Genomic DNA, 72089 nt, shown 5'->3' with positions numbered 1-72089 from the left:
TTCGTATGTACAAGGCCTGTTTTAAAAAACGTATAAGATCAAGTATTGACCCTGTCGCCTACGTTGGAGTTAAACTAAATCCCCTAATGTTGATGTGAAGCAGACAGAGTTGCATCTGTGTAGGCGCAGAGCTCAATTTGTGCAGGGGAGGTAGTCAGATGCCTTCTGAACAATTATCTTACCAAGATTCATTCCTGAGTTGAAAACATCCCACATTAAGCCTCTCCTCAGGAAGAAAAACCTCAACCCATCCAACTCTGCAAGCTACAGGCCCATAGAAAATTGATCATTCTTAGGAAAAGATTTTGAGAGCTCTGTGTTTACTCCACTCCCTAACTTTACAGAACATACTGGCTTAATGTCAGATCAACAGTCCAGCATCGTACCAGGCAGAGGCACAGAGTCAGGCATCAGACCCATCTGGAATGATCTAAAACTCACAGTGGATAAGTGCAGAGTAGCTGATTTGTGCCTTCTAGATTTATCCTCTGCATTTAGCAATGTCCTAACTACACCCTATAACAACTACTCCACAATCTTGGAATCTGTGAAAAATGCTCTAAAATCAGTCACACAAAGTATAGTCTACCTACTACCTTTCACATCACCTCTACACACCCAACACTGTGGTGCTCCTCAGGGGTCCATCATATATCATCTATTATTCAATATCTATCTAACCCCTTATCAAATCCGATTCAATTATACAACCTCACCTGTTCCAACTATGCAGATAACACAAAAATCATTAAAAAAACGCATAGCCCCAAAACCTCCACAATTCACAGCTTGTTGATTGCCTCTGTGGCATAAAATCATGGATCATTAATATTTATGTATTTATTTATAAAGCGCATGGCTACCCTAGGGCTTCCCAGCACTCGAAACACATAGCTAAAACACCAGGGGGAAAAACTGCAGGTAGATATTACTGGGGGAAGAGCCAGGCCTTTAGAATTTTCCTGAATCTAATCTCATTGTCTAGGCACTTTAACTCTATTGATAACACATTCCATAGTTTAGGATCAAGGTATGAGAATGACCTTCCACCTCACCTGGATTTAAGAATTTTGAAGACATTCAGAAGCCATATTGTGGTGGACATTAAGGTCCTAAAGGGCAGTTAGGGTGCCAGAAGAGTCCTCATCATGGGAGCACTATTTAAGTTGATCACTCTATGTGCCAAACACAGCGTTTTGAATGTTATCTTCTCTTCAATAGGAAGCCAGTGTAGTGAGACCATGGCCTCCTTAACAGAGGAAAATGTGAGGGTCTTAAGTAAAGTCCTTGCTGCAGCATTTTGGACAGCCTGTAACCTATTTTGGGGAGCCTATATAGAGTTAGTTACTGTAGTCCAAGTGAGACAAAACCAAGGATTGGACTTAACCCCTTCAGTACCACGCCCTTTCCCCCTCCTGTGCCGGGCGTTGCACTAGTGGGTGGGGTTCATGACGAGATAGTCTCGTCATGGGCACAGGGCAACCGTGCTCCATGACGAGACTATCTCGTCATGGGCACTGAAGAGGTTAAGTTCTTTTCAATACATTTGGGATCTATGATTTTGTGTAGCATTCTGAGTGTACCAAAACAGTTAGCTGCAAGCTTTTTTGCCTGTTCATTCATGGAGAAAGAATTATCCAACCACATTCTGAGATATTTTATGGAGGAGGAAGGCTATCGGGATTGCTCAAACATTCTGGCCAATGAATCACCGGTTTGGGGACTAGTCGATTCCCAAGAATCATTATCTCTGTTTTCTCCCTATACAATGTGAGGTAACAAATTGCCATCCATTTAGGCTAATTTTCCAGGCAGGGAGATCGCTGGTGATTCAATAACCTCTTCCCTTGGGAGAGGGATACAACCAATTGTGTATTATCAGCATAAGAGACTATGGATAGTCCAAATTCCTGCACAATATCTGCCAAAGGGCACAGATACATGTTAAAGAGTGTGGGGCTGAGGGCTGAGCCTTGTGGCATCCCACATTTCATTGGCAAGACATCAGAGAAACAAGGGGTCTCACAGATTTGAAAGGATCTGTCCTTCAAGAATGAAGTCAGCCATTAGAGCGCAAGGGTCTGAATTCCTGCTTCTCTCAGTCTTTTAGTAAGGATCACATGATCGACTGTATCAAACACTGAACTTAAATGTGATAGGATGATAGCAGCAGTCCCTCCCTGATATAGCAGCCATTTTAGCTCCTCCATTGCTGCTAGAAGGGACATTTCTGTAATGTGTTGGGGCGGACTCCCATCTGCCTGATCAGCAGGAGTTGATTCTCTTCAAGTTATTCAGAAAGAATTTGGTTGACATATTTTCGACTATCTTCCAATAGCAAGAAGCAGGGAAATTGGTCTATAATTACCTATATGAATCTAGGTGAGTTTTTTTAGCAAGGGTTTAACAACTGCATGTTTCAACTTCAAGGGTACAATTCCAGTGGAAAGGGAAAGATTGAGACTTTTGAGTAACATGGGAAGAAGTACATGCATTCCTTGGAGCAATATGTGCGGGGGAGCAGGGTTGAATGGAGAGCCTGATTTAACTTTGCCAATTAATGCAGACAGGCCGTCCTCCCTGATCGAGGGGAAAGATGTTAAACAGATGGGGGGCATTGTGCATGTTCAGTGGCAAACGCGGAGTAGGGGTGATTGGAGTCATGGGAGGGATAGGTATATGTTGGGTGTTTTAGCACAAGCTTTCTTTTGGACGAGTTAGAATCCTTTTCAGTGCAGTGTGAGTTGACAGTGAATTGTTAGTCAAGCTGTTTCTTTTATTTTGTTGCAGAGACCCCTGACAAAGAGCCACAAGGGCTCAAAATGCATTGGGCATAAGAAATGAGCCTACCATGATGTATGTTCTGCCTTGAACTTTGTTTCAAACGTGTCGCTGCGAAATGCCATAATGGGCACTCAGGAGACATATGAAAAAATGAAAAAGGAAATTATGAAGTAAAGAATGAAGGTGAAACTACGCTGTCTCAGCTGTGATTTCATAAAGTTGATGAAATAATGATGAAGCAACAGTATAAAGTTTGGAATAAAATAATGAATAAGGATAATTCAACGAGGAGTGGTTAATCTTGAGGGATGTTTCCCACTTAGCAGTTCGATAGACAGGTGCGCAAGTTCGTGCCCAAATTTATCTGCATGTCTAGTTTCACAAGAATAGTAGGAGGAGAGCAATTCTTTTGTAGTGACCCATAAATATCAGTTATTTTGTTCTGAAAGTAGGCCGCCATCTCATTGTAGCAATCAACAGTAGGGGCTTGAAGGGTACTTCCCTTATTTGGGGTAGTAAGGAATTTAACAATTTTAAATAGTTCCCTTGAGGCATTGCAGGCTTGGCTGATTTTATGTTCATAATAGATAGCATGAGCCTTTTTAATTTCTACATGGTTATGTCTGATAGCTGCCCAGTAGGCTATTTTCAAATGATTCTCGTAGGTTTTCCTTCATTTTCTTTCTTATGTTTTACATTCTTTTTTCAGGGAGGCTAGGTGGGTATTGAACCCTGGTGTTAATTTCCTTTGTCGTCTCTATTTTATCTTTGTGACTGGGAGGATTTATCAAGAACCTGTATAATCCATTCTTCTGCTTGCATGTAAGCATAATCCAGATTGTCATCTAAAGTTAGAGTAGCCATCTAAACCTCAATACCATAAAGACTGAGATAGTAGGCCAGATGTACAAAGCCTTTTTCCATTCACAAACATCCCAGTTTGCAGAATCGGGCCACTTGCTAACTCAAAAGGCATTTTTAAATGTACAGAAGCCCAATTGGGTTTGTGATTAAGTATTAGGAATGGGCTTATTTAGGGCATCCCTTCCTAATAACGAATCACAGTGGTATGTATGAATGTTTTGCGACGGACATGTGGTCGCAAAACATTCACAATTTACCACCAACTTCTAGTTGGTGGTAACCCATTTGCAAATGAGTAGGGGCCCCCAAGAGAACCCTTCCCCTTTGTGAATATTTGTAAAAGCATTATTTGAGGGCAGGCATTGGTCTGTTAGACCACTGCCTGCACTTAAAGAATGAAAAGAAAACGTTTATTATTTATTTTTTAACAGATCCTGGTTTCCTTTAAGGAAAATGTGCTGCATTTAAAAAAAAATGCTTTATTGAAAAGCAATCACGGGCATTGTGGTCTGCTGACCCCTGCAGGCCACCATTTCTGTGAATTTTGCTATTCCCAATGGGTCGCAAACCAAGACCTGCCTCATTAACATTCTTGAGGTAGGTCTATTTGCAACCCACAGGGAAAAGCAAAATGTGTAATACACACATTTGCACACAGGTGTTTGTGATTACCAAATAACGAACCACAAAAATTGGTATTTAGTAATCGCAAACGATTACCTTTGTACATGTGGCCCTCTGTTCTGTGGACAATGGAAGATGTACCATCCTACTTCTGTATGGTGTAAGAAACCTGAATCCCCTACAACAACATCAACAGAGATTAGAAACCTAGAAGTAACCATAGATTCAGACCTATCCTTTATTCTGCATGTTAACAATGTCACAAAGAGTACCTGCTACACAATGAAAACACTGTATCACATCTTCCCATACCTTGCATACCAACATAAACTGAAAGCCATTCTTACACGCATAATCTCCAGGCATGACTTTGCCAACAGTCTATACCTTGGCACACCCACATTCATCATATGTAAAATACAACTTATCCAAATTGTTGCTGCAAGGTTTTGTCTTCAGTTCCACTAAAGAGAATGCATGACTCTAGTCCGGCAATGGCTAGAATCTCAGTGGCTTATTTACAAGCTTCTTGCACCGCTGGTGCATGACTTTTTATTTTGGAAAAAGTGACATATCGGTGGTGCAAAGGGCTTCTATAAAGCCCCACAATGTTTAAGGCACTCTACATTGTCCAAAGAGCCTCCCAAGAAAAACGACCACAATACCTACAAGTTAAATTCAAACAAACCAAACAGAATACTGCTCTCCAGGCTTGCACCACTTATCACACCATCTTAACCTAAGCAATCCATAGGTGGCACTACTTTTTCTATACAAGCCACCAAGCTCTGGAACTCACTACCAGCCACCATAAGAAGCACTCAGAAGCATGTACACAGCTAAAATCATAACTATTTCCTAGATAACTGCACTACCCACAAACCAGCAACAGAGCTCAGAAAACAGTTGTACCCTCTAGCACGACCCTCAGCTTACAACCCAGGAATTGAAAACAGCTCCACCAGTATACTGCTTATGATATGCAGGTAAGGTAAGAAGGGCTTGCTATAGTTTTTCATGGCATTATATAGTTATGTACTTGCATATATAACAGTTAGATCATAATAGACCGCAGTCAGCAGGATTGTGGCTTATACCTCTTAAATTCACATATGACATATCTGCTATGAGCATTGTCCATCATCAGCCCCATACAGTGAAACAAAAAAAAGCAAGACCAAATTAATAGAAATTAAATAACTGAAAACATCTGCTGCACATTGCTGAAAAATTTAGAGGACTTTATTATAGCCCACCACTGGAGGTCCAAAATATCTTTAAAATCTGGCCGCTTATTTACATTTCACAAAGGCGCTCAGATATAGGATGAAAATAAAAATGCCTATCCCAACAGATCTCTCCACTTCTCTCTCTTCCTCCAACCATGCTAGCTCAACACCACGACTATCCACAAGATGCCAGTTCAGTAACCAGAAAGGCAAACTATATAATAGGAAATACCATAAAGGTACCTACAGAGCTGTTGAAATCTAACAACATACTGAAAACTATAAACTAAGCGTTTGTTTCTCACACTTTATGATGCACCATGCTGCTACGAAGTGTGTCCCATAACACGATAAAGGCACCTTGATGGTCATCACACATTACATGAAAACAGCACCTACAAGAAATCAAAACAAAGACAACATCCTTTCAACCACACACCCTCCATGGTGTAGCATGCTACCAATGTAGGCAGGCCCTTTAGCACCCCACATAGGGGTAGCAAGCGCTATACAAAAGCTGGAGTATAATACAGATAAACCCTACTGACCTATCTATGGATGCCCACTACTATTATCAGACCTACCCCCAGTCAACATCTATACTTGCAGAGTGCTACCTGTGCATGATAGTAGTCTCACACATGCAGCAAGTGCACACATGTTCGTGTGTAACCAGCCCTGTGTCCCTTACCCAAGCTGCATCACAATAACGGTCCAAAAGCTGGGTGATAAAAAAGTGAAAGATCTGGGTGGACTAAATGAGTGGACCCTATTTTACTACAGTGTTCCGAGTGTCCAGACATTGCAAAAGTGTGTTTCAGTGGGAAACATGACTTGGCATTGCCAGTAATCTAAGTTTCAGTGATTTGATGTAGTCCTTCCCTGTACAAATTCTATTCACCTATGCACCTGCCAGAGCAATGTTGATGAAACTGTGTTGTAACTGGCCCTTTTTACAGGGTTATCCCCAAAACGTATGCCTTCCTCCCCTTGTTTTACTAACCCTCTTTTTGTTGGCTTCAGGACTCTGAGCACTTTACCACAGCTCCCAGAGAAGGATCTCTGGCCACCAGGAGTTCCGAGAAGTATGGCACACTTTTTCTTTCAGTCTGACACTATTGTGTAAGAAACTATTAGTGTTCAATCAAGTTCAAGGAAGGGAGAGGGTCCTCAAAAGAATGTTAGATTTCACAGTAATTGGACAGTTGGGAGCCCTCATGAACATTTTCGCTTGGCAACCGGCATTCTTGCTGTGCATTGCTGATAGAAGCGTTGGAGATGCTGAGCTCCTTTGGTGTTTCAACTACTTAATAAATCTACAAACTTTCTACAATTGGTGGTCTCATTACTCGACAATTTGGGCGATGAGTTATGTTGAGACACCATTGAAGAACCCACGGAGCCCTGCAATTTTACATCTTCAATTGGATTTTTTTTACAAGATTGAAGAAATTTTATTTGCGTTGGACTGATTATTTTTCGAGGGACCTGCTTCACTTCACTTTTATCGGAGAAGCGTTTTTGCCTTTGCCAATGGTTTGTGGTTTCGTAAGGATTTTAACCACTCACTGTTGCCTTCAACCGCTAAAAACATTCTTTAATCAAGATGCCATTGTTGTGAAGATTTCCTTGGAGACAGTGGAATTTTGGAAGAATACGATCCACTCCTAGGAGCAACCAAGTTCTAGTTCGTCTGGTATTGTCATCACGAGTAAGCGTCTGCATACGTATACTGTGCTCTACTGATACACGCACAGTTACATTACGCGATAACATTTTTATGGTACAATTTGCTCTTACTTACATACATCGCACTAGTTTACGTGCATTACATAGTCACACACGTAATCACGTTATGCAACGCCATTTTGGATATATTTTACCTTGAAAACTATCAGCATCGCACTAGTTTACGTGTGTAACGTGGTCACGCAAATTCAGTATGTGATGCCATTTTGGATTACAAGTATACAGGTCATCGGCATTCAGTTTACCGGCTCATCGTGCATCTAATGTTGTGCATTTATTAGCGCTTCATCTCCAGACCATTACTTTGTTCTCTAGACTACTCCAGGGTACTGTGATAATTCTTGCATTGTTATCTGTACACTTATAACGTTACTTTAGAAATACAATTGAATTACTTTTGAATTGAGGAGTACACATATCTGTTACCATGGCTACACAAAACTTTACTTTACAACCACCTCAAGCTTTCTGGCCAGCAGGAATCAGTTCATCCATGAAATGGATGGAATGGAAATCTTATTTTTTAAATTCCATCAATGCTGTAGATGAAGAAAATAAGATGTCAGCTGAAAGGAAAAAAACTATTTTTTTACATTCTTGGGGCCAGATGGATTAAAAGCCTTTGAAGAAATGCAAAAAGGTGTTGTAAGTGGGGATACTAATGTGTTTAATACTTTGATAATTATTTTGCTCCCAAGGTATGCATAGGCATTGTTAGATATAAATTCTTCCACAGGAAACAAGAGTTAAATGAGTCAATTGACGAATATGTTTTCTGCCCTTCGACAATTAGCTGATGATTGCAAATTTGACCACTTACAATATCAATTTATTAGGGACCAGGTAGTTATGCACCCCAGAGATCCAGCTAGTCAAGATCGTTTATGGATCAATGGTGATGCAGAACTGGAAGATATCTTAGCTATTGTAAGGTAAGCAGAGTTATCTAGCCGCAGTGCAAAAGTACTTAAAGGTGATAGCAAGCCTGAGCCTGAAAACATAGTTAGTAAAATTAAAAATAAATCTACTGATAGATCTAGGAAAGTGAGTCCTAAAAGATTTGTCTCACAAAAAAGTATGGTAATTTTAGATGCTATTGTTGTGACAGCAGTTCTAATTTAGCTACCAGCAGATTCTGTCCTGCTCTAAAACAAAACATTTCCAATTGCAATATTGTAGGACATTTTGCTAAGGTACGCAGGAGGAAATAAAATGTAAGAGTGAAGTGTGTAGATGATGAAAGATATAGTTCCAGCGATGAAGAACAGTTAATTGAAAACATTTATTTCTCATAGTATTGCTAGTTGTGAGGATTCAAAGGATTACGATTCTAAAGAACTGTTCCTTTTAAATATTATTGACAAGAAAATGGATAACAAAAAGAAACCCTTATGATCGATATCCTTAGGTGGAATCAATGTATTTATGTACGCAGATTCTGTGTCACCCTATACTTTGTTGACGAGGAAACGTGGAAGAATAAGTTTGCTAATAAGTTGGGGCAAGAGTTACTCCCTGCTGACATTGAACCAGACGGTTTCTCAGGTGAGATGATTGACATGGTTGCTTTCCGCTCCTTATTGTTCAGATTTAAAGGGAGGGAGTACATTGGGAAACTATATGTAGCGAAAAAGGTCCAGCTGTTTTAGGGTGGAAAGGTAATCTAGGCATCATTTTAAATCCCAATTGTGATGATCCTGTAATGTTGTTAGACGATAATACGAGTTTGTGCAAGGAAATTTTAGATACATTCCTAAGGTATTTCGTAAAGAAATAGGTCAAATCAATGATTTGGAACATCACATCATTCTAAAACCCGATGCCTCCCCGAAAAATCACCAAGTGAGACACATTCCTATTCTGCTTAGGAAAAAGGTAGAATTAGAACATGAGAAGTTAACCAAAGCAGATATCATCAAATCTATTGAGTCTTCCCAATGGATTTCCCGATTGTCGTCACACGACGTAGTAATGGAAAATTGAGACTTTGCATATATTTGCCCCATTTGAACAATAACATTGTTGTGGATATATTTCCAATACCGAAGATCTCTGAGATGTTAACCCTCATAAAAGATGCTAACTGGTTTTCCACCATTGACTTGTCAGCTGCGTACCATCAGATTCAATTAAGTGAAGAGAATATATCATTAACTGCATTCATAACTCCATCAGGTTGTTTCCAGTACAAACTTTTACCTTTTGGCCTTGCTTCAGCCACGGCTATATTTCAAAGGCCAATGCATCAGCTTTTCGGAAAGAATTTAAAAGTTTGTTGTTTCAGGAGGACATTCTAATAGAAAAAGAAGAACATGATTTTGTACTGAGCGATGTTTTAAATGTTTTAGAGCAAAAAGTTTTGACTGTAGATCATACTAAGTGCAAGTTTGGTGTGAAATCCACCACTTATTTAGGTCATGTTATTAGTGGTGCAGGAGTGTCCACCAAACCAGCTTTGGTAGACTCTATTGTTAATGCTCCTCATCCAAAAAACAAAGATGAAGTACGATCCTTTGTGGGGTTAGTGGAGTTTTACTCCAAAGTTGTACGACAATTTTCTAGCACAATTTTTAACATAAGACAACTACTTAAAAATAGAATCAAATTCTTTTGGAGTGAAGATTGTAATAAAGAGTTTGTAGATATTAGGAAAGCCATTGCTGAGGCACCCGCCTTATGCAATTTTGATCCTGCTCTTGACAATTGCATTACTGTGGATGCCAGTAACAAAGGTTTATGCTGTGTGTTTCTCAAATCAATCAAGAGGGCAAGGAGTGCATTGTCACTTATGCATCTCGTGCATTATCGCCCACTGAGGAAAAGTTATTGAAAAAGAAACCTTAGCATGTATATGGGCTCTAGAACACTTCAGAGCTTTTGTTTGGGGAAGATTTTGCACGTGCAGAGTGACCATAAACCTTTGGTAAGGTTATTAACCACTGAAGGGTTATTTAATGCATCACCTAAGATTGCCAGAATGTCTTTAAGGTTACGAGCCGACGTTTACAAAATCGTTTATGTCCCTGGAAAAGAACATTTTGTAGCAGATTTCTTATCACGCATGACTACAGAGTTACAATACAGCTCTTACCATGAATGGGAAAATATCCAAATTGCATTAGTTCATGATCAAGGTCTTGCTGTGGTCAAGAAAGATGAATGGGTTAAAATTAGGGGTGGGCGGAATTTGCGAAAGCGACTTTCGCAAATTATCGCGAAAATGTTACAAATCTCCGCAAACGCGGAAATATCGCGAAGATGCGGAAGTTTTTTTCCCGCCCGTTAGCGGTATTTTCTGCGTGGTTGCGGCTCGCCAACTTACCCATGCGGTTGCTCGCGGGCGCGGCCATCTTGTTTTCACTCTTTTTGCGGTGCATGATCGCGAGAAGAAAGACGTGATCGCGCGACGCATGACGTAACTGCGGGCGCGAACTGTCGCGAGACAGAGCAAATGGCTACCAACAATCCAAAATCTCGTGGAGAACGCGACCAGATCGGGAAAACTTGTCGGCGAACGCGGGGATTCAGGTAAGGCGATCGCGCGCGAGAATGTATTATTTTACAGCACGAGCAAGAAACAAATTATCGCTAAGCTGCGGAATGCGGAAATTTTGACATTTTCGCGCTCTCCGCGGAACGCGAAAATGTCAAATTATCGCAAGTTCCGCAAGCGGAACGGAAATTTAGCCCAGGCCTAGTTAAAATATATAGTGACAATAAAGTATTACAACAACTCACTACATTTATTACAGGTGGGTGGCCATAAAAGCAGCATTTCAAAGGATTTAAAACAGTTTTGGGAAATCCTTGATGAATTATCTGTACTCCATGGTAATGGCATGAGATGTGGAAAAAATATATCTCCTTCACCGCTTGGATAGAGCATAATAGAAATGTGCTACAAAGGTCATGGCGGTATAGTTAAAACAAAACTAATAATATAACAATGGTATTGGTGGCCAGGTATGGATCTAAGCATTGATAGAACAGTAAGAAACTGTGTGTGGTGTGCTAATTAAGATAAAACGCTTTTTACTTTAAAGCCTACAATGTCAGATCCAATTATTCCTAGACAAGCTTGTCATACTATTGCCATTGATATTATGGAACCCATTGGCACTCAAAGCAAATATATTTTATCACTCATTGATACATTCTCAAGGGGGCCAGTACTTAAAATTGTTGAAAGGGTGAATTCTGAAGAAGTTCTTATGTTTTTAGAGTGTTCATAAGTGAAGGTCTTCTAGCACTTCTTATCAGTGATAATGGAGTCCATTTTACTTCAAAAGTTGCTAAGGATTATTTTGAGAAAGTAGGTATAAAGCATTGCACCACTTCCTTATATAATCCTAGCAGAAATTGTATGGTGGAATGCTTCAATAGAGTTCTTAAAAATGCCATTCAATCTGCCACTATTAATAACTGTGATTGGGAGACTCAATTATCCAAAACCCTTTGGATGTACAGAACCACTCAACATGATGCTCTAGAAGTGTCTCCATTCGAAGTAATGAGAGGAAGTTCTGTTAGGACAAAGTGTAATCCTGAGTGGTGTTTTGACTGTTAAGAACCCAGTGTTCCTGAGGAGGTTCTAAGGTCTAGAATTGAAAGGAAACACCTTAAGTATAAGGAAGCTTATGGACCTCAAACATGGTACTAAAGCTTGTGACATTAAAGTTGGTACTTGGGTCAAAATTAAGAAACCATGGAAAGTAAGAAAAGGGGAGAGCCAATTTTCAGAACTTGTGAGAGTTATTAAAGTTTTTCGTAATGCCGTTCAATGAAATGATGGAAAAGTGTGGAATCTCAAGTGCATTGCTGTTTTGAGAGGAGACATTGAATTGTTTGGCAAAAATAAAGTACAAAATAATTCTCTCTCTAAAAGCAATTTGCAATCTTGGGATACTGATAATGATCTTGGTCACAGCGATAGTCAGGAAAACACAAATTGCTCTACTTCAGATTTTCAGGCAGATGCCAGCATGGGTCAAGTTGAGCCTGATTCGGAATCTGCTATCGAAAATGATAACATGGTTAGTGTTGGTAATGACAGTGTGATTATTGGAGAAGGAAGCCGCTGTGCTCTTACTCGTGTGAAACCTAAATGGTTATCTGATTTCGTGTGTGATGATCATTCTTCTAATTGTTAAAAATTTCTGTTAAGGGGGAAGATAGGTTGTGTATTTCACTTTAAAACATATATCGTATCTGGTGCTGTGGCGTGAGTGTTGTTATCATTTGTCATGTCAGTTTGGTTCTCTGAACGTTTTTCCTTGGCAACCGGCATTCTTGCCGTGCATTGCTGAGGAGAGCCGTTGGAGATGCTGAGCTCCTTTGGTGTTTCAACTACTTAATAAATCTACCAATTTTCTACAATTGGTGGTCTCATTACTCAACAATGAGCCATCACACATAAGAACAAGAGCTCCCAGAGAAGGATCTCTGGCCACCAGGAGTTCCGAGCAGTATGGCACACTTTTTCTTTCAGTGTGACACTATTGTGTAAGAAACTATTAGTGTTCAGTCAAGTTCAATGAAGGGAGAGGGTCCTCAAAAGGATGTTAGATTTCACAGTAATTGGACAGTTGGGAGCCCTCATATTAAACTGTGCTTTGTTTGGGCGCATCATGCCCCTTTTCCTTTTAATGAAGAGTAGTAGAAATCACTCAATATAATAAAAACAGCTGTTAGTGGGCACCGTGCATCTCAGCACTGGAGCAGGCAGTCATCTTGGAAATTGCAAGGCTTTGCCCTGCATGCTTCTTCTCTTATATTAGCACCTGCAGGTATAGAGCATTAGACAAGGGAAGGAGCGGGGTTTTCTATACCTTAATCATCAGTGTAATCATTAAATAACCCCCATCACTGGTCGTATGGACCTATTATTGTTGACAAAGAGAGTAAGGAGGGATCATCTACACTAGTCCAACAACTTGTAAAATCGTAAATTCCTTTTAGTGCAGTCAATAAAGTGTGAGCTAAAGGGTTTCATTTTGAATGTTTCAGGTTTCTTAATTTTATTCAACAAGAATCAATCTTATAAGCATTATCATTAGAAATTAACATAGTCCAATAATTGATATTTCTATATAAGGTAAAATATTATATAAGTCAAAACAATAGTAATGATTGTTATAATGCAGCAAGCGAGTTCCATAAAGGAAATTCCCTAATCTTAATTGAAACAGAGAAAAAGTGTCAGTGTAGATACCCGATGAAGAGTTCTGATGAGAGAACTCAATGCGCAAGCATTAAGCCTCTGCATAACAAGCTGGAAAGTAGTCTAAATCGGTAAACAGTCCTCATATCGAAAAAAATATATCGACTGGATAGAATATCGAGTTTTTAATATAGAATGGACAGAATATCGAATTGCCAAAATATAGTGGTGAAGAATATCGAAAATCAGGTAAGAAATATCGATTTACATAATATAGAAGTAAGTAATATCGACAGTCATAATATAGTTGTTAAAAATATCTAATTTTTTTATAGTGGTTTAAGTGTTAGTATATGTGTTAAAAGTATGTATTAATTTTGGAATGTATGTTTGAATATTTTTAAAGTAATGAATTTTATGTTATTTAATTTTTGTGTAATTTAATTCCGTAGCGGGTTGTGGGTTTATAGGGGATTAGGGTGGGAAGTAATTTAATTATAGTACATTTTAGGCATTATTAATTATTTTTAATTTAATTTTGCGTTTTACTTCTGTAGCGGGTTGTGAGATTATAGGGGAATAGGGTGGGAAGTAATTTAATTGTTATTAAGTAATTAATAATTGGTATTGCAAATTAATTGGTTGTTGATTAATTATTAATTGGTAAATAATTTGTATTAATTGGTAATTAATTTGTATTATTGTTTAATTGATAATTAAGTTAATTTTATTAATTTATTATTTGTAGCGGGTTGTGGGTTTCTAGGGGAACATGGTGGGAAGTAATTTAATTGTAAATAATTAATTATTGAAATAAATTTTGTATATTGATAATTAATTTATTATGAATTAATTATTAATTGGTATTATTTGTATTTATTAATTTTTGGTATTGAAAATTAATTGGCTGTTAATTAATTATTAATATGTAATTAATTAATTATTAAAACAAAATATTGGTATTTATGATCAATTAATAAATAAATATTGTGTGATTGGTAATTAATTGTAATACTTTTTTGGGGGATATTAATAATTAATTTATTTTTAATAAAATATTAAATTATTATTTTCCCTACTATTGCACTTACTGGAGTGGGAATAGTAATTTTTACCCCTACGCTATCCAACGCTTTCCCTACTATTGCACTCACTGGAGTGGGATTAATAATTTTTACCCCTACGCTATCCAACGCTTTCCCTACTGTTGAACTCTCTGGAGTGGGAATAGTAATTTTTACCCCTACGCTACCCAATGCTTTCCCTACTGTTGCACTCTTTGGAGTGGGAATAGTAATTTTTACCCCTACGCCATCTGACTTTTTCCCTACTGTTGCACTCACTGGAGTTGGAATAGTAAATTTTGCCCTCCCGCTATCCAACGCTTTCCCTGCTGTTGCACTCTCTGGAGTGGGAATACTAATTTTTACCCCTACGCTATCCAACGCTTTCCCTACTGTTGCACTCTCTGGAGTGGGAATAGTAATTTTTACCCCTACGCTATCCAACGCTTTCCCTACTGTTGCACTCTTTGGAATGGGAATAGTAATTTTTACCCCTACGCCACCTGCCTTTTTACCTACTGTTGCACTCACTGGAGTGGGAATAGTAATTTTTACCCCTACGCCATCTGACTTTTTCCCTACTGTTGCACTCATTGGAGTGGGAATAGTAAATTTTGCCCTCCCGCTATCCAACGCTTTCCCTACTGTTGCACTCTCTGGAGTGGGAATACTAATTTTTACCCCTACGCTATCCAACGCTTTCCCTACTGTTGCACTCTCTGGAGTGGGAATAGTAATTTTTACCCCTACGCTATCCAACGCTTTCCCTACTGTTGCACTCTTTGGAATGGGAATAGTAATTTTTACCCCTACGCCACCTGCCTTTTTACCTACTGTTGCACTCACTGGAGTCGGAATAGTACATTTTGCCCTCCCGCTATCCAACGCTTTCCCTACTGTTGCACTCTCTGGAGTGGGAATAGTAATTTTTACCCCTACGCTATCCAACGCTTTCCCTACTGTTGCACTCTTTGGAATGGGAATAGTAATTTTTACCCCTACGCCACCTGCCTTTTTACCTACTGTTGCACTCACTGGAGTCGGAATAGTACATTTTGCCCTCCCACTATCCAACGCTTTCCCTACTGTTGCACTCTCTGGAGTGGGAATACTAATTTTTACCCCTACGCTATCCAACGCTTTCCCTACTGTTGCAGTCACTGGAGTGGGAATAGTAAATTTTACCCTCCCGCTATCCAACGCTTTCCCTACTGTTGCACTCTCTGGAGTGGGAATAGTAATTTTTACCCCTACTCTATCTAATGCTTTCCCTATTGTTGCACTCTCTGGAGTGGGAATAGTAATTTTTACCCTCCCGCTATCCAACGCTTTCCCTACTGTTGCACTCTCTGGAGTTGGAATAGTAATTTTCACCCTCCCGCTATCCAACGCTTTCCCTACTATTGCACTTACTGGAGTGGTAATAGTAAATTGTACCCATCCGCTATCCTTCGCAAAAAATATTGAATATTTTTAAATAATATTACGTTAATATATATGTATTCCTTTCTATTTTTTTTACTTACATTAATTATTTATTAATTTTAAAGTTATTTAAGTATTTTTAAGTATGTTTTAGTTAATTATATGTATTATTTAATTAATTTAACATTACTTTTAAGACATTTAAAAAATTCGATATATTTTGACCAACTATATTTTTTACAACAATATTTTGGATTCTATATTTTTGTACTAACCTGTTTGTAGATAGGGATTCGATATTTTGGCATTCTATATTTTTTCCTCGATATTTTGGTAGGTCGATATTCTCCTTCTCGATATTTTGTCAGTGATCCGTCTAAATCAACAGATTATCAATGGGAATAAGCAAACTATCATGAACAGAAGTATCACAAACTCAAAGATGAGTCTACAGTTAGAGAGACAGGGAAGGAAATATGGATGCTACTTTAGAAACATGCACTAATATAAACACACAATATTTTATGTGGCAATAATATTTTCTTTCATCTTCTGAGTCCTCCAATAGAATTTCAGTAAACTCCTGGGAATAGGCAAACTCCCCATTTTCCCAGACTGGTACAATAGTCTTTAGAGGTCAGACTTTGAAAAGTTACATCTTTGGTATTCTGTGGTCCAGACTGTTCTTCTCATGACTCATTCTTCCTGTTGCCACCTCTCCTTCTGATGAGAGCCTCATTATCAGTAGTCCAATGTAAAACAAGTGCCTTTTCACTATCTAACAGGAAGCTTCCGGAAAATGACAACAACTACAGAACAGAAAGAAAAAACATCTTTTGCAAATAGCGATTCAACAACATGAAAACAGGCGTTTGAAATGTTAATATTTTATTTTCTGTTAACATGGCATCGTGAGTAAGGCTAACTTAAATTAGCACTTTCACTTCACGTTTAGGCCAATAATATTTAAGTATTGTTATCTACAACAATTGTTTTTGCATTGTAGTATATTTGCTTTTTTAATGTAGGAATTGCACATTATCAATAAAAAACATTTATTTGCAAATAAAATTCACGTCAACACAAGTCTTTAGTAACAAACACCATCACATCAGATTTTAAATGAATGTGTGCAAAGTAAAAATATCGAAATTGCAACTATTTGTAATTGGAAATCTGACAGACAGGCGAGATTCAAGCTTAGCAGCACTAACATTAATTTGAGCAATCAGCATCACAAGTAATAAACCCACAGATATATAAGGAAGTTGAATGTTCGTGATACATTTGTAGCAACTTTTATAATGCAGAACACATTTTCTTACAATAAAGATTTTAATCGTCAATATACGGCAGTTTTCCGGATTAATTTTACTCTCACTTGAGGAAACCTGCACAGCTCCTTTAGCAATCTAGATTTTTGTGCTGCTTACCATTTTTGAGTTTAATAAACGTATTATTTTTTTGCAGAGGTTAAACCTTAAAATTGAGTTGCTGATAGATAAAGACTGGGTCCCAGCGTTATCATAAGTGTTCTTTGCAGGTGGGCTTATCAAGAATACCACATGTCTCTTTCCATGAAAACACAATTTCTTTATCCGCAAGTCTTAAACAGCCATGTCCTCTTCAATATCCATGACTGATCCTTCTCGCTGTGCCACGTCGTTTTCATTTATGTAATTCAGATCACATTATGTCACGGTTGGTGCAGTAACTCTATGTGACTGATCTGTGTGCACGTGAAGTGCCACAGCTGGGTACAACTTCAAACCAAAAAATTTGCAAAGTTGTCATCGCTCATCAACTGGGATAAAAGAGTTAATGTTTCAAAAATAAGTGAAGAAACTCCTACAGATTGTAACCTTTTCCAAAATTGTAGATAGGTGCAAAAACATTTGAGCAAAGCGTTCATCGCGTGAAGCGTTTATAATACTTGCACAGCTGGACTCACCAGTGAAACACACACCCTTTCCTGTTCCAATCCTCAAATTTCCAGCCTATATTTTGTATGTAGTCTGTTGCATCCTAGTGTCTGTTTGCCAGGCAATATCCCATTTCATGGGTACTTAAAACCATTTTTCCAGGGGCCAAAAGATTTGGTCTGTGGTGTGACCCAGGGTTGCATTGATGCCAGGAGATGGCAGTCGGTAGGGGGTGGGTTGTAAGGTGGGAACAGGGCAAGTGAGGTGTGTGCAGCTAATGGCTGAATTGCACATCGTGAAACCAGAAAACCTGGGATCAATCCCAGCTTCCCCACTGACCAAATGGTATGATTCTATGCAACTGTTTTATTTCACTTTGCCTCTTTTTTCTTCATTATCACATATATAAGAGGACCTTGAAATACGTGGCTTCTGTTTCTGCACCGTACAAAACCTTCTCTTGTGTTTGATTCCATAAACTATAAGCAAGGCAACTGGGATTATGCAATTGTGTGACTGCAGAGTTTTTTGCATAATATTGCATTTGCCACAAAATCCATCATCTGCTGCATAATCTGCAGACTTTAAAACAAAAAATATTTCTAGCTCAGATATTGAAAAGTTACTAAAAAGGCAATGACAGGTTTTGCCGCAAGGTGGGAAGCCCTTTACAAGTTGACTGCCCACCTTTCTGTTGTTTATTTCTGTATTTGGTTGCTAAACTGGTACTAATAGGGTGCAACCTATACCCAGACAGTGTTAAAAGTTTAAAAATGACAACAAAATAATTTAATCAATCCTAATTTAGTCAACCCTGTTGTATAGTTTGGTCCTTCCTTGCTGCATGATTCCAGTGGCCCTGACTATAATGTTGTTCATGTATAATAGTAAGTCAAGCCTGCCCAGACAGTGCATTAACAACTGACCTTCCTCTCAGTTGAATACTGGCATTGTTACCAGGTTTGAGGGGGGGGGGGATGAATGTTTATAAATGTATGCCCGCCCCCTGCTTGCCTAAGGTGAAATACTTCTGTATGTTAATGAGATGCTCTTTTTGAATTTTGAAGAGGCTGCATCCTATTTTTACATGTTTTTTGCAAGATGTCTTTAGAAATGAAGGTGTTCCTAAAGTTAGGTGGTGCAGGACATTTTAGTTACTTCCTTTAACTTCAGTTCATATGTAAATAAATGCTTGCCCATTTAATTCACATCTTTCTGAATGTTAGTATTCTGTTTAGTTAACAGAATCCCAGGGCTGCAGTTCACTAGGGGGCCAGCATGTAGAGGTCAGTAGGGCCAAAAGGTACCGAAGCACACACGCAAGTCTTGTCAACGATGGGTAAATGAGTCACTGTTGTAGAGAGACTCTCTCTGGACTCTCAGGCTTATCAAGGCCTTGTGAATCTACTATTAGTAGGCACAGGGAGAACCCAATTTACAAGGAGAAGCCTAATTTTACTGTTTCTTTAGGCTCTGAACCATCCGGGCCGTGCTCCACCCAGGATTCTGGGACGAACATCTTACGCACAGAACCCTAACTCCGGGATCAGGACTACCAATGATAGGTCCCTGACTCAGTCTGCAGGGACCACTGCTGCATCATTTTACCCTTCAATTTCACCATCAGGGACATTCACTTTGTAGAACAGTTTTGCGAAAGTCTTTTTGCAAGATGAAACACGTGTCAGCTAACTGTTTGGACGGAATATGTGTATCATACGAAGACTATTGGAATGACAATAAATGACAATGGATTGCTTTAAAGAAATCTCTTTATTGAATCTTAATTTACATGCACCATCATCTATACAAACTTGACAAGACTTTGCGTGTGTGCTTCGGTACCTATTATTCTTCTTTTAGCTACCAGACCGGGGTCTGCCTGGGATGGGAAACACTCCCAAAGTGGCAGGGAGATGGTACAAAGCAAGCACCATCTTTGAACAGTCTGTTACCCATTGTCGCTCACTGTGATTACTCTTTATGTGCGAACTTTATAGCATAGCAATCAATTCTATTTTGTATAAACCAGGAGCGCCGCAGGGCCACGGGCCATACTTGGAGTATCACTGCACAATACCCAGAATGCCCTGGGTGTATTGAAACTGACTATATGTAAATATAGATTAATCTCTTTACCATGAAAACTGAAGTAGTTAAATGAAGCTAGGAACAGGTACAGTAAGGCATATGACAGGCTCCCATTCCATAATTGTACAAATGTATTATATACAGGGAATATCTACGCTGAGTTTAAACGCTAATCATAAGTGCCAGTTTCAAAATTGTAATATAGAATCTGACTTCCCCATAAGTTACGATTTTTCATTGCAATTCTAAAGACACCAACCATGAGGAGGTACCTGATCCCATTAGAAGATTTCAACTTATTAAATATAATAAGGTAACTACAATGTTAGTCAATGGGAGAGGTAAGTCTTGAAGCAGTGAATAATGAATGTAAGGGTTTCTTACTACCAGGACATGTTAAACTTAAAATTTACATGTCCAGCATTTTAAGTCTACTGCAACCTGCCCTCTGGGCTGTCCAATGCCTACCCTACGGGTGATTCACATGTATAAAAAAGGAAGGGTTGGGCCTGGCATAAGGGTTATTTTGCCAGGTCAAAATGGAAATTAAAAATAGCACACACAGGCTGCACTGGCAGACCTAAGACAAGTGTAAAGGGCTACCTAGCAGTTGGTACAATCAGTGCTGCAGGCCTACTAGTAGAATTTTACTTACAAGCCCTAGGCACAGGCAATACCACTTTAGTAGGGACTTACAAGTAAAATAAAAGTGCCAATTGTGTATAAATCAATGTTGCCACATTTTAAAGGGGTGAGCATATGCACTTTAACACTGGTTAGCAGTGGTAAAATGCTCAGAGTCCTATGGCCAGCAGAAATGAGATCTGCAATAAATAGTAGAAGAGAAGGCAAGGGGGGAAGACCACGCAAGGCTGAGACATCTAACATCTAGTTAAACAAAAGTATAATTAAACTGGTGTGATGCTTACTGAGGATTACACATTTGATGTAGTTGAAAAAGTTATACCATTATGTTATCCTTTTAAAGGAACTAGGTGGAAATGCACACATTTTAACATAATGAATAGTTATGTCAGAACCCATTGAAGTTACCATCAATACTTTCCTGTTATCTACCCAGATTGTCTCTAGAATCAAATGAATCTACTAGTAGACCTGCAGTACTGACTTTGCCACCCACTTAAGAAGCCCTTTAAACTGCCATTTCAACCTGTTAAAATAAACCATTTGCCAGGTCCAAACCTTCCTTTTTAATGCATGTACACCACCCCTAGGGTAGGCTCTAGACAACCCAGAGGGCAGGATGCAATGTATTTAAAACGTAGGACATGCACTTTTAAGTCTGGTATGTCCTGGTAGTGAAAAACTCTTACATTTGTTTTTCACTACTACAAGGCCCACCTCTCCCGTAGGATAACATTATAGCCAACTTATTGCATTTGATAAGCTGTAAGTTCCAAATGGGAACAGGTAACCAGTTCATGTTTGTTGACTTTAGAATTGTAATGAAAAATTCTAACTCATGGTGATGTCAAATTTTAAATTACTATTTTGAAAATGCCACATTTAGAAAGTTGGCATTTTCCTGCCTTAGCCATTTAGTGCCTGCAGCCTGTCTCTGGGTCACATGACTGGGTGTAGCTGACAGTTGGGCTTTGTGTATTCCTCCCAGAAAGCCACCTAGAGAGCTTAGGTGTGCCTGGATGGGACAACACTGGCAGGATGGGAGGGAGGAACTGGGCACAGCCCTCCCTACACTTAAATAGGCTGTGTCCTGCCTCCACGCAAGGGGCTGTTTACTCCCTGTAGCAAGTAGAGGCAGGGCACCTGTGCCTTCCAAAGGGTAGCTTCTTGAAGCTTTTCCCACCCTTCAAAGGCAGCACTGGGCATAGATATTGGACTTCAGACACCAACCACCGCTGCTGAAAGGGTTGCCACTCTGATGGACTGCTTCTGTGCTGTGCTGATTTGCTGCCTTCTTGACAGGGTGAGAAGGACTGGTCCTGCACCTGTTGAACCCAGAACCCTAAAGTGACTCTAGGGCTAGTTAACTGGCCTTCTGACTAGAGCCTCAGGGACAGAAGGCTCCAACAAGCTTCAACCCCATACCTGGACTCTGCCTTCTGTGAGTCTATTCTGCCAAGTGGTACCACCCCAGTCCTGGACCCTTGGAAGTAGGCTGAAGGTGCTCTGCCAGCCCCTGGGAATCCAGCGCAACTGACGCATCTCCTCTGCTGAATACCCCAAACAGACCCAACACATTGCTGCTCCAGCTTGGAGCGTAAACGTCACAAAGACCCGCATTGTATCACAGCCCCTCGCCTCATCGGAACCACTGTTGCATGATGCATACTCAGCACAGGCCCACACATCCCGTATTGGTGGCAACCTAGATGAGTATGCTGGACTGCGCATAGCAACTCTTTAGAACAGATGTACTGCCCTGACTGTGCAGAGCATTCCAGATGAAGAACTTTGCATCGCAAGTCCAAATAGATGGGATCTTCGACGACAACGTAGAACCACTCACTACAGTCTTGCTGCATCTTGGAACTGGCGCGCCACTTTGGCTGCATGACGCATCGTCAACATGGATCCTTGCAATGCTTCACAAACTAGGTTGGAAGGCACTTTGTTCAATGGGCCTATATGGATACATGTAGCCGGCCTGAGTTCCATATTGGTGAGCCTATACCTGTGACTTTGTTCCGGTCCAGTGCAACCAGATATCCACCATTGGGGCTCTGTGCTTTTTGACACTATTTTTACAAAAACGTTTACAATTGAATATCTCTGTTTCTACTGATTGGATTTTTGTTGTTTTGGTCATTTTAATTATTAAAAAAAGACTCTATTTTTCTAAATCTGGTGTGGGATCCTTTTGTGGTGTGTTTTCATTCAGTTACTGTTTGAAGAGCTGTAAAATATTTTATAAATTAAAAACAAATACGCCTTGCTTCTTGCTTATTATGATATACAGCTCTGAGATTCATTCGGTCTACTTAAGGTTTGAGACTGAGCTGAATATCCTGTTAGAGAGGGTACAATCGATTCCCCTCATATATATGCCACCATCACTAGTATTCACACTGGTGTTTGGAAACACTCACCCAAGTCTGTTCACACTGATTGGAATTGGACTGGATGTCTGTCTATGTATGTGTTTGAATGTTTTAATGTTGTCCTACTTTTGCTTCCATACAAGGTAGTACTGTGGTTGACCCTCACAAACAGTAGAATGTGGGACACCACTAAGCCAATATTAGTTTCCATATGTTTGTTTGCTCCACTATCACAGAGGGACTGCAATAACTGGTCCTGAAGAATGCCCCATAACCCGTAATTGGGTCACCGATAGGTCAGAAACATGTTGGACGTATAAGGATAAATATTATTTTGAGACTTCCCCTCACTATTTACTTCCCCTCACTGTTTTTACCTCTATCCATTAGGGGCACCAGAATAAAACTGATACTTATCCATTCCAAGAGATAGTTTTAACTCACCACATACTTAGGGGCAGATTTATGAGCCCCTTGCGCCACTTTTGCGTCACTTTTAACATGGGAAAAGTGACGCAAAAGTGGCGCAAGGGGCTCATAAATCTGCCCCTTAATATGCAGCACTTGGTCTCTCGCCCACACCTAGCCCTCATCTAAAAAGAAAATACCTCAGCTCCTCTCCTTAGGAGAGCTGTAGCCCACACCCGGTACCATTGGTCCTGGTGTGAGGAGGGGAACCAATGATGAAGCGTGCCACCATCGGGTGGATGAGGATTCATCTGCTAAAAGATGAATTTTTTCACATATATTGACACACTCCGATCTTCTTTCTGACCGGGCATACTTTTTTAAAATTTATATTGGTAGGGAGCAGTACGCTTCTATTTGGGTTATGAACTCCCAGTAGACCCCTTTGGTGTTTTGCATAAATACTTTACACATTGTCTCGGAGTTAAGCTCTGTGTCAAGCTACCCGAGGGTTGAGCATAGGTTGATTTGGGGTTTGCTTGTGACCTTACCCTGAGAAAAATTGTGGTTGCTGCTTGAGAAAGGTATTGCCCCCCTCAACAGTAACCCAATTCCTTACACAAGACAATTATAAACTAGAAGAAAAAGATTCATAAAGTGCAATTAAGAGTGGTAGCTGCTCTAGTTCATCTGATAAATGTGGCTGTTTTTGCTGCTAGTCCAATGCATCACTCAACTTTGAAGCGAGTTAACTTCTTTTGGATAGCCCAGGTTTCATACAGGGCATGGGTTGTTAGAAATAAAAAAAATATATATATATTGTCATTGCCACTTGGATCAACTTAAGAAACATGTTGCCATGTTGCATTCCTTTACGTTTCTTCATGTTCATCAGTGTTCCAGACATGACAAGGCAATCTACAATATTCGTCATTTTAAAGTCATGCACCTGTTTCCTCTAATCGTATGCCTGCAATGTGGCTAGTCGGTGACGAAATGCGCATTTTTGGTTTGTTTTTCCACACAAATTTTTTTTTTTCTTTTCCCTTCAAGCCCATTCGTCGATACATAATGCACTAATTACATTTCCGTTACATTTAGAATTGAAGGCAGTGTGGGCATAATCGTGGATATGCACACATTTGACAACATAGATGTAGACGTGTACACCATATTTGTGCGGTCCACTCCGTTGACTAACTCATGAGAAAACCTGTTTCTCCATCACTGTCCCACGCTTCAGAGTGCATCCAAATGTACATATTTGTCCATGTTACTGAGTCACAAGTGTGATCTCCGAATCTTTGCATTGAAATTTACAAAGATAGTCAAAACAATACGTTTCGTGTACATAAGATCCACTTACGTGTACAGAAGGATTTCCAAATGTGTACATGTTTTCTGAAAATGACTTAAATATATATCTTTTACATGCTTACTTGTCTATTATTCCTCGGTTTGTTGCATCTTTTTTCTTCACATATTCTATTTTGATATCAGGACAAAGTTCAGTGTTCCAATTGAAGTAGGCACATCTAAGCCTCAGCATGCATTCAAGAACTGCACATATGTAGGAAGATTGCATAAACATTTAGGTTTAAAATTATCTCTATATTTCTAACAGCCATTTGAAAATGTCAAGGGTCTTTGTGTTTGTATTCTACATTTATTCAGTTTCATAAACTAGACTTAGAAGAATTCAGTATTTGCATTCTAGAGAAATATTCGATATGAAAAACACATAGAGCAGACTTCAGTCGTTTTCTTTGTTTCAAGAACACAGTGGTTTAACCTAAAATTGAAAGCAGGAAGATCCTCTTATGCTGCTTTATGGAACAATGTGTCGGACCCCGTGGGGCATCTGTCGGAACGCATTAAAAAATAATAAGAATAAAAATGATTCAGTTGTTTCATTTTATTTTACTGCGCGTTGTAAAATGACTCGCTGTCAATTTTATTCTGAGATAAATACAAATTCATACAAAATAAATAAGCAGAAACCTGAACAATGCCTGCAGGAGGCAATGACAGACGTAAACCATGCCAGAATGATTATTTCATTTTTAATAATCGTGGAAAGATAGATAATTTTTTTTCTTTTTTCCAGCCTACACATTTTATGTTTTTGTGCTGCTAAATTTTAATTTCTAATCTTAATGCTGCTAATTTTGCATTTTGATCAATAACACAGAAATGTAAAACAAATTGTTGGGAAGGAGCATTCAGTTTTCAGCTGACCTATGTTTCATCTGCGTATCTCTCACAAATGGGTTCTTGCATCATATGCTTACTTCAATGCCAAAAGGTGCACTACACAATAACATGGCAATAACATGACATGAGATGTCATTCATCGCTCAACGAATGAGAATCTAGAACATTTTTCTGATACAAGAACATTAAGGCATTTTCTGTCAGATAAAAATTATTCCATTGTCAAGCACTACCTTCACCCCAAGTTTGATGTAAGTCTACACAGCAGCTTTTGCTCTAGAGAAGAGCAAAAGTGTTTTAAGAGATTTGTCTGGGGTTTTCAAATTACAAGATTCCTGCTATAAGTGTCTCCTCTTGTGACGAATGTTAACAATATTCTGATGAATCTGGGGAGATTGTCTAAGTTTCTTCCAAAATTCATGTAAATATATCAATTGAGGCATAAGTTATTTGTGATTTTTTTTCTTTAAATCAAAAATCTCAAACTTAGCTACATAGTTTCCATTGCCAACTCTATTACCTAGTTTACAAACGAGTGACGGCCCCCCTTTAGCTTGAATTAACAATAACACACCTAGGGGTATATTCACAAGAACGTGTGATAACTACCTCAAGAGTAGCTTAACGCAACTTTCAACATCGCAGCCTATCGCGGGAAAATGACGCTGTGTAAACCAAGTATTCACAAAACGGCGGTAGCATACGATAGTCACCAGATAATGTGTCAAATGGCCGTGCAAAAATCAACACCATGCTGCAAAAATGCGAAACACGAATGCCAAAAAAGCTGCAATGAGGCCGATCGCAATACAAACAGCTGCAAAAACCAGCGGAAGGCCAGCAAATACCACGCGTCTGGCGGGAAAATGCACTATAAAAGCAACAAAAACAACACACCAGAAAGAATCCAAAGTGCGTAGCAACATGGATGCACCCTGACCCAGTGCAGAGACCAACGCGAACCCCACAAGACCCACAGACCACCAGCAAGGAACAACGGGGTCGGGGAAGGCCAAGGAGAAGAGGGAGAGGAAGACGGGGTGCAGACTGCAGGTAAAAAAAGACCAGCGTCACGGAGGTGACAGAACACTACCAGCAACTGACCCACAATCAGACTATCTTGAATGCAGACGGAGTGTCAAGGAGGCCAATGGAGGAGGCCAAAAGGCGCTGGCATGACATGGAAACCTAAACCAGGCCCAAACCCGCTGCCAACACGAAGGCAGCAACGGCAACAGGAGGTGGGAGTCCTGCGCCACAGGGGAAGCTTGAGGAAATGAAGGCCAGTCATCAGTGTGGAGACGGTGCAAGGAGTTGGGAGTCCGGACACAACTCGATAGGACCTGAGGATCTAAAAGGGACTGGGGGACAGGGGGAGATTGGCACAATGGCACACATGTGCAACGATATGTAGCACACTGCACAACCACAAATACCCAGGGACATGTCCCCCATCCCCGTGGTGCACTGCAGCGCACAAACGTAGCAATAACAGCATATCCCATGACAATTTGGCATAAAGTGCAACACCGACACTGCAGAACAGGGGACACAACTGGGTCTGCCCATGCGCAGAAACAGGCCAATCACATTGGACAGAGCAGGGAACTGTGAGATGCATATGTATGGGTACAACCTCACATCAGTCATGTAGTCCAAATGTCCACTGTCCCAACTCAAATTGCCAGCACCGCCCAGTCATGATGTACATTGTCACAGAGTCTGCATGTCTACAAGAACAATGCGCCAACATAAATGTCAACACAATGTCATCTCCCCTTCACATTGCAGAGAGAGAAACAACACCTCCAGCAGGTCACACCAGACAACCCATCAGTGATGCCAGAGACAACCACCTCACCTTCGATACCGACGACCTACAACAGCCCATGAACATCCCACGCAACCCACCACCATGACCAGGGCAGACAAGCTACTTAGAGGAGAACCCAGCCCCTGCAACAGACCACACTGCATGAAGCACCTGCAAGCACGGCTGGCACACAACACTTCACCGACCCACACATGGCACATCATTGCCAGGTGTCAGAACGCCAAAAGGAGGTGGCCCAACAGGTGCAGGTGAGGTCTGAACCCATGGAAGGCGAAACAGAACACACACATGGGTGTCCATTACCCTTCAGGGACCACCTACACCCCACAAAGGAGACCCACACTGCCATAGAGACACATGCAGATGCACATTCCCAGTACAGAACCACACCCAGGGACATGCACATATCAGTCACACACCCACATTGGCTCTGCGTATGACGGCACAGTCCACTTCCCTTACGACTTGAGTGGGTGACGAAAAAGCAACATGTCCAAGCTCTAACCCGCTGCCTGCAGCGACATGTCTGGTCCGCTGTAAACAGCACAATGTAATGTCGTAGTGCCCAGGTCCCTCATGCATACAACAAGACCACAGGGACACACGCAAATATTATGTCAAACTGGCTACGGGCACGTGCGCCAGGCACCTTTATTGGCTTGGCCACATGTACAGTGATGCCTGTGCTGGATGTGTGTGGGGTGGGTGCAAGCTAGGCCTCAGGGAGTTGTTGGTGCTGGCAACAAATACATTCATGAACAAAATGAATACAGAAACAGACAACACCAGCAATACAGGGACAAATGCCGGGCATCATAAAGGTAGCCTGAGCAAGTCCAGAGGGCACACAATGAGCAAACAGAAGTGTTCGTGAGTTGTAGTGCGCTGAATCTGGGGCACCAGAGCTGAGCGTGCTCATGTGAAGAGAATGTCTAGGATTCTGTCCCTTCGGGACCTACATGATGCAGCTGCAGTGGGGGGTGTTGCACCTGCATCATCTTTCTCTTCGCCGTCCCAGGTCTCCAAGACCGCCTGAGGTGACATTGCTGCATGAACCCACCACAGTACATAACCAAGACAGTAATGGATGTTGATTAGTGGTGCACTGAGTCAGTGGCACCTGGAGTGCTGAGCAGGGGATCAGGCAGAAGATGGCATCCACAACATGTGGAAACAACTCTGCCAGGCTGCCAGTATGACCATTTTGCCACAGGCATTTTGCGGTTGGAGTCGGTACTGGCGGTGGTGGCGTGTACCTCCTGCGGTGATGCGACGTCCAGGCCGGTCAGGACTCGATTTGATGTGTGAGCCCTGGTAGGCCACAGTTGAGGCTGGAGGCTGCAGACAGTGCAGGGCCACAGACACATGGCGTTGATGATCCCAAGGCCATCGCTTCAGAGGCCATCCAATATCTCAGAAGAAGGGGTTCCAGACCTGACCAGCACAGAGTTAGTGGCCCCGGATGAACTGTGGCTGGCACAGGCACCCAGCCACGGGACAGTGACTTGCGGTGCAGTCAGATGGGCCATGCGACCTGAGCGGATCCTCATCAATGTCCGAGTTGTATGTTGTGGAGGGTTGCGGGGGACAGTGGAAGGTGTTCTCCAGGGCATGATGCAGAGGGTGGAAGCTGTCCCGAAGCAGCAAATGGAGGAGTGGAATGCCAAAGCCTTGTTTTCACCACAAAGTCAGTATCACCGCCATGATGGCGATGACGACCCCAAGTCCATGGACTCAGTCGCCACCAAAGTCCAACCTGAAAGTGTCCATGGGTCTCAGGGAATAGACATAGTGGCACCGTGGCTGAAAGGGAATGCAGTCTGCGTTGAGGCGTGTACAATGACATCAAGTCAGCCATAAATAAATCAAGGCTGAATTCAAAATTGTGTGTGACCTATTCGACCACACTCTAGGCTGAGGGCAGCGGACAGCAAGGGCCCACAGCCTCTCCTTGCGTGCCATGATTCTTATTCTGCCTTTGAATGATTGATGTTCAGTTCCAATTCTGTGGCCTACTTGAGTGCAGCGTAGGTCAGGAGCAGTAGTACGCGTGGGCCCACAGCCACATGTTGTTGGGATGCTATGCACATGGTTGCTGCCATCTAATCGAAGGGAGTACAGTGAAGTAGAATCTTCATTATTGTGCGTACACGGACAATGTTCCAAATGTGTGACCTACTTGTCCATAGTGTAGGCCGAAAGCAGTAGTCAGCAGGGGACAACAGACATGTGTCGTAAAAATGCCATGCACAGAGTTGGTGGCACCACATCGAAGGGAGTACACTGATATGAAATCTGCAATGAACATATGTACTCTGCCATCATGTAATCAAGACTCAGTTCCAAATGTGTGACCTACTTGACTGTAGTGTAGGCCGGAGGCGGCAGTAGAGTATGTCAATGAGAAAGGACTAAAGCGGGCCTGTGTTGTGGAGGCCGTGATGGTCTGAGGAGGCTGCCAAGGTCGCGGACCTCTGGCTTGGAGCTTGCGCCGGCATGTGGTGGGCCCTCCTTGACACATGCTGGTGTCGGAAGGTGATCAGTGTGGCCTGGTTGCGCAGGGGTGGGCCTGACGGGTCCAGGGTCCAGAGGGCCTGGGTATGGCAGGCGCACAGGATCGCAGGCAACTCCACTCACGAGAATGGCGTCGGCCTCGTGGCGGTGTGAGAGGCGCCGCCCTGGCAGAGTCTAGGGGCTTTCCGGAAGAGGACCACGCCCAGGGCTACGTGCTTTTTATTCACACTCCTACGCTGGCTTCTCATACGCCGAGCCATCCCACTCTGCTCACGCTTACGGGGGTGACGTAACAGGCAACATTTTCACAAACTCCACCACTGGCTGGGGTGACATGGTTGCGTCCACTACACTCCATACCCCAGAGGTGTATGTCTCCATGGATATGGGTGTGTTCTGCATACTGCGGTCTGTCCAGCACATCTCTGCCACTCGGCTAGTGTGTGGCTGAGGTGCCATGCCGTTGATGGCTCATGTTCACGGCTTGCCCAGGTTACCAGTTGTTCTGTCGTGTCTGGTGGGTGGGCATGTTGTTTTGCATGTTGGTTGTGATTTTGTGACATGTGCATTCCCAGAGTTGTGAGTTGCATGGTTGTGGAGTTGAGGTGAGTTCATTTGCAACTAGCCAAGGAGCTGTGCATTTCCCTTGGTGCCATCCTGGGAATGCTGGTTGCTGATGAACTGTCAGAAGATGAAGGAATCATTCACACTGGCTGGGTATTTGGAGGCGACATTGGTGGAGGATCCACGGTGTTCGGATGTTGCCTGCACATTGATGTGAGATGTGTGCTTTCTGTTGCGGTGATTTCTGCTGTGTCACCAGGGGGCACACGTAGGACATGTGTGCTGTGGATTGCCCCAACATGTGCGTGCATCCAGCTATGGCGTATGGTCCTTGCTTGGTCTCCAGCGGATCCTGCGCATTGTATTGGATGTATAGGGACTGGGGTACCAGACTGATGGTGATGTCCAGGACAGGTGTGAGGGTCTAGGATGTGGCTGGCTGAGACTCCTTCGACTCTGGCGGGTGTTGGTTGGGGGGTACCAGGGGCCAACAGGTGCAGCACAGCCAGCAGCTTTGTGTGTGGTGGGATGTTGGTTGTCCGCTGTGTTGGGGCCATCGGCCTGTTGGGCAATGATGGTCAGGATGCGTAGGATTGTTGTCCTTTTGAGCCTGTAGTGGGTAATGACATTGTCAGGTGTTGGGTCTGTGAGGCTGGTACGTTTCCTGGGGTCCGCTATCTTTTTCTGCGCTGCCTCTGTGGTGGTCCAGGGGTGGTTCCGGGTGGGGGTTGGGGTCCTGGGGTGGTGGCTGTGGGTGTTGTGGCCCTCTTGGGTGTCCGGGCCACATGACCAGTGGCTCCATGGCATCTGTTGCCCTTCCAATGTAGCACTGGGCTTGGCTCCCTTTTGTGGTGCAGGCTGTCGTCCGACTTTGCACCAGTTCTGAGCAGGTATTAGTTTCCGGGTGCTAACGCACCTTGTCGCCTGTTTTGTGTTCTTATCGCTGATCTGGCTGGTCGTTGAGAATGTTGAGGTGTGGTGCTGTCCGGGCTTTTCTCACGGGAACGCCTACTCTGCATCTCATTAGCGATAGGTGCGGGGGTCATCTGTGGCAATGTTTTTTGCAGCTGCTATTGTGGGTAAACTGATGCTGTGGGCTGTTAACACCAGCTTGTGATTGAGGCGATAAGTTTATCGCAACTTTGGCTGCGATAAAGTGCCGTTAACTCGGCGATAGATCCTTGTGAATATGCCCCAGAGTCCTTGGAAAATCAGTTTCGGAGTGACTAAATACTTTGACATCGTTTGCACAATCTGTACAAAACTATCCAGATAAAGGTTGTTTAGCAAGTCCACATTATATTTGCCAAATTTTGACTCATTGTGTGCAACTTGATTAGTGAAGGAAAAAATATATATAGCACGCCAAAGCTTAAATTTTACTATCATAAGCATAGAAACAATTTTTGCTCACACTAAAAGCCAAAACTGCTGGACAGAATTATAACTAATGTCATAAAGACTTAAAATCCTATTAGGTTTGGTTTAACTCAAGATACTAGTTACATTTTGTTTTTGTTTTTAAATATATTTTTATTCGTTTTCACACAAGTACACAAAACAATGTGTATACATCTGCAAAAGTTTTCTTAGCAGTGGCTTTCTTTTTTCCATGCTTGTCTACAATTCCAATAAACATTTTGTAAAGTGTGTTTATATTTTATGATTAATAGGTATTGCATTTCTATATATGTTCACAAGTGCCTCTAAAATTTGACAGATCTACCACTGTCACAAGATTCACAACTGATCCACAGTGCACCATAAATACAGGTTTCTTTTCATTGTACTTTGCTAGAAGGTGTGTTAATATTCCAGTGGTGGCAATAATATCAGTTTTAATTTTCATAACATAAACAAGGGTGGGCAATTTTTTATTAGCCAGATGTAAAATTGGGCAAATTATGCCTTCTTTATGTTGGCCGAAGTTTCTGGTTCCACTGACTTACTGTGAGCCATAGTAAAAAGTCGTGTCTGCCTCTTCACAATGATTGCATGCCTTTTAGAAGTCTCATAGGTAGACGATTGTAGAGCAGGAGATTGTTGGGGACCATTGTAACCTGCATTTCTCCCACAGTGATCATGTAAGATAGTTTGGGGAGAGCTGCAAAAGATGGTACTGTTGTGCTTAGGAGGCCAGATCAGATGGCACATGAAACTAACTTCAGGGCTTGGACTGGGTGCTGGGCCTTAAGACTGGACACACAGATTCACAGTCTAGGGGGAGAAGTGAGAAATTGAACTTTAAAATGGCTGAGGTGCCTCAGAGAAGGGCAAGGGAACACTGCCAGGTAGAAAACTTCCAGCTGCCACAAAGGCCACTGAAGCTGCGCCTGTTTTGCTGTACTTTAAAATCTTCACCTGTCGTACTCTGTCAAATTCGCTTTTAAAATGAAATCTGCATTTTAGTGAGCTTTTTTTACTTTGTTACTTTGCGCACACTACATGTAACTTGGGACCACCATTTTGTAATGTTCATTTTTTCAGTTAGACATACATATTAGGTTATAGACTGCAGTTGTAGCACGAGTCGGTGTGAAGTGATTTTGTTTTGTTTGCCTCCACCATTTTACAGACAGGTTATAAACTGAATTTAGCAGAGAAAGGAAAGCTTAATTGGGAGTACAAAGTAATTAATTTGTTTAATCTTGTGACTAAACAATACTACAGACTGTGAACACAGAGCATTCACAAATGGCACAGAATCATACTCTACTGAATGCCTTTCCTTCAGCGAAACTCTTGCCCTGTGAAATATTTAGAACATTCCAGCCAGCAAAGCATTGTCTACTGCTACACTTTTGAGGCAAAATTTCCCCTTTCTCCTCATTTCCAAATCAAGGGTATATTCTAAACAGACTGCAGAGCAATATGTAGTCCATCCATATATTCTGGATACTAAACATATATTTATATTTGCACCATTACGTTATTTCCAATTTGCTAGCATTCACCTATGAAGACCTTACAATTCACAGCCACGCATCTTATATATTGGTGTGTGGTCATGTGATAGTGAATGCGATGCAAGGATAAGCACTATTTACCTCCTTTTAGAAACTGTGGGCGCTTGCTGTGTCAGGCAAAAGTTACATCAGTCTCTCTAAAGATCTGTAGCTCGCGGGCAGACTGAGTTAGATCCTGCACTTTCTTCTTTGTCCCTCACTTGCTAGACTTACGCATAAACACATTTGGTATGGCTTGGGTTGTTTTCTTCTCTGTCTCTCTTTATGCCTATGGCATGTTAAATGTTATGTGGGATAATGTCATCAGTGTAACTATGGGGATGGAACCTGGGGCGGACAGTGTTTAGCAGCAGCTGGTGGAGTAAGCTACTGTTTTGTTTGTGGCTCAATAAAGCCTAAGGAAAGTAACGTGGTGCATGGACTCCTTCCACTGAACTTAACTTTGGCAAGCAGCTGCCTGAGGAGGGGCGGGCCACGCATTCACCAATACCCCTCGTGAACCCAGCATGGATTTCACCGATTTCTGACTGGACCGTTGGGGTTAAAAATCTAGGCAGATTGGTACAGTGAGCACTTTCAAATGTGAATCTCTTCATTGGTAAGTCTACTGGTGGAAAAAGATTGGAATGTAATATTTTGTGATCGTGACCTAAGATTTGTAGGAGACTAAAACATTACCATATAGAGATTCCGGTTGGGGTTTGCATGTGAGTCCTTGGAGTGAGCGAGGTCGCGAGTTGTAGAAGGATCAGCTGCTTGAGAACGATCCATGCAGGTGGTCAGTATTGTTGTTACAGCGAGAGCCACATGTGTGTGAGAGGAAGGGTGCGCATTGAAGGTGCCTGGGACCCACATTACCGTATGCAATGTTATGCTGGTGCTTCAATAATTAGCATTCTTCTTGGTAAGGTAGACTGTGTCCTTTCTGTGTGGAAGCACCAGCACTTCACGAATAACCCTCAGGCCAGTTTATTGTTTCTCGATGACCGTGAACAGCAGTTGCTGTTGTTGGTTATGGGTGAGTGTATCTGACTCAGATTCTATTCCTGAACTGGGACTATCATCATTGGCAATACTGTAAATTGGGAATGTCAAGTTACAACTAATGGAACAACTGAAATCTACGGAACTCTTCATATTTCTCAGGAGCAGCGATAGTTATTTTAGCTCATTATGTTAGTTTATTTGTTTAGCCTTTCATTTTAGTTGATTGTGTTGGTTTGTTTCTTTTAGATTTTTGTCCACAGGGATATTAGAGAATGGCTGCTGCTAGCATGCTGCAACCGTCACGATTTCTATCGCAATATGTGAAACTATTGTTACCACGGAAAAAATAATGAAAACGTCTTTTTGACTCCTACCCTTGGTGGGGAAATGTTTTCTGCAGCAACGAAACAAGGAGTTTTGTTACACAACCTGAGTATTGAAGGATGTAACATTTTTGAAAATTTGGACCAAATTGTAATTGGAAAAGGAGAAGGTGATCATAGGGATGTATATGAGATGTCAATGGGAAGGTTGCAGAGACGTTTTGGGCCACATATTAATGTAGTCATGGAGCAAGACAAATTCTTTATGGTTGTTTAGACTAAGGAGCTGATTACGATGCTGTAGTAAACAGCCCGACCCTTGTTGGGAGCAGATCCTATGGCATCATAACCAGCTTTTCAGATTCATTTCCGACCGACCCATTTGGATGCAGTCGGTCGTAAAGGAATCTGAACTGGATTTTTGAATGGCTTCTGATGGGCTCGGAGAGCCCGTCTGACATTCGGAAAGCCTCCAGTAATCCCAAGGGCAGCTCTTTCCACCGAGGTATTACAATGTCGGATTCCAACAGCCTTTCTGTGCCAGCATTTCTGAAACAGAAAGGCTGTCGGAAGTCGACTTTGGGGGTCCCCAGAAGGGCCCTCATGGTTGCACGGCTTCCGGTTGGAGGCCAAGGGAGCACCTATGGTGCCCCCCTGTTGATCCCTGCAGCCCGTGGCAGGCACCTCAAGGTGGCCAACCGTATGGCCGTGCACCCATGGGGGCCCTGCTGGGGACCCCCAAAGTCGAACTCTGACAGCCTTTCTGTGTCAGAAATGCCGGAATGCATGCTCTCATTGTAAAGAGAAGAGGTGCAGTTCATCTCTGTACCGCGTGGCAGGCACCCCAAGGGATGAACTGTACCTCTTCTCTTTACAATGAGAGCATGCATTCTGATCAGAATGCATGCTCCCATTGTAAAGGATAGGACTGTGATTGAACAGTGTTCGGTCGCATCCAAATTGCTGGGTTGGGACCACCGACAGAAGGTCGGTCGGTCCCAGTATCGAATCTCAGGTCCATCTGACATCGAAATTGGGCCCTAAAGGAGAAAAGGTGGAAAACTTTGTTGCAAAGCTTAGCTTGCACGTGTGAATTTGGTCGTTTAACTGATTCACTCATTTGTGATCAATTGGTAGGCACCTGGACACCTAGCCTACCACCTGACTGTGGCCTCTAGTTCCTGTTTGTTCCAGACTGATCAAGAGCTGCTGCCAATGCCTGGGTTTTCCCGCAAGGCTTTTCCACCTGATCTTCTCACTCACCATTCTTCCCACCAACAGAAGCCCAGAACCCACTTAATGCAGGCTGAAGTGCAACTGAGCCACTGGCCCGCCAAAGGCAAGCCGATCTGCGTCTGTCTGCACCTGGACCATGCCCAGTGCCACGATTCCTGGCCCTTCCAACCCCTGAAGATATACCATTGCCAAATTCTACACTCTCAAAGCCACAACAAGCACTGCCAAATTGCTGACCCATGCTCCACAGTAGAACCTTTCACCTGCACCCACTGCCAATTCAGCTGCCACTGCACACACACCAGCCTACCGACCAGTCCCACCATGAACACACCACAGACACCACCTGAACAAAAACACCTACTCTAATGCACCCTTGTCAATATACCATCACTATACAAGCATTCCACAGATGTATGGGATCTCATCACCTCCCTCACAACCAACATCATCTTCCTCACTGAGACTTGGCTCAATCACACATCTGCCCCAGACATTGCCACAGCAATCCCCAACGGATATAACATCACTCACCAGGACCACACCAACAAGGAAGGAGGAGAAACAGCCATCATCCAGAAAGAGACCATACAGTGCACCACCACCACCAACAACAACACCACCACCCCATGGAACATCTCAACTTTAAGCTCCACATTGACGACAAAACAACCATCAGAGGCACCCTCGCATAGTGACCCCCAGGCCTGTGCTCCAGCTTCTGAAACATCATCACAGACTTCATTGTGTCCCTAACTTTTGAATCTAAGAACTACATCTTCCTCAGCGATCTAAATTTCCACATCAATGACCCCAACAACACGCACACCTCCTTGGCAGCATGAGCAGCCTCGGATTGACCCAGATTGTCCACGACCCTACACACACCGCAGGACACACACTGGACACCATTTTCCCTTCCAACAACCACATTAAATACAGCCACGTCACAGAACTCACATTGACCGAACACTCCATCATCCCCTTCAGCATCTCCAGCCCTCAAACTGCCACCCCCAAGACAACCATCAACCCACACCAACAGCATCATCTCAATCAAGAGCAACATCCAGAGAAAATCCTCAAAAAAGACCAGCTGGTACACCCAAAAACTTAGAACAGCGAAAAGAGACAGCAAACAGCTGGAGAGGAGATGGCGTGCCAGCAAGGACACCTCTGACAGGGAAGCCTTCAAGAACTCGCTCAACCTCTACTACTGCCTTCTGAGGGCAACAAAGATGACAGCCATAGTCACACTCAGAAAAACCAGCGCTAACAACACCAAGTAACTTTTTAACACCGTTAAGGAATTCTCCAACCCAGCTGCTAGCAAAAACAACGTCATACCCTCACAGGAACTGTGTGGCAACTGCACCAACTTCTTCCATGACAAGATTGCATCCATATGCAGAAGCTTTGAACCCCAATCCACAACTTCGGACTTCCATGACAGATCCGCCACCACTGCAACCAACACGAACCACAGACTGACAACCTGGAACATCCTTTCCACCCAGGACAACAACACCGCCATGAAATCCATCCCCTTGTGAGCTCCCTCAGACCCATGCCTGCTACACATCTTCAACCTCAGAAATCAAAAGACTGGCCAGGAAATCACCACCCTGCTCACACCTCTATCACCACTGCAACATTTCCTGATGCCTGAAATCAGGCTGAAGTCAGGCAACTACTCAAAAAACCCTCCACCAACCCCAGCAAATTAAAACACTACTGCCCAATCTTCCTGCTCCCATTCCCATTGAGGTTACTGTAAAAGATGATCAACAAGCAATCTATGAAACACCTGGAGCAGAACCAGCTATTCAATGCCTCCTACTCCAGCTTCTGCAGCAGTCACAGCACTGAAACCACCCTGATCTCAGCTACTGATGACATCGGAACCCTCCCCGACCAAAGAGAAGCAGCAGCTCTGATCCTCCTCAACCTCTCAGCAGCCTTCGACACCATATCAAAAGACTCCACCACATTGGCATCCAAGGAGACACACATATATGGATCACCTCCTTCCTCACCAGAAGAATCCAGAGGATCCATCTCTCACCTTTTTCCTCTGAACCCAAGCAGATCACCTGTGGTGTCCCCTGGGGCTCATCCCTCACCCCCATGCTATTCAATGCATGTATGACCCCGCTGGCCAAAATTGTGAGATCTCACAATCTCAACACCGACTAACCCAACTCATTCTCTCATTCACTGACACCCCACCACCACCAGAACCAACATCCATAGATGCATGAAAAGCATCGGTGACTGAATGAAAAACAACTGTCCGCAGCTGAACATAGACAAGACAGAAGTACTAATCTGTGGCAACAGCAGCAACACATGGAACGACTCTCGGTGGAAAATAGACCTAGGATTTACACCAGAAATCTCAGAATCATCACTGACAACAGGCTCATCAGGAAATCACAGATCAACACTGTCTCCTCTGCCTGCTTCCTCACTGTTATATATGGGGTTTCTAGTTGGCTAGGATATGCAGCTAAGTGAGGCAAAACCCCCCTCTCTAGTCAGGGCAAGTACGTTACATACCAAAGATAACCTGTGCTCAACCTCTGGTCCCTTCCACTCGTGGTCCTTAATAATCTCCAGGTCTTCCTCAGGGTCTTCCTCCAAATCACCTCCCTCCTGGTTCTCTGTTGACACTTCTTTCCTGTATTCAAAAGCAGGTAGGACGTTCCAAATTGCTGCTGTGGGGATTCCCCACCCACTGCTAACCTCCTCTCCATGCAGAAACCCCTTAACTCCTCCATAGTGTAATACACCAGTTCTTCGAGATCAAAGGTTGACTTCATTTTGGCATGGTACTAATAGTGCAAACAACAAGAGTCCCAGGTGTAAGAAGATGTAGTAGTAGTAAAGAAAACATGACCAATGAGAGAATCAGGAGAGTCACAAAAAACTTCATGGTTAAGTGCAACACTGAGCCACTATGGTATCAAGTAAACACAAGTCCTATTCTCAGCGCTCATCACCAATGTTAGAAATGGGGTTTCTGGTTGGCTAGGGTATGACCCTAAGCCAGGCAGAATTCACCCCTCCAAGTCAGGGCAAGTAAGTTACACACCAAAGATAACCTGTGCTCACACTTTGGTAGTTTAGTGGAGAGCAGGAAGGCTTATCATAAGAGGTAATGTGTACAGAATTTGCGCAACACATTCACATAGTAACACAATGGATACACCACAAGCGAGGATCCACACAGGATTATGTAAAATTAGACTGTATTGTACATAACATAAGACCAAAAACAACATAAATAATAAATACTGTGCATATTATGCTTGTACTGAAATAGTACTCGTCATTATCCTGACAATGCAGGAATACAAGTGACATACATTGGTATCATGGGGCATGAAATGCAGCAGTTAGATTAGGAGAATCACATAAATCCACAAATATCACTAAAAAGACATTGGAGCCACAGCAGCACCTGTGCAACTCTTAGGCTCTTTATTGTAAATACTCAATGCGAGTTAGGCGGATTTAGTGAAATTCACATGGGTTGCAAAACAACATGAATCATCTAATCAGTTGGAGAGGTGCAAGCGAAAAGTTCATATGGCAAGAGAAGAAATGGTTTGTATGTGGCAAAAAGAAATGAATCAGATAATCAGTACAAGCGATGCAGGGCTTGTTTAGAAAACACACACATCAAGATGTATAACCATAGTGTGCATGTCTCCTGCGCCCCTATTAAGCTTCATACTGTTGTGTACTTTCCACTAATCAGCAGGCACTGCACGTTTGTGGACTGCCTAATCTTTAGGATGGTGCCAGACTGATTCCATGCATCCCGGCAGGATATGTTGTCCCTTAGACCAACGAGCGCACAGTGCCACCCTAAGCCCCCTTAAACCTAGACAGGGAGCGAACAGTTTTGGCAACAACTGAATATGACAACCCTATTCCCTCAGGAACCGTGGTGATAGATCTCTAACCTTTTGCTCATGCATTCATGCTCTCTACAAAAAATACACAATGTGTCAATTTCAAAGTTTATTGAACCAAAGTGATTCCTGTATAGAAAATATGTGCTGCAAAGATCAATAGACAAAAGCATACAAAGGTTCTAATAAGCGTCAGGACAGTGAACAGAGCAAAAAGTTCCACCATCGTGCTGAGACAGCATATATATTCAAGCATATGAAATAGTATAACAATCTGGCGTACTCCTACTATGTAGACCGTAACCTATGTGTCTAGGGTATATGTGTATGTTCTGCAAAGAAACCCCTTACTGGATGATATAACTCCAGTACCAGGTGGCTAAGAATGTAGGACCCCATCTTGGTCACGAACTGGACACCACTCACGGAGAAGTTATTCAGCTGCTGCTGTGAAAGCTTCAGCATGTAGAGACCTCTCCAAGTCAGCCGATGTGCCTCCTCTGACTATTTTATTTTATCACTATAGGCAACTGTTGCCAAAACTGTGCACCCACCAAGGGCTACAGTTTTTTCGAGAGATTCCTACGATGTTTTCTGTGTCAGGTGGAATATCAAAGATATTGAAGAAGACGCCTCACTCACATAATAGTGACATGCTTCATCATAGGCGTTTTCTCCACACTCAGATAAGATGATACTATCTGGGCGGACTCAACCAAAGATGTAATGGGAGTTCTTATATAAGTAGGTAACTGGTTAAGCAGGGAACCAGATTTTTTATAAACTAAAAATACCTACAAGTGTACCCCTACTCGATCCTTTATTCTGGGGCACTTGTGGTACCATTAAAAACCATGTGTTGGGGTTTTTTTGAACATTATTCTATTCAAATGTACCCTCATATAAATGCTGTTCCTTAATTTAAGGTCCCTGCCTGGGTTTTACGCATATACTTCATGCATACCAAAAGTGAGGCCTAATGCACTCACCTGCACTTCTTGTATTCGAGCTCCAGTAGATTTTCTACTGGTGGATACTTTCTAGCATCACGCAGGAATCGTGTGTCAAAAGTGGCATCCTGTAGTCACACATTCGTCAAGGATCCGCCACCGCTTATTCACCTACTCGACACATCGCCTGCCGTCGAACCTCTGACTGTACCAGAACACAGATGTTTATATAGAGAAAAAGGCATCCTTGCCTTGGGCCGAGATTGTTATCAGGCTGCCATTGTTTGTTTTCTACAGATAGCTGCATCGCCATATGGACATAAATAACAAACTCATTTGCACAACGTACGTGTAGGTCTTTTACACAATGCTAAGGCAAAATGATGGAGTACTTGTGAAGTTGATTCGTGTAAGCAAGGTCGATGTTTCCAGGAAACTAACCCAAACTGTCACGTATGGAAAAGTGTGCATCGATTAATCAGGGGAGAATCAATAGTGCTCCACATGCACTTCTTTACTAAATAACGCTCAATGCTGCTGAGGGAAAGGTTTAGGGTGGTCAGAGCCAATTTCCAGGTGGTTCAAACAGATCCTGCTAAACCCCTGAAAACCCCTCACAAGAACAGGGGGAGGGGAGGCAAGACCACAAGCTCCTGGAGGGATCTGGGTGGCACAAAAGCAGCAAACAGCAAGCAGCAGGCCAGTACACACAAACAGGTCACAGAGTGGAAGTCCCTCCAGCAGCTCAGCACGGTGCACAGACATAATATTGTGTTTTTAATATCGACCTACATTAATATCAAGTTTTAAATATCGTGGGGACAGAATATCGACATCAAGAATATCGACGACCAGAATATCGACCTGAAGGTAAGAAATATAATTTTTGGTAATATCGAAGTTAGTAATATCGATAGCAAAAATATTGATGTTAATAATATCGATGTTTATAATAGTGTTATGTATTTTAGTATGTATTTTATATGTATGTGTTCTACATGTTTTGTTAAGTATTGTACTGTTTTTTAAATGTATGTATACAATTTTTAGAACTTAGTAATTCTTTTAAAAGTAAATTGGGTTTATACGAGAATAGGGTGGGAAGTAATTTAATTATAGTAAATTAAATGATAATTTTTAGGAATTAATAATTATTTTTAATTAAATTTTGCATTTTAGTTCTGTTGTGGGTTTATAGGGGAATAGGTAGGGGGTAATTATAATTTTTATTTTGGGGTATTAATAATCAATTTATTGTTAATGAATTATTAATTGGTAATTAATTTGTATTCATTGGTATTGATAATTAATTTATTGTTAATTAATTATTAACTGGTAATTACGTTTTATTAATTATTATTTATTGGTATTGATAATTAATTTATTGTTAGTTCATTATTAATTTTTAATTCATTTTTATTAATTGATTAATTGATAATTAAGTTAATTGTGTGAAATTTTATGCGGAGTGTGTTGTGTGGTTATTGGGGAATAGGGTGGGAATTAATTTAATGTTGTTGAAGTAATTATTAATCTTAATTTATTGGCATTTTTAATGAATTAATTGTTAATTTATTAATACATCATTATTTAATTACAAAAATCATATAATTTATAAGTATGTTATTTTTAACCTCTCCACTATCTAACACTTTCCCTACCATTGCACTCACTGGAGTGGGAATAGTAATTTTTACCCCTAAACACTCCGGCTCGCACAGGCTGTCCGACGCGTGCATCGTACTGACTCGGTTGTAAATCACATCCATTGCACGCCACGGACCCGGAAACGACTCGGTCGGTGAATTTCATGTAGCTCGCATCGTACTTGCTCGCCCGTACAGCTGTACGAGTCGGCCGGAAAACACGCGTACGGCTCATAGTTTTTCCGGCCAAACCAGATTCGGTGCCCTTCCGACTGAGTTCGGAATCGGCCCCTGAATGTACTAGTTAATATTTTTAAACATGTTTTATAATTTCTAACTATGTTTCTTTTAATTATATGTATTATTTACTTTATTTTACATAATTTTTTTTAACATTTAAATAAAAACAATATTTTTGACAACTATGGTGCCAATTCCGATCCGGTAAAAACCGGGTACGAACCGTCGGACGGAGCCTTTTCTCCGTCCGACTCGTACCCGGTGCGAAATCCATCCGAAAATGCAAGTACGAGTCATACGGAAACACCATTTCCGTACGATTCGAACAAAACACCGACCGAACAGAAACTAAACACAATTCCGATCCTGAAAGGAGCCGACGTGACGTCGGTACGCATCCAGCCTACGTTTCACGAACCAGGAAGTACGATTCGAACCGACGTCATCCCGCACGGAAAATATTTACCGGCTGCCAAAAACTGCCGGGAAATCAGGACGACACACGCAAGGAGCAGCTGGACGCGACGAACAGACATGGACCCGAACCTACGTGCCATCCCTGCCCTCCTAGCAGTCCACCTGGCGTACAGGAACCGACGCAGACGCCGCAGAAGGTCAGCACAACAACCAGGGGCAAAGGGGGGGGCAGGGGCAGGACACACAACACCAACACATGGTACCAAATCACACATGGCCTGGACATACCTGACCATCAGGGCCTGGTCACTTCCAGGGGGTGGGGGCAAGGCCAGCAACGCAAGCGTCCGCCACAACGGAAGTGGATGGTCACGCGAACCGGTACGTACCCTACCCAGGCCGCAAGAGCGTGGGTACGGAACGTACCACGCGTCCCCCTACGTCACTCCAACAATAGCGGTACGGCCCGTACCCACGTCAGAAAGGCCTTGGTACAGCTCGTACCAGCATTGCTGGGGTCATGTAGGGGTACGCGTGGTACGACCCGTAGCCACGCCCCCAAGGCCTGTGTACGGTGCGGACCCCACGGCCCGCAACAATGGTGGGACGCACCGTACCCACACACCAAAGGCATGGGTACGGCCCGTACCCAGGCACGCAGAGCGTGGGCAGGGGTATGTACGGACCGTACCCCCACCCGTGGAAGTACGGCCCGTACCCCCACCCGTGCATGTACGCCCCGAACCCCCACTCGTGTATGTACGCCCCGAACCCCCACCCGTGTATGTACGCCCCGAACCACCAGCCGTGTATGTACGCACCAAACCCCCACCCGTGTATGTACGCACCAAACCACCACACCAGCCGTGTATGTACGCACCAAACCCCCACCCCAGCCGTGTATGTACGCACCGAACCACCACCCGTGTATGTACGCACCGAACCCCCCCCCAGCCGTGTATGTACGCACCGAACCACCAGCCGTGTATGTACGCACCAAACCCCCACCCGTGTATGTACGCACCTAACACCCACCCCAGCCGTGTATGTACGCACCGAACCACCACCCGTGTATGTACGCACCGAACCCCCCCCCAGCCGTGTATGTACGCACCGAACCACCAGCCGTGTATGTACGCACCAAACCCCCACCCGTGTATGTACGCACCTAACACCCACCCCAGCCGTGTATGTACGCACCGAACCACCACCCGTGTATGTACGGACCGAACCCCCACCCCAGCAGAGTATGTACGCCCCGAACCCCCACCCGTGTATGTACGGAGCGAACCCCCACCCCAGCCGTGTATGTACGCACCAAACCCCCACCCGTGTATGTACGCACCAAACCACCACACCAGCCGTGTATGTACGCACCAAACCCCCACCCCAGCCGTGTATGTACGCACCGAACCACCACCCGTGTATGTACGCACCGAACCACCACCCGTGTATGTACGCCCCCGAACCCCCACCCCAGCAGAGTATGTACATACACGGCTGGGGTGGGGGTTTGGTGCGTACATACACGGCTGGTGGTTCGGTGCGTACATACAGGGCTGGGGGGGGGGTTTGGTGCGTACATACACGGCTGGTGGTTCGGTGCGTACATACACGGGTGGGGGTTCGGGGCGTACATACGCGGGCGGGGGGTGGTGGGGTGTTCGGCGCGTATGCGGGCACATGTCTCCATGGTTGCTATGGGAGTTCGGTTCGGACGGTGTTTTTTGCGTACGGTTGTGAAATGGGGAGGACGGGAGGGATCGTACTTGCGCAGTCGGACTTTATTTTTCCGCACGGTGGGTTTCTCGCCCGGGGACGTGTCGGTGACTTTTCCCGACCCGAGGACGTGTGGGGAAATCTTCCCAATGCGATTCGTATGGACTTTTTTCCGTTCGAATCGTACTTGGCAGTTTGTACGCTACTTTGACGATTCGGACGGAAAAAAATCCGGATACGAGTCGGACGGGGAATTTTTTTACCGGATCGGAATTGGCACCTATGTCTTTGACATTGATATTTTTTTCTTGATATTTTTGTACTTACCATGATGTAGATAGGATGTTGATATTCTTGACTTCGACATTTTTGCGTTGATATTTTGGTACCTCAATATTCTGTTCTTCGATATTTTGTCAGTGATCCCTCAGCACACAGCTAGCAACAGCCCAACACAGCTAAGCAGTTAGTAAAGTGGCAGTCCTTCCTGGTAGCACAGCAGTTCATTCTGGCATTGTGCAGAATGTAGAGCCAGCAGCGTCTGGCTACAAGTCCCACACAGTGTCTAAAAACATGGGATCAGAGCCCCTTTACATATACTCCAAATGTATTTGTTCAAGGGGGACTTCAAAAGAAACCTTAGAAGTGCACAACACCCCCTTTAAACTCAGCCTAGGCTCCAGATATTAGTAGGGGTAAATTAGCCCTTTTTGTGAGGGCAGGACACAGCCTATACAAATGTAAAGTGTGAACGCCCTCTGTCTCCCTGCCCAAGAAGACCATCAGTAAGCAGATGAATGCAGATGTAACCCAGTCACACCCAATACTTCCTGCATGATGGCTGTCTGGAAAGTATACACAAAGGTGCCGATCACGATCCTGTAAAAACCGGGTACGAACCGTCGGACGGAGCATATTCTCCGTCCGACGCGTACCCGGTCGTCAAAATCTACCAACATGGAATTACGATTCGCACGGAAACACCATTTCCGTACGAATCGTACAAAACCCCGACCGACCAAAATAAACATACAAATGCTATCCGGGAAAGCGCCGAGCTGACGTCGGGACGCTCGCAGCCTGCCATTCACGAACCAGGAATTACGATTCGCACCGACGTCATCCCGCACGGTGAATATTTTCCGGCAGCCAAAAACTGCCAGGAAATCAGGACGACGCGAACAAGGAGTACCAGTACGCGACGGACAGACAGGACGACGCGAACAAGGAGTACCCTTATGCGACGGACAGACATGGACCCGAACCTACGTGTCATTCCGGCCCTCATAGCAGTCCACCTCCTCTACAGGTTACGACGCAGACGCCGCAGAAGGTCAGAACAACAAAGGGAGGGGGGAAGGGGGGGCAGGCCCAGGGGCAGGCCACAAAACCTCCACCATAGTCACACAGCACACATGCCCTGGACATACCTGACCCTCATGCCCTGGTCACTACGAGGGGGTGGGGGCGTGTCGAGCTAAGCCAGCGACCGCCACAACGGAAGTTCATGACGACGCGAACCGGCAACACAACCAGACAGGTACGTCCTGTACCCACGCCTTAAGAGCGTGGGTACGAGTCGTACCACGCCCACACCTACGTCACCCCAACAATGGCGGGACGGCTCGTACCCATGTGGCAAAGGCCTGGGTATGAGCCGCACAAGCATCACATAGCGTGGGGACGGATATGTACGGACCGTACCCCCACCCCGTATGCATGGAGCGTACCCCCAACCCCAACAGTGTGAGTACGACACGTACCCCCACCCACGTATGCAAGGAGCGTACCCCCATGCCAACAGTGTAAGTACGACACGTACCCCCACCCGCGTATGCAAGGAGCATACCCCCCATGCCAACAGTGTAAGTACGACACGTACCTCCACCCGCGTATGCATGGAGCGTACCCCCCATGCCAACAGTGTAAGTACGACACGTACCTCCACCCGCGTATGCATGGAGCGTACCCCCCATGCCAACAGTGTAAGTACGACACGTACCTCCACCCGCATATGCATGGAGCGTACCCCCCATGCCAACAGTGTAACTATGACCCGTACCCCACCCGCGTACGTATGGAGCCGACTCCCACCCCAACAGTGTAAGTATGACATGTACCTCCACCAGCGTATGCATGGAGCGTACCCCCCATGCCAACAGTGTAACTACGACCCGTACCCCACCCGCGTACGTATGGAGCCGACTCCCACCCCAACAGTGTAAGTACGACACGTACCTCTACCCGCGTATGCATGGAGCGTACCCCCCATGCCAACAGTGTAAGTACGACACGTACCTACACCCGCGTATACAAGGAGCGTACCCCCCATGCCAACAGTGTAACTACGACCCGTACCCTCACCCGCGGACGTATGGAGCGAACCCCCACCCCAACAGTGTAAGTACGACCCGTACCCTCACACGCGGACGCATGGAGCGTACCCCCACCCCAACCGTGTATGTACGACACGTACCCCCACCTCGTATGCATGGAGCGTACCCCCCATGCCAACAGTGTTAGTACGACACGTCCCCCCACCCGCATACGTATGGAGCGTACCCCCACCCCAACAGTGTAAGTACGACCCGTACCCTCACCCGCGTACATATAAGTCCCACTCCAACAGTGTAAGTACGACCCGTACCCCCACCTCGTATGCATGGAGGGTACCCCAACCCCAACAGTGCATGTACGTACCGTACCACCACCCCAACAGTGTAAGTACGACCCGTACCCCACCCGCGTACGTATGGAGCGTACTCCCACCCCAACAGTGTAAGTACGACCCGTACCCCACCCGCGTACGTATGGAGAAGACTCCCACCCCAACAGTGTGAGTACGAACCGTAACCTCATGGAGCGAACCCACACACGTGTATGTACTAAGCGTACAGATTGTTAAATAGGAGGGGTGTGTGCAGAGTCCTCCCAGCAGTGCCCAGACACAGGAGGGGTGTGTGCAGAGTCCTCCCAGCAGAGCCCAGAGTCAGGAGGGGTGTGTGCCTGTCACCCCCAGCAGTGCCCAGAGACAGGAGGGGTGTGTGCCTATCACTCCCAGCAGTGTCCAGAGACAGGAGGGGTGTGTGCAGAGTCCTCCCAGCAGTGCCCAGAGACAGGAGGGGTGTGTGCAGAGTCCTCACAGCAGTGCCCAGAGACAGGAGGGGTGTGTGCAGAGTCCTCCCAGCAGTGCCCAGACACAGGAGGGGTGTGTGCAGAGTCCTCACAGCAGTGCCCGGACACAGGAGGGGTGGGTGCCTATCACTCCCAGCAGTGCCCAGACACAGGAGGGGTGTGTGCAGAGTCCTCCCATCAGTGCCCAGAGACAGGAGGGGTGTGTGCAGAGTCCTCCCAGCAGTGCCCAGACACAGGAGGGGTGTGTGCAGAGTCCTCACAGCAGTGCCCAGACACAGGAGGGGTGGGTGCCTATCACTCCCGGCAGTGCCCAGAGACAGGAGGGGTGTGTGCAGAGTCCTCCCGGCAGTGCCCAGAGACAGGAGGGGTGTGTGCAGAGTCCTCCCAGCAGTGCCCAGAGACAGGAGGGGTGGGTGCCTATCACTCCCGGCAGTGCCCCGAGACAGGAGGGGTGTGTGCAGAGTCTTCCCAGCAGTGCCCAGAGACAGGAGGGGTGTGTGTGCAGAGTCCTCCCAGCAGTGCCCAGAGACAGGAGGGGTGTGTGCAGAGTCCTCACAGCAGTGCCCAGACACAGGAGGGGTGGGTGCCTATCACTCCCGGCAGTGCCCAGAGACAGGAGGGGTGTGTGCAGAGTCCTCCCAGCAGTGCCCAGAGACAGGAGGGGTGTGTGCAGAGTCCTCCCAGCAGTGCCCAGAGACAGGAGGGGTGGGTGCCTATCACTCCCGGCAGTGCCCAGAGACAGGAGGGGTGTGTGCAGAGTCCTTCCAGCAGTGCCCAGAGACAGGAGGGGTGTGTGCAGAGTCCTCCCAGCAGTGCCCAGAGACAGGAGGGGTGTGTGCAGAGTCCTCACAGCAGTGCCCAGACACAGGAGGGGTGGGTGCCTATCACTCCCGGCAGTGCCCAGAGACAGGAGGGGTGTGTGCAGAGTCCTCCCAGCAGTGCCCAGAGACAGGAGGGGTGTGTGCAGAGTCCTCACAGCAGTGCCCAGACACAGGAGGGGTGTGTGCAGAGTCCCCCCAGCAGTGCCCAGACATAGGAGGGGTGGGTGCCTAACAATCACAGCAGTGCCCATGAAACGCAAAGGGTGGAGTAGCCACAGATACCATGCCCACAAATGTCAGTCAGGTGCACAAAGACCCTGCAGTACATGTACCACATGTGTGCGAGGCTGGGAGTATATGCATGCATAGCGCAGAAAAGAAAACATGTCCACATGAAGTCATGTCAATAGTCCACACACACAAGTACTATGACTACCAAGGATGCCACGCATGATGCAGGTGGAGACATCGCTCAGCATGCATGTGCAAAGTAGAAGGAGTCCGTCACACACCCAGCTGATGTAGACACAGCTCAGCACCACATATTGGGAACACACTGCAGGGAAGATGTCAGGGTACACAGAGGAAGGAATACATCGTGGTACAATTCCACCATGCAGCAACTGCGTACATGGACAGAGAAACCTAGCTAACACCGTGTGATGGCACACAGATACCAGGGTCCCCCCTATGACCAGCACACTACTACATTTCCCACACAACCAACACATGATCACCACCATATTCATGTAGCAGCCCCACCAACAGCAATATCAGTAAAGCAGTAGTGTTCAAAGGAAACAAAAATGGCTTTAATCAGCATTATCTTAAATTGTCTGTTCTTAGAATGCTCAATAGTAACAAAGCCCATAGGGCAGTCCAGAAGTCACAGCTGGATGGGGGACACAGTGGGATGCGTGTCCCCTAGCTTGCCTGCACAGTTACAAGTCGTCGTCTTCCACAGGGGTGAGGGCATCATGTGGGGGGGGAAGGAACAGGCACCGCAGGGACAGGAGGGCAAAGGGTAGGCGAATTGGGTGCAGGGATGGAGGACTCCACCACAGGGGGTGGGGCAGGGCCAAAGGTGGATTCTAGGAGCGCGCTGCACACCGTGGCAAGGTCCTCCAGGGACTTCCCTGCACCCGAAGGAACCACAGGCCCCAAGGAGGGGGGGGGTCAGAGGGATGCGTCGCAGCGCCACTGGGGGTGGGTGTGGACAGGGGGGGGACTCAAGCACCCTGACCGTGGACTTCCTTGACCGCTTGCGGGGTGGTGTCAATGTGGGGCTCAGGGACAGAGCGGCCATGAACGAGTCTTTGGGGGAGATGTGGCCAGGAGAGCTGAGGGGAGGGGATTTGGAGGGAGTGGATTGGGTGGAATGCGGACTCCCACTCTGGCTGCGTGTCACACGTTTGCCCCCCGACCCAGTGGGTGTGCCTACTACACCCTGTGTGTGCGTGTCAGGAGGTGTGCGGCGGACCTTCCCTGCTGGTGTGGTGCCTGTGTCTGTTGTGGTAGGTGCATGCTGACGTCTGGGTGTATGTGGGACAGGTATGGGAGTGGGAAGTGTGGAAGGGGCAGAGGTAGGGGGTGGGACGTAGCACTGCAGGAGACCCACTGCTGCAGTCAGTGTCGAGTCTATCGACCTCAGCAAGTTGCGTTGGTCAGCCTGCGATGAATGAATGCCCTCCAAGTATGCCTCCATGTTGTTGAGGACCTGGCTGTAGGCATGGAGGACATTAAGGATCGCAGTCTGACCAACCTGCAACTGCCGCTGGATGTCCACACTCTCGGCATTGGCGGCAGCAGTGGAGACAGGGGCAGGGGGTGCGGTGCCTGGCAGGAAGGAGACATGCGGTGACTGGGGACGCTGGGAAGGGACACGAGCACGTGGGAGGCGGCTAATGCCAATGGAGGGGGCGGTGCGAGATGTAGGGCTGCTGTCAGATGGTGGTGCAGCCACCGCCCACTCGGAGAGATCATCCTCGGACCCGTCAGCTTCATACTCTGTTGTGCCAGTCGACAGGTCCCCGGGTTCACTCTCCTCCGCCTCAGGCCCACTCGATGTGCCAGCCGCGATTTCACCGCTGGCACTGGTGCTCGGTCCCTCTGCGCCGTCTGTGTCCATGTCTCCCTCCGTGTCCCCCGACGATGCTGTGGGCAGGGTGAAGAGACAGAAATTAATCATACACCTGTATACATATGTCACATGAGTCCAATCTACTTAGGTTACAGTGCATAGCCTGAAACAAAAGAAGAGTCACAACTACTAAACAAGGTACATATGTATGCCCTGCAAGACACAGTTGTTTGACCCACCATGCCACCGAAAAACTATGGAGAGCATGACACAATAGCAAATGAGATGACATGGAATTTTGACTGAGGAGCAAGGCCCTGGGGACAATCCAGCACTGCATCTGCACCACACAGCGTGGCAGGAAATAGGGTTGAGCAGGGACCATAGGCAGGTATTAGAGGCACATGCAGCATAGGTAATACTGATAACATGCCCACCCTGACTGGCACACTGCACCTTGAGTGTATGTCCAGGCAAACATCACACACTGGCCAGTCCTAGCAAGGTGATTTCAGGTCTTGACATGTCGGCCATGCCCGCACCACCCACCCCCTACATGAGACAAATTTATGGAGACACAGGAAGCACGTACATCTCTTAGTCTGGGTGAAATACACATGGGATGCGAAAATTCTATATTGCACACAAAATACCCAAGGTGCGCCTGTCCAAATAAGCATGTACAAATGGGCATCATGAGATGATTGTAACAAGACACACAGGCAATGGCCACCGTGAGTATGTACTGGGAAAATCAGGTCAGGCTGGACAGTGGACACTTGTACTACATTTCACATCAATATACATGGTGCCAGGGGACACTGGCACAGAGCACAACCTATGCTGCAGACACAGAGATTGTCGACATTTTCGGATTACACACATGAGACCTAGGAAAATATGCCCCTGGGGACAGTAGTGGCCACACAACTCCATGCTCCTGAATGGGAATGACTGCAACACACGCTAACATCCCTGCACTATGCGTACCGCACACTCATGCACATCATGTCACAGGCCACCAAATAGGACATGCGTGCTGGAAGGCCTCGCACTTGAGAGATTAACTCCCATGTCTGGACTCAGCATTAGTGCCAACTGACATGGAACCCACAAGTCCAGAACGGGACAGGGCACAGGCAAGGTCCCAATACCTGTTACACACCACCCCCACACATGATGCTGCAGGCATAGTACACTTTGAGAAGGTGCCAGGCTACATAACCTTGTGACCAAGTGACTACACACAGACCAGGGAACACATTGCAAGGAGGGGAAGGGAGGCAGGAGAGCACTGCAACACTGTGGGTAACAGGATCCGCACAGCACCATAAAACCCTGGCAGTGTACCCATGGAACAGTGCACGTACAAATGCTGGTGAAACACAACAAACACACATGCACCTACCCCCTTGCTGCTGCTGCATCTTCTGTAGGCGCCTGTCCAAGTCGGGAAAGACCACCGCCAGCACACGCTTGTGGATGTGGGAGAGACGGCGGCACCCGCGGTTCTTACGGCTCTCAGGTGAGTCCCCCAGCAGGACCCGTGCGATCCTCCGCGTCCAGCACCGGATATCCTGCCAGCGTTTCCTCACCTGGGACAGGCTCCGCCTCCGACCATCCGCACCCCTCACGGCACTGACGGCGGTCAGCCAGATCTGCTCCTTGGCAGTGGCGCCTACCTGTGAGGATGAAAAAGTGACACTACATCAATACACCTGCAACATGTCACAGAGACACATATGGGAACAAATTAGCTGGTTAAAACAAGGCATGTCATGCAGCTAACGCATTGCACCTTTGCCATAGGGACATACTCCTCTGGGGAAGGGCAAAAGCAGTACGTGCCAGTGAAAGTACACAGGTGGAATGAGGGCAAAGACACAATCAATTATCAAGGCTCACACTTTGCATCACACCCACCCCTCCTGTCTCTGGGCACTGCTGGGAGGACTCTGCACACACCCCTCCTGTCTCTGGGCACTGCTGGGAGGACTCTGCACACACCCCTCCTGACTCTGGGCACTGCTGGGAGTGATAGGCACACACCCCTCCTGTCTCTGGGCACTGCTGGGAGTGATAGGCACCCACCCCTCCTGTCTCTGGGCACTGCTGGGAGGACTCTGCACACACCCCTCCTGTCTCTGGGCACTGCTGGGAGGACTCTGCACACACCCCTCCTGACTCTGGGCACTGCTGGGAGTGATAGGCACACACCTCTCCTGTCTCTGGGCACTGCTGGGAGTGATACGCACTGTTGGACCCGGCCCTCGTAACATAGTCAGACCTGACCCCTGCACCTCACACCAGCCCCGAGCCCCTGGCCTAGCCGATCCTTCCCACCAGAACACACGCACCCGACCCGGACTTCCCCCGTCCATAGGCCTTCCTCCTTCGGCCACCCCGGGCCCGCGTGCCCACTGCATGCACCAAGATGGCCGCCCGGCCCCAGATCGACCCTAGCCTACAGGCACCACTCCGGCTGGAGGACATCGCGCCCCCCTTGGGATGAGAGAGGGAGGAGCAGTTTCCATCACACCTCTGCGCTTCCCTGGGACGGTGGGTTTCGATCGACCTGCCGGCCTCCCTGAGGGCTGGCTCCACGCCTGCTGGGTGTCTGGGGCTCCTCCCGACCCGGCCCTGAAAGGATCAAAGGACAATGGCAGGAAACCCCCAACAAGCGACCCCCAGGTGACAAGACCCCTGCCTGCACGGACTCCGGACATCAAAGAGGAGTCGCCCTATAACAAGGGGTGCTCTGGGACTGTCCGGCAGATTCGCCTTGGAACCACCTGAGCCCTGCTGAGTGACTCGCGGCTCCCTGAAAGATCGTAAGACCTCCGAACTTGTGCTTGAGCCCTGCTGAGTGACTCGCGGCTCCCTGAAGATCGTAAGACCTCCGAACTCGTGCTTGAGCCCTGCTGAGTGACTCGCGGCTCCCTGAAGATCGTAAGACCTCCGAACTTGTGCTTGAGCCCTGCTGAGTGACTCGCGGCTCCCTGAAGATCGTAAGACCTCCGAACTTGTACTCGAGCCTGCTGAGTATCTCGCAGTGCCCACAGACTCCCTTGGTCCCGCCGGACCCCACGACGACAAGCGTATCTCCCAGCTCGAGGATTGTGAGCTGTGCGCCGGATACGCTCCTGCATTTGATCCATTCCCCCCAAAGACTGTCCCGCTACCTCCTAACCCCCCTCCAAGACTTTGTGAGCCCGCGCTCCACTTGTATATATATTGCCTTGCGGATCATAAAGATCTTACCACTCTGATCTGATAAAGATTTGCTCTTAAGAACTCTCGGTGTTGTGTCTCTTTGTCGTGTGGTGCCGAGTGTACGATCCTAGATACGAGATTCCTCCCCTGAGGAGTCTCCCGCCAGTGCCCGGCTACGATACCTCGAGGGTTGGTCTCAGGCCAGTCAGGGCCCCCTCCGGGCCCCTCTGAGGTCGCCTTCTAACATTGGTGGCAAGCGACGGGATTCGGGCCCATAATCTAGAGATCGTACCGTGAACGGCTGACGCACTACCGACAAAGATGGCAGAAGGAAGCGCCGTGATTCCCGTAGAAGACGACGCCAGCACCGTGTTCCAGGTGGAACAGCTGGAAGAGTACACTCACAGAGAACTAAAGCAATTCTGTAAGGAACTCAGAATCGCTACCACTGGTCTCAACACCAAAGAAGATATGCAAAAGGCACTGAAAGCTTGGGTGGATTCTGGAGCCTCCCGCCCAGAAGGAGCGGTGGAGCCCCACGACGAAGCAGGACCCTCCCAAGGAGAACGCAGCAGCAACCAGGTGCGAGGCTTCGTACCAGACAGGGGCCTATCCCCGGAGGAACTCGCAGACAGAGAAAAAAGTCGCCATCACGAGCTCGAATTAGCCAAACTCAAAATTGAGGGCGAATTGAAATTAGCTGAGAAAAAGCTAGCAGTAGAACAGTTGCGAGTGCAAGGAGAACTGAAGGAGAAGAAACTCCAACGAGAACACGAGGGAAGGAGACTTCAACTAGAACATGAACGCAGCTTGAAGGAGATAGAACTGAAAGCAAAGAAGCGCGGCCCCCGGGGAACCGGGAGGCGGCCGCCCCGACGGAACAGAAGGTCCACATCCCCAAGGATGTGGTCAAGGAATATTACAAGAATGATGACATTCAGCAGTGGTTTCGGGCCTACGAGGTCGCCATGACCTCCCATCGGGTCCCGCAGAAGGATTGGGGGGCTGGGCTATGGGGACGGTTCCTGAGCGAAGGGAGAGACACCCTGCTCGACCTACCCACCTCCATGCAGACCTCCTATGAACACATGAAAGCGGCCCTCCTCACAAGGTACGGCCTCACCCCGGAGATGTACTGCCAGCGGTTCCGGGACTGCAGGAAGATCCCGGGTACCACCTGGGTGGAATATGTGAATTTCTTCTGCCGTGCCTTCGATGGGTGGATCAAGGGCAGCAAGGTAACCACCCTGGAAGAACTAACTGACCTTATGTTATGGGAACACCTGGCTGCCAACTGCTTTGTGGAACTATGCCAGCATCTGCTCGACAGCAAGCTCACGGACCCGAGAAAGCTGGCTGTCGAGGCGGATCGCTGGACCGACACCCGGGTCTCCCGGGGCCCTGTAGGAGAGTACCCCCGAGCCAGTCAGGGACCACCCCGCCAGAGAGGGGGGGGAAACCAGGGAGGGCAGAGAGAGCCCCAGACTAGTCCCCCGAGGTCCCAACCTCCGCCTTTCCCGGCACCCCCACCAGCTGTATCCGGCCCCCCCCCCTGAGACGGGGGCACCGGGTAACCATCACTTGTTTCCTTTGCCAGAAGCCCGGGCATTACGCCAACGACCCTGAATGCCCCATGGCCCCACGCACCAACCAGGCAGCACCCCCCGCTAGACAGATAGCCAATGTAGCCCTGGGGGAGGAGGTTGAGGAGGCCGAGGAGTGGGAACCAGCCGCTATGGCCCTAGTGTCCTTAGGGGATAGGGAGATGGTCCCTGGGAGCCTCCTGCCCTCTAACACAAAGAAATATGGCCAGCTCGTCACGATCAATGGCCACCAAGTAGAAGCCCTCCGCGACACCGGGGCCAGCATCACTGGTGTCCTCAGCCATTTAGTCCACGAGGACCAGGTCCTCCCCAACGTATTTTGCCCTGTCATTTCAGCCGACAACACAGAAAGCCTATGTAAGGTAGCCCTGGTGCCCTTCGAGTGGGGAGGGGTGGTCGGTAAACTGAAGGTCGCAGTGAGAACATCCCAGCCCGTCGACTGTCTCCTGGGGAACGACCTGGAAAGTTCCCCCTGGGGGCAAGTTGAGCGCAAGACCCACCTAGGGATGATGGGCCTCCCTGAGTGGGTGTGCGCCACCACTCGATCCATGGCGGCTCGACTGACCCCCCTGAGGGACGTCGACGACGCCCCGACTCCTGAAGATGGGATGGTCCCAGCCGAGGGCCCCCACATCCCCCCACCGGAAGAGTCGCTCGCCAGTAATGACCCGCCGCCTTCCGACTCCACCTCAGACCCCGAGTTAGGCGATCTGCCCGAATTAGCACAGTGGCGCCACGAAGGGGGCCCCTCCCGAGAGGAGTTCTGGCGAGAGCAGGCTACCTGTCCCTCCCTGGTCGGGCCCCGGCAACAGGCAGAGGCCCAGGCCGCAGGCGACCAGACGGGGGCGCACCGGGTCTATTGGGAGAGTGACCTTCTGTACAGCGAACAGAAGTCGGTGGAGCTAGGGTCCGGCCGGGTGCTGGTGGTACCACTACGCTTCCGAAACCTCCTCCTGGGCTTGGCCCACGATGTCCCCCTCGCAGGCCACTTGGGTCAGGACAAAACATACAGTCGCCTCGTGACTCACTTCTACTGGCCTAGAATGAAAGCAGATGTAGAAGCCCACTGCAAGTCCTGTCCCACGTGCCAGGCCAGTGGGAAGAGTGGAGGGAAGCGCAAGGCTCCCCTCCAGCCCTTCCCTGTCGTCAGTACCCCTTTTGAGCGGGTCGGGATCGACATTGTGGGACCTCTGGACCCCCCAACTTCCCAGGGGCACCGGTTCATCCTCGTCCTGGTGGACCATGCCACTCGTTACCCTGAGGCCATTCCCCTGCGCACCGTCACGGCCCCCGTGGTGGGCCGGGCGCTGATGGGGATCTTCTCCCGCATGGGTTTTCCCCGCGAGGTCGTGAGCGATCGCGGGACCAACTTTATCTCCCGATACATGAGGTCCTTATGGCAACAGTGCGGGGTGTCCTACAAGTTCACCACCCCGTACCACCCCCAAGGAAACGGCCTGGTAGAGCGGTTTAACCGGACTCTGAAGGGGATGATCGCGGGCCTGGAAGAGCCCCTCCGGCGTAAGTGGGACCTCCTGCTCCCCTGCCTCCTATTCGCATACCGAGAAGTTCCCCAGAAATCCTTGGGTTTCAGCCCCTTCGAGTTACTCTACGGGCACCCCGTCAGGGGGCCCCTCAGCCTAGTCAAAGAAGAGTGGGAGGCGGCGCCCCGAGGCACCCCCCGAGACGTGTTCCGTTACGTCCTGACCCTCCGCAATCAGACTAGGAGGTTCCGGGAATTGGCAGAGGCCAATCTGGAGGCGAGTCAGGAGGAGATGAAGCGCTGGTACGACCAGAACGCCGCACTAGTAGAGTTTCAGCCGGGCCAGCTGGTGTGGGTCATGGCCCCCGTGAAACCCTGCGCTCTCCAGGATAAATGGACCAGGCCCTTCAAAGTAGTTGAGCGAAAGAGCCCGGTCACGTACTTGGTAGACGTCCAGTCACCACGGGACCCCCTCCGGGTCCTCCACGTGAACCGCCTCAAGCCCCACTTTGTGCGGACAGAGCTGAGCCTCCTACTGGCCACTGACGATGGGTCCGAAGAAGAGTCGGATCCTCTCCCGGATCTTCTATGCACCAAGGAGAGGGACGGCTCCGTAGAAGGAGTGAACCTCTCCTCGTCTCTCACGCCCCAGCAACGTGAGGATTGCCGCCAGCTCCTCGGGCAGTTTCCGGACCTTTTCTCCCTGGTCCCCAAGGTCACCGACTGGTGTGTCCATGACGTGGATACCGGAGACAACCCACCAGTGAGACACCGAGCCTACCGAGTCCCCGATCGGGTCCGGTCCTGTATCCAAGCCGAAGTCTCGAAAATGTTGACCCTAGGCGTGATCGAACCCTCAGACAGCCCCTGGGCCAGCCCCGTGGTCCTGGTCCCAAAAGCAGCCGCCCCCAGGGTCGCCCCGGAACTCCGCTTTTGCGTGGACTACCGGGGACTCAATGAGGTCACCCGAGCCGATGCCCACCCCATTCCCCGAGCCGACGAGCTCATTGACCGGCTCGGAGCTGCACGGTTCCTCAGCACCTTCGATCTCACCTGCGGCTACTGGCAAATTGCGCTCACAGAAGGAGCCAAGGAGCGGTCCGCCTTCTCCACCCCGGATGGGCACTTTCGCTTTCGCGTAATGCCCTTCGGGATGAAAAATGCCCCGGCCACCTTCCAGCGACTGGTAAATAGAGTCCTGGCCGGGCTGGAAAAATTCAGCGCTGCATATCTCGACGATATCGCAGTTTTTAGTTCCGAATGGAGTGAGCACCTCCAACACCTCCGGAGGGTGCTAACCGCCCTACGCCAGGCGGGCCTCACCGTGAAAGCCAGCAAATGCCACATTGGGCAAGGTTCGGTAACCTACCTGGGGCACCAGGTCGGAAGCGGGCAGGTCGCCCCTCTACAGCCCAAAATCGACGCCATCCTAGCCTGGGAACCCCCCACCACCCAAACAGAGGTCCGAGCCTTTCTGGGCCTCACGGGCTACTATCGGAGATTTATCCGGAATTACGGCAGCCTGGTCGGTCCCCTCACGGGACTCACGTCCAAGAAGCAGCCCAAGAAGATACAGTGGTCCCCTGCCTGCCAAGAGGCGTTCAATGCCCTGAAAACGGCCATGTGTACGGCCCCCGTCCTCCAGGCCCCCGACTACTCCAAAGAGTTTGTGGTACAAACTGATGCCTCCGAGCATGGCATTGGGGCCGTCCTCTCCCAAGTAAATGACCAGGGTCTGGACCAGCCCGTGGCCTTCCTCAACCGAAGGCTGTTGCCCCGGGAACAGAGATGGAGTACCATCGAGCGCGAGGCGTTCGCAGTAGTCTGGGCCCTCAAGAAACTACGCCCTTACCTGTTCGGCACCCATTTCAGGGTCCAGACCGACCATCGCCCCTTGCGATGGCTTATGCAGATGCGAGGAGAAAACCCCAAGCTTCTGCGGTGGTCAATCTCCCTCCAGGGGATGGATTTCACCGTGGAACATCGCCCTGGTACGGACCACGCCAACGCCGATGGCCTCTCCCGGTTCTTCCGCCTCAGCCAAGAGAACCCCCAAGAACATGGGTAGTTCTCTCCGGCTTTCAGCTGGGGGGACGCGTGTTGGACCCGGCCCTCGTAACATAGTCAGACCTGACCCCTGCACCTCACACCAGCCCCGAGCCCCTGGCCTAGCCGATCCTTCCCACCAGAACACACGCACCCGACCCGGACTTCCCCCGTCCATAGGCCTTCCTCCTTCGGCCACCCCGGGCCCGCGTGCCCACTGCATGCACCAAGATGGCCGCCCGGCCCCAGCGCGACCCTAGCCTACAGGCGCCACTCCGGCTGGAGGACATCGCGCCCCCCTTGGGATGAGAGAGGGAGGAGCAGTTTCCATCACACCTCTGCGCTTCCCTGGGACGGTGGGTTTCGATCGACCTGCCGGCCTCCCTGAGGGCTGGCTCCACGCCTGCTGGGTGTCTGGGGCTCCTCCCGACCCGGCCCTGAAAGGATCAAAGGACAATGGCAGGAAACCCCCAACAAGCGACCCCCAGGTGACAAGACCCCTGCCTGCACGGACTCCGGACATCAAAGAGGAGTCGCCCTATAACAAGGGGTGCTCTGGGACTGTCCGGCAGATTCGCCTTGGAACCACCTGAGCCCTGCTGAGTGACTCGCGGCTCCCTGAAAGATCGTAAGACCTCCGAACTTGTGCTTGAGCCCTGCTGAGTGACTCGCGGCTCCCTGAAGATCGTAAGACCTCCGAACTCGTGCTTGAGCCCTGCTGAGTGACTCGCGGCTCCCTGAAGATCGTAAGACCTCCGAACTTGTGCTTGAGCCCTGCTGAGTGACTCGCGGCTCCCTGAAGATCGTAAGACCTCCGAACTTGTACTCGAGCCTGCTGAGTATCTCGCAGTGCCCACAGACTCCCTTGGTCCCGCCGGACCCCACGACGACAAGCGTATCTCCCAGCTCCAGGATTGTGAGCTGTGCGCCGGATACGCTCCTGCATTTGATCCATTCCCCCCAAAGACTGTCCCGCTACCTCCTAACCCCCCTCCAAGACTTTGTGAGCCCGCGCTCCACTTGTATATATATTGCCTTGCGGATCATAAAGATCTTACCACTCTGATCTGATAAAGATTTGCTCTTAAGAACTATCGGTGTTGTGTCTCTTTGTCGTGTGGTGCCGAGTGTACGATCCTAGATACGAGATTCCTCCCCTGAGGAGTCTCCCGCCAGTGCCCGGCTACGATACCTCGAGGGTTGGTCTCAGGCCAGTCAGGGCCCCCTCCGGGCCCCTCTGAGGTCGCCTTCTAACAGGCACCCACCCCTCCTGTCTCTGGGCACTGCTGGGAGGACTCTGCACACACCCCTCCTGTCTCTGGGCACTGCTGGGAGGACTCTGCACACACCCCTCCTGACTCTGGGCACTGCTGGGAGTGATAGGCACACACCCCTCCTGTCTCTGGGCACTGCTGGGAGGACTCTGCACACACCCCTCCTGTCTCTGGGCACTGCTGGGAGGACTCTGCACACACCCCTCCTGACTCTGGGCACTGCTGGGAGTGATAGGCACACACCCCTCCTGTCTCTGGGCACTGCTGGGAGTGATAGGCACCCACCCCTCCTGTCTCTGGGCACTGCTGGGAGGACTCTGCACACACCCCAGCACTCTGCACACACCCCTCCTGTCTCTGGGCACTGCTGGGAGGACTCTGCACACACCCCTCCTGTCTCTGGGCACTGCTGGGAGGACTCTGCACACACCCCTCCTGACTCTGGGCACTGCTGGGAGTGATGGGCACTGCTGGGAGTGATAGGCACACACCCCTCCTGTCTCTGGGCACTGCTGGGAGGACTCTGCACACACCCCAGCACTCTGCACACACCCCTCCTGTCTCTGGGCACTGCTGGGAGGCCTCTGCACCCACCCCTCCTGTCTCTGGGCACTGCTGGGAGACATCAGGCATTCCCACCCCTGGGACCCCCCCTACAGTACATAGCATGTGTGTCACACCTGGACACAATGGCAGAAGTCACAGTCACGAAAAAGGGGCACAGTCTGTGCCAGTGGACACTGCACTCACCTGATAATCTGGTCGCCCATACAGCATGGGGTACTGTGGGAGGATCACATCCACCAAAGCCATGTTCTCCTCCAGGGTGAATGGCTGTGACCTCTCCACAGCCCTTGACATGGTTCCAGGGAATCAGTAGCAGCAGCTGGGTCGTGGAATACAGAGATGTGCAGGCAAGTGCTCCCTCATGGGACCTGGCTGCCTTATATCTGCCTTGCTGGCCCATTTCATTCACAGGAGTGCAGAGTGATTGGTCACTCACATTTGCATCCTATGTTTCATCCAATCCCTTCAAACCTAGCAGTCAGTGGGTTCCTATTCTGTTTTTTTCGTCAGCATGATGTCAACCCCACAAACACATTGCAACAATGTAGATTCATTCCAACTGACTTCTGCTGTGCACCTTCCAGAACAAATTCTAACTCAAAACTTGGTCTCCATGACAACCAGCATGCATGTATGCCTTAATACTTGTCCCCCATGTGTCCCCTATGTAATTTGGAGCTTCACACACAGGTACGGTGCGTTCCGGGGCCCTAGGGTACCCCAAATGCATAGCAATGGCCCGTACACACGCCTGTACGCTCCCTATCACTATGGGTGTCCTCGCGTATGCGTACTCGTAGTGGTACGGCTCGTACACACGCCTGTACGCTCCCTATCACTATGGGTGTCCTCGCGTATGCGTACTCGTAGTGGTACGGCTCGTACACACGCCTGTACGCTCCCTATCACTATGGGTGTCCTCGCGTATGCGTACTCGTAGTTGTACGGACCGTACACACGCCTGTACGCTCACTATCACTATGGGTACGCATACGCGAGGACACCCATAGTGATAGGGAGCGTACAGGCGTGTGTACGAGCCGTACCACTACGAGTACGCATACGCTTGGACACCCATAGTGATGGGGACCGTACAGACGTGTGTACGAGCTGTACCACTATGGGTGTCCTCGCGTATGCGTACTCGTAGTGGTACGGCTCGTACACACGCCTGTACGTTCCCTATCACTATGGGTGTCCAAGCGTATGCGTACCCATAGTGATAGTGAGCGTACAGGCATGTGTACGGTCCGTACCACTACGAGTACGCATATGCTTGGACACCCATAGTGATGGGGACCGTACAGGCGTGTGTACGAGCCGTACCACTATGGGTGTCCTCGCGTATGCGTACTCGTAGTGGTACGGCTTGTACACACGCCTGTACGCTCCCTATCACTATGGGTGTCCTCGCATATGCGTACTCGTAGTGGTACGGACCGTACACATGCCTGTACGCTCACCATCACGATGGGTACACATACGGCTGCACTCCCATAGTGATACGGGAAGGTACACAGGCCCTCTTAGCAGTAGTACGGTGTATTTCACACATCACAGTCGTGACAGGCAGCACACAGGAAGGGATAGGGCTGACATACTTGTCCATGGATGGACATCAAGGCATTGTCTGGGCAGTACTACATGTGTGGGGCACAGGTGTGAAAGGCTGTGATGTGGCACAATACTCCTGAGTGGAGAAGGCACCAGATGTATGATGAGATGTGTACATATGTAATGTGTGACGGTGCAATGTGTGCCAGGCATGCCCTTGACTCCTTTGACATGTGTGCATGTCGTTCTGCACACTTGGCATGAGCGTCACTGGCATGGCATGGACACCAACTCACGGAAGTGTCCCCTGAGGCCCAGTACAGGGGTTACCACACCTGACATGTCACTACCCACGGTGCACGATGTGACTATGTCATGTAGGTGTGGGGGGTTCACATTAGGTAGATGTTTGAGCTCCCTCAAAAGCTGCAGCCGTTGCAGCAACCAACATGTGTCTTTGTGTAGATGGCCATGGCACACTGTTACGCACACCAGGCCACATGTGGTATCGGAGGTGAGGTGCGTATGTATGCATGGGACACGGAGTAGCGTAACAAGGGCATGTCTGCATCCTCTCTATGAATGTGTGGTGAGTCATCACATGTGCACCTTCATGGCAAGGTGTGTGGGCTGTCCTAGTGTAATGTCATGTGACCTGTGGCTCTAGTGTTCCGCTACCAGTCTCTGCAATCGACATCCTACTTCTGCTGATGTGTGGGTGTATGTCACTCCTGTCTTGCGTCTGGCTGTTCACTTGCACTGGGACACAGCTAATCCCATGCCATGGCATGTGGAGGTTCTCAATCTGTGTGTGTCGCTGGGTCTTGGGAGGAGTGTCACCTGCCAGCCATACGTGTCCAGGGCATGTGGCACATACCTCACTCCGTATGTAGCATATGTGTATAGACAGATTAACATGTGCTCAGGGCAAATTATTTGTTGTTGTGGTGTACTCACTCCTCCTTGTCATTTCCAATTTCCTGCAGAGCGCCGCCTCTTCCCCGAGCAATTCCGGACTTGGCTGCCATGCGGGAGAATGATTGTATCCGGTGCTACCGCTTCCCCCAACGGTTGATTCTGGATTTGACGGCGAGACTGGCACCACACCTGCAACCGCTGCACAGGTATCCTACGGCATTGACACCCAAGCTGAAGGTAACGGCAGCCCTACATTTTCTAGCCACGGGTACCTTTCAAAATACCATAGCTCATGTTGGTGGCATGTCCCAGAGCATGTTCTGCTGTGTGCTGCATGATTTCTTAGAGGCCATGTTGATTCACCTGGATGAGTTTATCCATTTCCCAACCCCTGAAATGTTGACTGTGGTCAAGCGTGGATTCTATGCCCTGGGAGGGATGCCCCATGTCATTGGGTCCATAGATGGGACACATGTAGCTTTGGTACCACCACACGCACAGGAGGTAGCGTTCCGCAATCGCAAGCACTACCACTCCATCAATGCCCTTGTGGTGTGTCTGTGACCCCTGTGCCCCACACAGACGGTCGCTCACCTCTCACTGCTGCTGCCCGTCGCCTGCTGCTGCCTGTCGCCTGCTGCTGCCTGTTGCCTGTCGCCCACCTGCTGGTACCGACCCCGCTCACGCCGCTCCCTCCTCACCTGCGCTGACCTCCGCTTCACGCCGCTCTCCTCCTGCTGCTGCTGGCCACTCTCCTCGCCTCCTCGCCGCCGCCGCTGCCCCGGTCACTCGCCTTCCTGGTTTCCCGCCGCTGAGCCCGCAGTCCCGCCTCTCCTCCCTGCCCATTGGCCACCCAGCCTCCCGCCTCCCAGCGGACCCTCCCTCCCGGCTCCTTACTTAAGGTGACCGCGGCGGGCTGGTCAGTGTGACCCCTGTGCCCCACACAGACGGTCGCTCACCTCTCACTGCTGCTGCCCGTCGCCTGCTGCTGCCTGTCGCCTGCTGCTGCCTGTTGCCTGTCGCCCACCTGCTGGTACCGACCCCGCTCACGCCGCTCCCTCCTCACCTGCGCTGACCTCCGCTTCACGCCGCTCTCCTCCTGCTGCTGCTGGCCACTCTCCTCGCCTCCTCGCCGCCGCCGCTGCCCCGGTCACTCGCCTTCCTGGTTTCCCGCCGCTGAGCCCGCAGTCCCGCCTCTCCTCCCTGCCCATTGGCCACCCAGCCTCCCGCCTCCCAGCGGACCCTCCCTCCCGGCTCCTTACTTATGACGCCCCCCCAGCGACCGCGCAGCGGACGCGCGCAGCGGGAGCGCCGACTGAGCGCCGAAGGTGCGCCAAAGGTAAGCCCGTCTGCGCCCGTCCGCGCCTGGACCGCGCCCAGCGCCAGACCCCCTGGCCCCCGCGCCCGCCAGCCCCCCCACAGGACCTACGACTTCGCTACGCTCATCGCACTCAAACCCGCCCGAGCCCCCGGATGCCACCGAGCGTCCCCGCGACGCACCCATGGACCCTTCGACTGCCGATCCTGCAACTTCTCCTGCCTCCGAACAAGCACCACGCCCACCAAGACGGACAACAGCAACCACCTCAAGTGCATCCTGATCAACACCCGTTCCATCCACAGACACGCCGTGGAACTCTGGAACCTCCTCGACACCGCATCTCCAGACGTCGCCTTCCTCACGGAAACCTGGATGAACGACTCCTCAGCCCCCGACATCGCCATAGCCATCCCGGACGGCTACAAGATCATCAGGAGGGATCGCAACAACCAGACCGGAGGGGGCATCGCCATCGTTCACAAAAGCACCATTCGCATCTCGACTGACTCCACCGACGCATTCAACACCGCCGAATACCTGCACTTCCAGATCCACACCGACCCCAAGACTACCCTCAGAGGCACCCTCATCTACAGACCCCCGGGACCACGCGCACAGTTCTGCGAAGACATCACGGACTTCATCAGCCCTCACGCCCTCCCCTCCACCGACTACATCCTCCTCGGAGACCTCAACTTCCACCTGGAGAACAACAACGACCGCAACACGACCACCCTGCTGGACAACCTCGCCAACCTCGGACTCCAGCAACTGGTCAACACCCCCACCCACTACGCCGGCCACACGCTCGACCCCCTCTTCTCATCCAGCAAGCACATCACCTTCAGCCACTGCACCGGACTCCACTGGACTGACCACAGCTGCGTCCACTTCAGCTTCAAGAAGAACACGGTCCACCACCACCCGAAGCAGGTTCCCCACAGAAACTGGAGCAAGATCACCGTCGACCAGCTCACCACCTCCCTCAGCCAGAACCCACCGGTCCGGACAACGGACCCTAACACAGCAGCCCTCGACCTCACGCAATGGCTGACCTCCTGTGCCAACGACCTCGCCCCACTGAAGAACCCACTCACCAGGCCCAGAAGCAAGAAGGCCCCCTGGTTCACCGATGAACTCAAGGACTCCAAGAAGGCCTGCCGCACCCTCGAGAAGGCCTGGCTCCTCGACAAGACCACCGACAACATGACCGCCCTCAAACTCGCCACCCGCAGACATCACCAGCTCATCCGCACCACCAAGAAGAAATCTTTGAAGGAACGACTGGACAAGAACGCCCATGACAGCAAGGAGCTCTTCAACATCGTCAAGGAGTTCTCCAACCCCAGCACCAGCAACAACGACATCACTCCCTCGCAGGACCTCTGCGACTCCCTCGCCTCGTACTTCCACCGCAAGATCGCCGACATCCACAACAGTTTTGGCGCTCCACCCCCGCACCCATCGACCGAACCTACGCACCCCGCCGCTATCCTCCAGACATGGACCAAAGTGACCCTCGAAGACACGACACGCATGATGAACACCATCCACTCCGGATCTCCGACCGACCCATGCCCCCACCATGTCTTCAACAAGGCCGCCTCTACCATCGCACCCCACCTCCGAGACATCATCAACGCCTCCTTCGACACAGCCACCTTCCCAGAGAGCTGGAAGCACGCCGAGCTCAGCGCACTACTGAAGAAACCAACTGCGGACCCGACCGACCTCAAGAACTTCCGCCCTATCTCGCTCCTTCCTTTCCCTGCCAAAGTCATCGAGAAGGTCGTCAACAAGCAGCTGGCCGCCTTCCTCGAGACGAACGGATCCCTCGACCCATCGCAATCCGGATTCAGAGCCAACCACAGCACAGAGACCGCCCTCATCGCAGCCACCGACGACATCCGAGCCCTGCTCGACAAAGGTGAAACAGCGGCACTCATCCTCCTTGACCTCTCCGCAGCATTTGACACTGTCTGCCACCGCACCCTAGTCCAACGCCTCAACGACACCGGCATCCAGGGGATTGCTCTGGAATGGATCATCTCATACCTCTCCGGCAGAACACAGAGAGTACGCCTCCCTCCGTTCCGCTCTGAGGCCACCGAAGTCATCTGCGGCGTCCCGCAAGGATCATCGCTCAGCCCCACTCTCTTCAACATCTACATGAAACCCCTCGCTGCCATCGCACGCCAACACAACCTCAACATCATCTCCTACGCCGATGACACCCAGCTGATTCTCTCCCTGACCAGAGACCCCGACACCGCCAAAGCCGACCTACACGAAGGGATGAAAGATGTCGCCGAATGGATGAACATCAGCCGCCTGAAGTTGAACACGGACAAGACAGAAGTCCTCATCCTGGGACCATCGCCCTCTGCATGGGACGACTCCTGGTGGCCCCCGGCCCTGGGCACCGCACCCAAGCCAACGGACCACGCACGCAACTTGGGCGTCATCCTGGACTCCTCCCTGTCGATGACCAGACAAGTCAACGCCGTCTCCTCATCTTGCTTCCACAACCTCCGCATGCTCCGCAAGATCTTCAGATGGATCCCGACTGAGACCAGGAAGACTGTCACCCAGGCCCTCGTCACCAGCAGACTAGACTACGGAAACACCCTCTACGCCGGTACAACAGCCAAGCTTCAGAAAAGACTTCAGCGTATCCAGAACGCCTCCGCCCGTCTCATCCTGGACGCCCCCCGACGCAGCCACATCTCGAACCACCTAAGAGACCTGCACTGGCTCCCTGTCAACAAGAGGATCACGTTCAGACTCCTCACCCACGCACACAAATCCCTCCACGACCTGGGCCCAAGGTACCTCAACGACCGCCTGACCTTCTACACGCCCACCCGACAGCTACGATCCGCGTACCTCGCCCTCGCCGTCATCCCTCGCATCCAGAGAGCCACCGCCGGAGGAAGATCCTTCTCCTACCTGGCGGCTAAGACATGGAACTCCCTGCCCGTCCACCTGCGGCTGACCCAGGACCACCTCGCCTTCAGGAAACAGCTTAAGACCTGGCTGTTCGAGCAGTAGCAGACCCCCTCCCCCAGCGCCTTGAGACCCTTCCGGGTGAGTAGTGCGCGTTATAAATTCCTTGATTGATTGATTGATTGTCCAACATGGTGATTTCACATGTCTGTGCACGTTTCCCAGGATCAGCACATGATGCCTACATCATGAGGCGTAGCAGGATGCCTGAAATGATGACGCAGCTGCGCAACGAACGAGCAGGTGTTGTTGGTGGGTACACTCTGTCTGTCCTGTATTTAGCGTTGACTTCCAGCACGACCGCTTCTCCTGTTCTAACGATGTCCATGTGCTTCCCATGTAGGGGACGCTGGCTATTCCAACATGCCATGGCTGATCACACCTCTCCGCAACCCCATCACGCCGGCCCAGCTCCGCTACAACACCGCCCATGGCCGGACAAGGCGAGTGATAGAGAGGACATTTGGCCTGCTGAAGAGCCGATTCAGGTGCCTCCACAAGACCGGCGGCGCCCTCCCATATGCCCCAGCGAAGGTCTGCAAAATCTTCATGGTCTGCTGCATGCTGCACAACATGGCAGTTGAGAAAGCTGTGCCACTCATCCTGGATCAAGATGACGAGGACCATCCACCCGTGGAGGACGAAGGGCTTGGCAATGGGGCTAGTGATGTGGAGGATGTGGAGCCACAAGAGGACATCCGGACTCGGCTCATACGCGACTTCTTTGCTTAGTGGTGAGTACCAGTGTCTGAGTGTGCACGCATTGGTCCCCGTGTGGCATGTGTTGTGATGTGTGTCTCCACCTGCATGTATGGCACGTGAGTCAGAGGTGTGTGTGGGTGTGTCACTGGAGTGATGGTGCCAGTGATGGTTGTATTTCCCCAGTCATAATTGTGACCTAGCATGTTGTCATCCATACATGTGTCGAGTAAATGCACATGCAAGTGGCTGTGCTTCTCGTGTCTGACTGCTTGTGTGTCTCTCTTCCCCAGGTACTTGCGCATGCCGTCTGCTGGTTGCATTGTTGTGGCACTGCTATTCCTCATGGACACGTCATCGTGTGCTGACTCAGCGTTACAGGCACGGACAAGTTTGGAAGTCTCCTTAGGGTAAGGGATGCATCAGGGGTGTATTGGGTGTGGCAGTTGTTCACGATGTATGCACACTGCCCCTGTCGATGTATGGTTCCTCTGCAGACATGTCGCATCACCATGGTGCACATGACATGCAGCTGGGTACACCTGAATAGATGGTCAGACTTGTTGACAGTCATCAGTGATGGGATGGTGGATTGTGATGATGGCATCAATGTGTGTAACACTGCCCTCGGACACATACAGTTTGCATTGGGTTGACATGCTGTGGGACTTCCACATCAGCTGATCAATGGTGTATGGCAGGCTCTCCGTGAGCAGCTGGGGGTGTTTAGCTGTTAGCCGACACTTGTGTGCCAGTTCCATGGCTATCACGCATTTGTGCTGCAGAAGGGGGGTGCCAGTGTTGGACCCACATGTTACTCCACATGAAGTGTTCATGTGTACTTCAAGTTGCCTCTGCAATCCCGAAAACATGACTAATAAAGGTGTCCTTAGGCCTCCAAGGTGCCTCTTCTCAGTCAATGCTGGTGTGTTGCCACGGTGCATCCAGCATGTCTGGCATGGTTTTCCCTGATAGCGGCTATGTGTCTATGTGTCGAGTAGCAAGATGCAAGCTGTGTGTGTGGGATGTGACTGTGTATCGTGCATGATGTCCATGACTGTGTGGGTATTGTGACATGTGCCATCCCCATGCATCCAACGTTGGCCAGGCCCCCATCAGGTGCATCCACTGGACTCAAGCTTGCAGGACATGGTTCTGCCACCTGTCTACACATACCTGGGTGCCCCCCAGGACACTCCACATGATCCCTGACCTCGGCGCATGACTGTTGCTGTACTCAATATGTCTGTCAGCACGGTTGTGCGGCCACCCCCTCAGCTGGTTGGGCCCATCACGGGTGTGTATGGTGCTCCATGTCTGTCTTGCCTAATACACTGTGACCCGTGTGTCCTGTGCCAGACTCATGCCCCAGGGTGTGGATGGTTGAAGTCAATAGAGAACTCAGTCATGGTTAGACTTTACAAGACACATGTAAGGTAATAATGCAACCAGCAGGCATCTTCTCATCATGGTGTGACTTTTTCTTTTAGTGGGGGGGGGGGTATGACATGAGGGGCTTTCCGGGTGTTTGGAATCCAAAGTTCAATAGGGGAGTTGGTGTCCTTGCCATTGGAAATCCTCAGAGTCCATGCCACAGTCTTTGTCAACATTGGTCAGACAGTGACCAGCAAGGCCATGTGGCAGAGAATGTCTTTTGATGCTGTGATGCTGTTGCTCCAGTGGGCCAGGTGCCAGGCCAGGTGTCATGGGAGATGGTGATGTAGCGCCGACCCTCACGGTCTTTTCCGTGGACGACCCGCCCTTCTGCGGGGACCCTCAGAAGCAGGCCGTGACGACGTCTGGGATGCTCCATCGGATGTTTCCTCCTCCTCCTGATCCCTCCCTGTGGGTGGTGATGTTCTCCGCCTTCTGGCACAGCGAGGGTTGCCCATGTTGTCGGCCATCCGACGGAGTGTATCGTGAATTCCCGTGTACGCCGTCACAAGCTCAGCCTGTCCGTCCTCCATCCTCCGTTGGTGTTGCAGTAGACAGGCATGTAGCTCCGCATGTTGCTGGGCCTGCTGGCTCTTGATCCCCTCAAAGACGGACACAACCTGGGCCAGGCCCGTGGTGTCCTGCCGGTATGTGTCCAGGATGTTTTGGACATGGGAAAATACCGTGTCCCCAGCCAACTGGTCAGGCTGGTGCCTCCGCCGTCCTCCACTCCCACCACCCCTGCCCACTTGCACCTGGCCTGCCCTTGTGGGCACATCGGGTCTCCGGGACCCCTGAGGGGTGGCATTGGCGTTGTCGCCTGCCTCCTCCTGGGTGCCCGGGACACCGTGTCCCTCCTGGCCAGCCTGGCTGCTTTGTGGTGGTGGGGCAGGGATCCTGGGTGTCTCCTGGGACGTGGCAGGAGTGGGGGTGGTGGTTGGCCCCGTTGTACCTGACGCAGGTGCTGCAGGTCGTTGGACACCAGAGGGGCCAGGTTGGTCGGGGTCGTCCACAGAGTGGTGAGAGTCGTCGCTGCCGGTGGGATCGGCCTCCTGCAGAGCCGGGTCCTGTGAGTCTTCCCCCCCAGTGTTGGGGGGTGAACCACGAGGTAGACCTGTGTGTGAGAGAGACAATGTTATTTTTGGTCCATGCAACATCCATGTTTCATCAGTTTCAAAGTTGGAACTTTTCCTCTGGGAATTTGGATCTGTCTGGCATTCCACTCACAGTGCACTTGTGCATGGGTGTGTCCCTTGGGCACAGGTTTGGCGCCTTTAACTATGTGTGGCACTGTCTTACTTGCTGCGTCAAGTGTGACTGCAGTCAGCAGTGGAGTGGGCAGGTGTGGCGAGCCGTGCATTGGCGCCTTCCGTGTTGCACTGTACGTGGGCACATAAAGTAGTTCCACACACTTCAATGATACAGGTAGCTGTCGTTGTGCTCGTGCACAGGTTGTGACATGGCCCTGTGTTTAGCCATGGAGGAGAGGGGGGGTGCTGGCACTGGCCACCCTTGTCTACATGCACGCAGTCCACCTGCTGACGAGCAGACATTCCCACACACCAAAGGACTGATTTGCTCTCCCTGTGTCTCCCTCCCTCTGTGTCCCCCTGTCCCTCCCTCTGTGTGTCAGCCTCCTCCCTCTGTCCGTCTCCCTGTGTCTCCCTCCCTATCTGTCCCCCTCTCCCTCCCTCTCTGTCACCCTCTCCCTCCCTCTCTGTCACCCTCTCCCTCCCTCTGTGTGTCAGCCTCCTCCCTCTGTCCGTCTTCCTGTGTCTCCCTCCCTCTCTGTCCCCCTCTCCCTCCCTCTCTGTCCCCATCTCCCTCCCTCTCTGTCCCCCTCTCCCTCCCTCTCTGTCACCCTCTCCCTCCCTCACTGTCACCCTCTCCCTCCCTCTGTGTGTCAGCCTCCTCCCTCTGTCCGTCCTCCTGTGTCTCCCTCCCTCTCTGTCCCCCTCTCCCTCCCTCTATGTCCCCCTCTCCCTCCCTCTCTGTCCCCCTCTACCTCCCTCTCTGTCACCCTCTCCCTCCCTCTCTGTCACCCTCTCCCTCCCTCTGTGT

The sequence above is a fragment of the Triturus cristatus genome, chromosome 4_1 (genome assembly GCF_964204655.1).
Source record: "Triturus cristatus chromosome 4_1, aTriCri1.1, whole genome shotgun sequence".
Classification (NCBI taxonomy): Eukaryota; Metazoa; Chordata; class Amphibia; order Caudata; family Salamandridae; genus Triturus; species Triturus cristatus.
The sequence above is the reverse complement of the archived record's forward strand: the minus strand, read 5'-3'. Positions refer to the sequence as shown.